The sequence below is a fragment of the Diplotaxodon limnothrissa genome, linkage group LG23 (genome assembly GCF_057381915.1).
Source record: "Diplotaxodon limnothrissa isolate DT_005_m linkage group LG23, D_limnothrissa_male_GT1.1, whole genome shotgun sequence".
Taxonomy (NCBI): domain Eukaryota; kingdom Metazoa; phylum Chordata; class Actinopteri; order Cichliformes; family Cichlidae; genus Diplotaxodon; species Diplotaxodon limnothrissa.
In genome coordinates, this window is record NC_140617.1 from 42,044,799 (window position 1) to 42,114,421 (window position 69,623).

Genomic DNA, 69,623 nt, shown 5'->3' on the forward strand with positions numbered 1-69,623 from the left:
CTGGAACAATACTCCAGGATAAACAACGTCATCATCACTGGGCTCCATATTAAACCCCGGTCATACGCTCAGGCGGTGACCGCTGACAGCAACGAGGAACCTGGAGAGCTTGACATTAGCTCCACGGAACAACAGGTGGCTGCTTTCCTGCGGTCCAAAGGGATTGCCCTGGACTGTAACTCTGTCGAAGCATGCCACCCTCTTCCCAGGAGGAACGGCAACATACCGGCTATTATATTAAGGTTTGTAAATCGAAAGCACAAGATTACGCTGCTGAAACAAGGAAGAAAATTAAAAGGATCTAATGTCTTTATCAATGAACATCTAACCAAACACAACGCTGAAATAGCCAAAAAAGCGCGACACCTTAAGAAGCTGGGAAAAATCCAAGGCACTTGGACGACGAACTGCAAAATATTCATTAAACTAAACGGATCACCAGAGGAAGCCAAAGTTCTGACCATTAAAAATATGGCGGATCTCGAAAAATATCAGTGAGCAACACGATCTGGACGGCAAACAAGGTAACAGACAACCACACACTCACTTATGACACACACTGGAAGGAAGAACTCAGATACATCTGGAAGAATCAGCTGCATCAGTCAGACAGTTGCAGAATATGATCAATTGGAACTGAAAACATTTAACTATATGGATCACAATACACACGACTTGGAATATGAAATAGATCCAGACAACAACTTTTTCTCATCTAACAATAACAATTGCTGCTACTATACAAATAAAGACTACAATCAGAGGATTAAAACTGAGAATAAATTATCAATTATCCACTTTAACTGTAGAAGTCTCTATGCTAATTTTAGTCATATCAAAGAATATCTTAACCAGTTTTCACATCCATTTAGTGTCATTGCCTTATCAGAAACTTGGATCAATATGGAAAAAGGAACAGACTTTGAACTGGAGGGTTATGAATTCACATTTATAACTAGGCGAAACAAAGGAGGAGGAGGAGTGGCCTTGTATGTGGACAAATCCTTGAAATTTAATGTGGTGGAAAAGATGACGATGGTGATTGATAATGTACTAGAATGTATTACAGTTGAAATTTGTAAAGAAAAAAGTAAAAATGTAATCATTAGCTGTATATACAGAGCTCCAGGTAGTAGTATTGAGACATTTAAAGACTGGATAGAAGAAACATTTATTGAAATAGCTCACAAAAAAGTTTTCATTTGTGGAGACTTCAATATTGATTTGCTAAACCCAAATAAACATAAAACCACTGAGGAATTTATAAACACAATGCACTGTATGAATCTATTCCCTAAAATTACTAGACCTACCAGGATTACATCACATTGTGCAACTCTCATAGACAACATTTTTGCAAATGACATTGAAAATAAGACTGTAAGTGGACTCCTGATTAACGACATAAGTGACCATCTTCCAATTTTTACAATCTATGATAGGAATTACAAGATCAATAAAATGGACAGTAAAAAAGAGTACAGACGAGTAAGAACAGAAGAAAGAATGAATGCATTTAAAAAAGATTTATTGAAGGAAAACTGGGGTGAAGTATATCAGGAACAGGACGTTAATAGTGCTTATAATAAATTCCTTAGAATATTTACATTACTGTACAATACCAACTGTCCAATAAAGCAATATAGTAGGAAACAGAAATATATGGACTGTCCATGGATAACAAAAGGTCTGCAAAATGCATGTATAAAGAAAAATGCTCTATACAGAGAGTTCTTAAGAACGAGAACTAAAGATGCTGAAATCGGATACAAAAGATATAAAAATAGGTTAACTAATATACTTAGATTTAGTAAAAAGGAATACTATAAGAAGCAATTAGATATAAATAGAAATAATAATAAAAGATTATGGGAAATCCTGAACAGTGTTATAAAATGTGGGACTGGACAAAAGAACTATCCCAAGTATTTCATTTGTAATGACCATGAAGAATACAATATGGATGTTGTGGCAAATAGTCTCAATGAATTCTTTGTAACTGCTGGACCAAATTTAGCAAGAACAATCACTCATCCTGGGAAAGCACAGGAAAAACCCGATACACTGATTGACAGAAATCCATATTCTATGTTTCTCACAGCCGTTGATGAAAATGAAGTTCTTGAAATTGTCAAAAAATGTAAAAATCACAAATCTTTGGATTGTAATGATATTGATATGATAGTGGTTAAAAGAGTCATTGAGGCTATTATAAAACCATTTACATACATCTGTAATTTATCATTTCAAACTGGTCGATTTCCAGACAGAATGAAAATAGCAAAAGTTATACCTCTATACAAATCTGGAAACAAACACCATTTCACAAACTACAGGCCTGTCTCTTTACTACCTCAATTCTCAAAAGTTCTTGAAAAACTGTTTAAAAACAGACTGGAAAAATTTATAGATAAACATAAACTACTCACTGAGAGTCAGTACGGATTCAGATCAAGCAGATCAACATCATTGGCACTATTAGATTCAATAGAATACATCACAAATTCCATAGACAAAAAGCAATATGTGGCTGGGTTATTCATAGACTTGACAAAGGCATTTGACACTATAGATCATGATATATTAATAAGAAAACTGGAACGTTATGGTGTCAGAGGGGTAGTTTTAGATTGGGTCCGGAGTTATTTAAGTGACAGAAAGCAGTTTGTGAAAATAAATGGTGGTTGCTCCTTATGTATGGACATTGCTTGTGGTGTACCCCAAGGGTCAGTTTTGGGTCCAAAATTCTTCAACTTGTACATTAACGACATCTGTAAAGTGTCCAAAGTATTAAAAATGGTTCTCTTTGCTGACGATACAAACATTTTTTGCTCTGGTGATGATCTGCAGAATTTATTGGAGGATATGACTAATGAAATAAGTAAAGTGAAGTTCTGGCTTGATAAAAACAAATTATCATTAAATTTGAATAAATCTAAACTTATGTTATTTGGAAATAGTAGTTTAAATACAAATGCAAAGATTCAAATAAATGGTGTTGATATTGAAAGAGTCAGTGAAAATAAATTTCTGGGGGTAATAATAGATGAAAAACTTAACTGGAGAGCTCACGTAAGATATATTCATTCCAAAGTATCACGAAGCATTGCAGTACTAAACAAGGCAAAACAGGTATTCGACAGAACATCACTTCATATTCTCTACTGTTCACTGGTTTCACCATACTTAAGCTATTGTGCAGAGGTCTGGGGCAATAACTATAAAACCACATTACATTCACTTTTTACTCTTCAAAAGAAAGCAATTCGAATCATCCACAATGCAGGTTATAGGGAACATACAAACTCACTATTTTTGCAGTCTGAAATATTGAAAATTGACGATATAGTGAAATTCCAAACAGCACAAATTCTATTCAAAGCAAAAAATAAAGAACTGCCAGGTAATATTCAGAGTATGTTTTTTTTGAAAGAAGGAAGTTATAATTTAAGGGGTTTTTGTAACTTCAAAACAATGAAGGTACGTACTACAAGAAAAGGCTTTTGTGTTTCTGTTCAAGGAGTGAAACTATGGAACAAACTGAATATGGAATTAAAGCAATGTCCAAACATAAAACTGTTCAAAAAGAGTTATAAAAATATGATCTTCTCGATCTATAAAGAAAAGGAAAATATTTAAATTAAGTGAATGTCTCTATTTAAAAACAAACAAACAAAAAATTCATGATGTGATATTATAGTATATAGTATATCAGAAATCTGTTCACTATTTTTATTACAAATTATATCAGTAAGGAAGCTGACTAAATATTCACTGATAATTTATGGGACAGGGGTGGGATTAAATAAGTGTATACTTCTTCCCACTCCCTTTCAACATGTAAATTAATCAGAATGTTTTTTTGTATGTAATTTGTATAGTATATTTTTTTTTCTCTCATTTCTTTTCTAAATGTACTTGTATATTGTTCACATGTTGAAATAAATTACCAATCAATCAATCAATCAATCAAGATGAAGCTGTATTTAAGAACATTTGAGAAACGCTGAGAAAATAAATTACACTCTGGGCAACTCAGTGTCCAGAACTCTGGCCAGCCAACACGCTGTACTTATTGCTCCACTTTATTTGGGGGCGTTTATGTTGTCTGTTGAGACTTGTGAAACCACATGAAGACCAGAGAGTACCAACGATTTGAATCACTGAATCTAGTTCCACTAAAAGAGGGGGAGTAGCAGGAGCATGTGTGACGTGCTCAAACACAGCTGGATCAAATGCTTGAATTAGCTCTTCAGCATGGCATCAAGTTTGGCAAAGGCCTGACAACAAGCCATTCATTTGATTCAGGTGTGTCAGAACAAGGATGCGTCTAAAAGCTAAAGAAAAAAAGAACAGTGCCTCTCCAGGACTGGACTTGGAATCCCTGTGCTAGGCTCTATGTACACATAAGGAGTCGCCTTTGGTGATCGGGCGCAGTTATCGTACATGACTGACTCACTCGGTGCCTGTACTACAGGGTAACTTGTCTGCGTTTTTGGGGAAAAGGACCTGACTGTCGTCTGTTTTTGGACACAGTTCAGAGAATCGGGCCATCCAAAACACATAGCAGAGGATGGTTTCGATCCATCGACCTCTGGGTTATGGGTGCAGCACGCTTCCGCTGGGCCACTCTTCTGGACAGCACTACAGATGGGACTCGAACCCTCAATCCCTGGCTTAGGAGGCCAGTGCCTTATCCATTAGGCCACCAGGGCAGATGAGTGCTTGATTTCCTTTCTTTGGAGGTTGTTTCGGGGTTCGAGTGAGAGCCATGGTTTCAAGCTGGTTTTTAGTTCAAAGATGAAGCTGTATTTAAGAACATTTGAGAAACGCTGAGAAAATAATTTACACTCTCTATACACTCTGGGCAACTCAGTGTCCAGAACTATGGCCAGCCAACACGCTGTGCTCATTGCTCCACTTTATTTGGGGGCGTTTATGTTGTCTGTTGAGACTTGTGAAAACACATGAAGACCAGAGAGTATCAACGATTTGAATCACTGAATCTAGTTCCACTAAAAGAGGGGGAGTAGCAGGAGCATGTGTGACGTGCTCAAACACAGCTGGATCAAATGCCTGAATTAGCTCTTCAGCATGGCATCAAGTTTGACAAAGGCCTGACAACAAGCCATTCATTTGATTCAGGTGTGTCAGAACAAGGATGCGTCTAAAAGCTAAAGAAAAAAAGTAGTTCTCCAGGACTGGAGTTGGAGTCCCTGTGCTAGGCTCTATGTACACATAAGGAGTTGCCTTTGGTGATCGGGGGCAGTTATGGTACATGACTGACTCATTCGGTGCCTGTACTACAGGGTTACTTGTCTGCATTTTTGGGGAACAGGACCTGAGTGTCGTCTGTTTTTGGACACAGTTCAGAGAATCGGGCCATCCAAAACACATAGCAGAGGATGGTTTCGATCCATCGACCTCTGGGTTATGGGCCCAGCACGCTTCTGCTGCGCCACTCTGCTGGACAGCACCCCAGATGGGACTTGAACCCATAATCCCTGGCTTAGGAGGCTAGTGCCTTATCCATTAGGCCACCGGGGCAGATGAGTGCTTGACTTCCTTTCTTTGGAGGTTGTTTCGGGGTTCGAGTGAGAGCCATGGTTTCAAGCTGGTTTTTAGTTCAAAGATGAAGCTGTATTTAAGAACATTTGAGAAACGCTGAGAAAATAAATTACACTCTGGGCAACTCAGTGTCCAGAACTCTGGCCAGCCAACACGCTGTACTTATTGCTCCACTTTATTTGGGGGCGTTTATGTTGTCTGTTGAGACTTGTGAAACCACATGAAGACCAGAGAGTACCAACGATTTGAATCACTGAATCTAGTTCCACTAAAAGAGGGGGAGTAGCAGGAGCATGTGTGACGTGCTCAAACACAGCTGGATCAAATGCCTGAATTAGCTCTTCAGCATGGCATCAAGTTTGGCAAAGGCCTGACAACAAGCCATTCATTTGATTCAGGTGTGTCAGAACAAGGATGCGTCTAAAAGCTAAAGAAAAAAAGAACAGTGCCTCTCCAGGACTGGACTTGGAATCCCTGTGCTAGGCTCTATGTACACATAAGGTGTCGCCTTTGGTGATCGGGGGAAGTTATGGTACATGACTGACTCATTCGGTGCCTGTACTACAGGGTTATTTGTCTGCATTTTTGGGGAACAGGACCTGAGTGTTGTCTGTTTTTGGACACAGTTCAGAGAATCGGGCCATCCAAAACACATAGCAGAGGATGGTTTCGATCCATCGACCTCTGGGTTATGGGCCCAGCACGCTTCCGCTGCGCCACTCTGCTGGACAGCACCCCAGATGGGACTCGAACCCACAATCCCTGGCTTAGGAGGCCAGTGCCTTATCCATTAGGACACCGGGGCAGATGAGTGCTTGACTTCCTTTCTTTGGAGGTTGTTTCGGGGTTCGAGTGAGAGCCATGGTTTCAAGCTGGTTTTTAGTTCAAAGATGAAGCTGTATTTAAGAACATTTGAGAAACGCTGAGAAAATAAATTACACTCTGGGCAACTCAGTGTCCAGAACTCTGGCCAGCCAACACGCTGTACTTATTGCTCCACTTTATTTGGGGGCGTTTATGTTGTCTGTTGAGACTTGTGAAACCACATGAAGACCAGAGAGTACCAACGATTTGAATCACTGAATCTAGTTCCACTAAAAGAGGGGGAGTAGCAGGAGCATGTGTGACGTGCTCAAACACAGCTGGATCAAATGCCTGAATTAGCTCTTCAGCATGGCATCAAGTTTGGCAAAGGCCTGACAACAAGCCATTCATTTGATTCAGGTGTGTCAGAACAAGGATGCGTCTAAAAGCTAAAGAAAAAAAGAACAGTGCCTCTCCAGGACTGGACTTGGAATCCCTGTGCTAGGCTCTATGTAGACATAAGAAGTGGCCTTTGGTGATCGGGGGCAGTTATCGTACATGACTGACTCACTCGGTGCCTGTACTTGTTACTTGTCTGCATTTTTGGGGGGAACAGGACCTGACTGTCGTCTGTTTTTGGACACAGTTCAGAGAATCGGGCCATCCAAAACACATAGCAGAGGATGGTTTCGATCCATCGACCTCTGGGTTATGGGCCCAGCACACTTCCGCTGCGCCACTCTGCTGGACAGCACCCCAGACGGGACTCGAACCCACAATTCCTGGCTTAGGAGGCCAGTGCCTTATCCATTAGGCCACCGGGGAAGATGAGTGCTTGACTTCCTTTCTTTGGAGGTTGTTTCGGGGTTCGAGTGAGAGCCATGGTTTCAAGCTGGTTTTTAGTTCAAAGATGAAGCTGTATTTAAGAACATTTGAGAAACGCTGAGAAAATAAATTACACTCTGGGCAACTCAGTGTCCAGAACGCTGGCCAGCCAACACGCTGTGCTTATTGCTCCACTTTATTTGGGGACGTTTATGTTGTCTGTTGAGACTTGTGAAACCACATGAAGACCAGAGAGTACCAACGATTTGAATCACTGAATCTAGTTCCACTAAAAGAGGGGGAGTAGCAGGAGCATGTGTGACGTGCTCAAACACAGCTGGATCAAATGCCTGAATTAGCTCTTCAGCATGGCATCAAGTTTGGCAAAGGCCTGACAACAAGCCATTCATTTGATTCAGGTGTGTCAGAACAAGGATGCGTCTAAAAGCTAAATAAAAAAAAAGTAGTTCTCCAGGACTGGAGTTGGAGTCCCTGTGCTAGGCTCTATGTACACATAAGGAGTCGCCTTTGGTGATCGGGCGCAGTTATCGTACATGACTGACTCACTCGGTGCCTGTACTACAGGGTAACTTGTCTGCGTTTTTGGGGAAAAGGACCTGACTGTCGTCTGTTTTTGGACACAGTTCAGAGAATCGGGCCATCCAAAACACATAGCAGAGGATGGTTTCGATCCATCGACCTCTGGGTTATGGGCGCAGCACGCTTCCGCTGGGCCACTCTTCTGGACAGCAATACAGATGGGACTCGAACCCTCAATCCCTGGCTTAGGAGGCCAGTGCCTTATCCATTAGGCCACCGGGGCAGATGAGTGCTTGATTTCCTTTCTTTGGAGGTTGTTTCGGGGTTCGAGTGAGAGCCATGGTTTCAAGCTGGTTTTTAGTTCAAAGATGAAGCTGTATTTAAGAACATTTGAGAAACGCTGAGAAAATAATTTACACTCTCTATACACTCTGGGCAACTCAGTGTCCAGAACTATGGCCAGCCAACACGCTGTGCTCATTGCTCCACTTTATTTGGGGGCGTTTATGTTGTCTGTTGAGACTTGTGAAAACACATGAAGACCAGAGAGTATCAACGATTTGAATCACTGAATCTAGTTCCACTAAAAGAGGGGGAGTAGCAGGAGCATGTGTGACGTGCTCAAACACAGCTGGATCAAATGCCTGAATTAGCTCTTCAGCATGGCATCAAGTTTGGCAAAGGCCTGACAACAAGCCATTCATTTGATTCAGGTGTGTCAGAACAAGGATGCGTCTAAAAGCTAAAGAAAAAAAGTAGTTCTCCAGGACTGGAGTTGGAGTCCCTGTGCTAGGCTCTATGTACACATAAGGAGTTGCCTTTGGTGATCGGGGGCAGTTATGGTACATGACTGACTCACTCGGTGCCTGTACTACAGGGTAACTTGTCTGCGTTTTTGGGGAAAAGGACCTGACTGTCGTCTGTTTTTGGACACAGTTCAGAGAATCGGGCCATCCAAAACACATAGCAGAGGATGGTTTCGATCCATCGACCTCTGGGTTATGGGCGCAGCACGCTTCCGCTGCGCCACTCTGCTGGACAGCACTACAGATGGGACTCGAACCCTCAATCCCTGGCTTAGGAGGCCAGTGCCTTATCCATTAGGACACCGGGGCAGATGAGTGCTTGATTTCCTTTCTTTGGAGGTTGTTTCGGGGTTCGAGTGAGAGCCATGGTTTCAAGCTGGTTTTTAGTTCAAAGATGAAGCTGTATTTAAGAACATTTGAGAAACGCTGAGAAAATAATTTACACTCTCTATACACTCTGGGCAACTCAGTGTCCAGAACTATGGCCAGCCAACACGCTGTGCTCATTGCTCCACTTTATTTGGGGGCGTTTATGTTGTCTGTTGAGACTTGTGAAAACACATGAAGACCAGAGAGTATCAACGATTTGAATCACTGAATCTAGTTCCACTAAAAGAGGGGGAGTAGCAGGAGCATGTGTGACGTGCTCAAACACAGCTGGATCAAATGCCTGAATTAGCTCTTCAGCATGGCATCAAGTTTGGCAAAGGCCTGACAACAAGCCATTCATTTGATTCAGGTGTGTCAGAACAAGGATGCGTCTAAAAGCTAAAGAAAAAAAGTAGTTCTCCAGGACTGGAGTTGGAGTCCCTGTGCTAGGCTCTATGTACACATAAGGAGTTGCCTTTGGTGATCGGGGGCAGTTATGGTACATGACTGACTCATTCGGTGCCTGTACTACAGGGTTACTTGTCTGCATTTTTGGGGAACAGGACCTGAGTGTCGTCTGTTTTTGGACACAGTTCAGAGAATCGGGCCATCCAAAACACATAGCAGAGGATGGTTTCGATCCATCGACCTCTGGGTTATGGGCCCAGCACGCTTCCGCTGCGCCACTCTGCTGGACAGCACCCCAGATGGGACTTGAACCCATAATCCCTGGCTTAGGAGGCCAGTGCCTTATCCATTAGGCCACCGGGGCAGATGAGTGCTTGACTTCCTTTCTTTGGAGGTTGTTTCGGGGTTCGAGTGAGAGCCATGGTTTCAAGCTGGTTTTTAGTTCAAAGATGAAGCTGTATTTAAGAACATTTGAGAAACGCTGAGAAAATAAATTACACTCTGGGCAACTCAGTGTCCAGAACTCTGGCCAGCCAACACGCTGTACTTATTGCTCCACTTTATTTGGGGGCGTTTATGTTGTCTGTTGAGACTTGTGAAACCACATGAAGACCAGAGAGTACCAACGATTTGAATCACTGAATCTAGTTCCACTAAAAGAGGGGGAGTAGCAGGAGCATGTGTGACGTGCTCAAACACAGCTGGATCAAATGCCTGAATTAGCTCTTCAGCATGGCATCAAGTTTGGCAAAGGCCTGACAACAAGCCATTCATTTGATTCAGGTGTGTCAGAACAAGGATGCGTCTAAAAGCTAAAGAAAAAAAGAACAGTGCCTCTCCAGGACTGGACTTGGAATCCCTGTGCTAGGCTCTATGTACACATAAGGTGTCGCCTTTGGTGATCGGGGGAAGTTATGGTACATGACTGACTCATTCGGTGCCTGTACTACAGGGTTACTTGTCTGCATTTTTGGGGGGAACAGGACCTGACTGTCGTCTGTTTTTGGACACAGTTCAGAGAATCGGGCCATCCAAAACACATAGCAGAGGATGGTTTCGATCCATCGACCTCTGGGTTATGGGCCCAGCACACTTCCGCTGCACCACTCTGCTGGACAGCACCCCAGATGGGACTCGAACCCACAATTCCTGGCTTAGGAGGCCAGTGCCTTATCCATTAGGCCACCGGGGAAGATGAGTGCTTGACTTCCTTTCTTTGGAGGTTGTTTCGGGGTTCGAGTGAGAGCCATGGTTTCAAGCTGGTTTTTAGTTCAAAGATGAAGCTGTATTTAAGAACATTTGAGAAACGCTGAGAAAATAATTTACACTCTCTATACACTCTGGGCAACTCAGTGTCCAGAACTATGGCCAGCCAACACGCTGTGCTCATTGCTCCACTTTATTTGGGGGCGTTTATGTTGTCTGTTGAGACTTGTGAAAACACATGAAGACCAGAGAGTATCAACGATTTGAATCACTGAATCTAGTTCCACTAAAAGAGGGGGAGTAGCAGGAGCATGTGTGACGTGCTCAAACACAGCTGGATCAAATGCCTGAATTAGCTCTTCAGCATGGCATCAAGTTTGGCAAAGGCCTGACAACAAGCCATTCATTTGATTCAGGTGTGTCAGAACAAGGATGCGTCTAAAAGCTAAAGAAAAAAAGTAGTTCTCCAGGACTGGAGTTGGAGTCCCTGTGCTAGGCTCTATGTACACATAAGGAGTCGCCTTTGGTGATCGGGCGCAGTTATCGTACATGACTGACTCACTCGGTGCCTGTACTACAGGGTAACTTGTCTGCGTTTTTGGGGAAAAGGACCTGACTGTCGTCTGTTTTTGGACACAGTTCAGAGAATCGGGCCATCCAAAACACATAGCAGAGGATGGTTTCGATCCATCGACCTCTGGGTTATGGGCGCAGCACGCTTCCGCTGGGCCACTCTTCTGGACAGCACTACAGATGGGACTCGAACCCTCAATCCCTGGCTTAGGAGGCCAGTGCCTTATCCATTAGGCCACCGGGGCAGATGAGTGCTTGATTTCCTTTCTTTGGAGGTTGTTTCGGGGTTCGAGTGAGAGCCATGGTTTCAAGCTGGTTTTTAGTTCAAAGATGAAGCTGTATTTAAGAACATTTGAGAAACGCTGAGAAAATAATTTACACTCTCTATACACTCTGGTCAACTCAGTGTCCAGAACTCTGGCCAGCCAACACGCTGTGCTCATTGCTCCACTTTATTTGGGGGCGTTTATGTTGTCTGTTGAGACTTGTGAAAACACATGAAGACCAGAGAGTATCAACGATTTGAATCACTGAATCTAGTTCCACTAAAAGAGGGGGAGTAGCAGGAGCATGTGTGACGTGCTCAAACACAGCTGGATCAAATGCCTGAATTAGCTCTTCAGCATGGCATCAAGTTTGACAAAGGCCTGACAACAAGCCATTCATTTGATTCAGGTTTGTCAGAACAAGGATGCGTCTAAAAGCTAAAGAAAAAAAGTAGTTCAAATTCAAATTCAAATTTTATTTGTCACGTACACAGTCATACACAGTACGATATGTAGTGAAATGCTTGGACAACTGCTCGTGACCTAAAGAAAACAAAAAAGGAAAACGCTATGAATAAGATAGGAAATAAATATGAAAAATTAAAAAGGGTAAATTTAACTAGGAAGGAATAGAATATAAATTAAGGTTAAAAATGAAATAACTGTACAACACAAATTAGAATGAAGGGTAAATTTAACTGGGAAGAATAAGATAAAGATAAATATATAAATTAAAGTTGAAAATAAAATAACTGTACAACAAAATACACAATACACAATATAGAACTATATAAGAATGTATGAAGAAATCTAAATCTAAATAAATATATACACAATAACAGCAGCTGTACAAGTATTAACCGGAAATGAAGAATATAGTGACCAGTGTTGTGCAAAACCAAAGTCCAGAAAGTCCAGTGTGTGTGTAAGAACTGTATGTGTGGGTCAGTACTGTGTGGTGGTGTGATTGAGAGACCGTATCGCCTGCGGGAAGAAGCTCCTCCTCAGTCTCTCTGTGTTGGTCTTCAGGGAGCGGAATCGCTTTCCTGACCTCAACAGAGAGAACAGTCTGTTGTTGGGATGGCTGAGGTCCTTCACGATCTTCCTGGCCTTGGTCCAGCACCGCCTGCTGTAGATTGAGTGCAGGTCAGGGAGCTCGGAGCGGATGGTGCGCTCAGCTGACCGCACAACCCTCTGTAGAGCTCGTCTGTCCTGCATGGTGCTGTTCCCGAACCAGGTTAAGATGTTTCCCGCCAGGATGCTCTCTATGGTGCACGAGTAAAAGTTCCTGAGCACCTTGGAGGGCAGTTGGAAGTCTCTCAAGCGTCTGAGGTGGTAGAGACGCTGTCGGGCCTTTTTCACCACGGTGTTGATGTGACAGGACCATGACAGGTCCTGCGTGATGTGAACTCCGAGGTATTTGAAGCTGTCCACTCTCTCCACTGGGCACTCGTTGATGACGGGGGTCTGATAGTTCCTCTCCTGCTTAGTGCTGAAGTCCACTATCAGCTCCTTTGTCTTACTGACGTTTAGAAGGAGGTTGTTCCTCTGGCACCAGTTCTCCAGATTCCTAATCTCCTTCAGGTAGGCCGTCTCGTTGTTATCAGAGATCAGGCCCACCACGACGGTGTCGTCAGCAAACTTGATGATGGTGGTGGAGCTGGTAGTGGCCACACAGTCATATGTGTACAAAGAGTACAGCAGGGGGCTCAGAACACACCCCTGGGGGGCTCCAGTGCTGAGAGTGGTGGAGGCTGAGACATGTCCGCCCATCCTTACTGCCTGTGGTCTGCCAGTTAGGAAGTTGGAGATCCACTGACACATAGATGAGCTGAGTCCCAGATGCTCCAGCTTGGTGGTGAGTGTGGAGGGAATTATGGTGTTAAATGCAGAGCTGTAGTCTATGAAGAGCATTTTAACATAATTCCCCCTTCTAGTGTCCAAGTGAGTGAGTGATGTGTGGAGGAGATGAGAGATGGCATCGTCTGTGGAACGATTTGGACGGTAAGCGAACTGTAGTGGGTCCAGTGTGTCTGGTAGTGAAGAAATGATGAAGTCTCTGACCAGGTGTTCAAAGCACTTCATCACTACTGAGGTGAGGGCTACAGGGCGATAGTCATTGAGAGAAGCAGGGTGGGGTTTCTTCGGGACAGGAACAATGATGGACTCTTTGAAGCATGTGGGGATCACCGACTGAGATAAAGAGATGTTGAATATCTCAGTGAACACAGGAGCTAGCTGGTATGCGCAGTCTCTTAGGATACGACCTGGGATGCCGTCTGGTCCTGCTGCTTTCCTGGTGTTCACTCTCTTGAAGGCTCTCCTTACTTCATGCTCGGAGATGACGAGCACGTTTCCGGTGCTGGCAGTATCTTCCTGTCTGCAGCCGTTAGCGCCGCTAACACTAGCATTGTTGGAGACCTTAGCTGCAGCCTCGAAGCGAGCATAGAAAGTGTTCAGCTCGTCTGCCAGAGTCACGGCCGCGTTCGTCATACCGGTTGTTGGTGCTTTATAGTCCGTTATTGTCCTTAGTCCCCGCCACAGGCTCCTAGAGTCACTCTGTTGGAGTTGTGACTCTAGTTTCCTCCCGTAGCGCTGCTTCGCCTCTTTCACCGCCCTCCGCACGTTATATGATGCGGCTTTGTACGGGTCCATGTCCCCCGTCATGAGTCCCGTGTTGTAGGCAGCGGTGCGGGATCTCAGAGCGTCGCGGATGGTTTTATCCACCCACGGCTTCTGGTTGGGAAACGTTGTGATAGTCTTTGTCTCCACGGTATCATCCGCTAGTTTCCCGATGAATCCCACAACCGCTTCCGTAAACACGTTGACGTCATCGTCGGAGCTGTTTCTGAACATGCCCCAGTCTGCGTCATCGAGTGCGTCCTGTAACGCGGCCACCGATTGATCCGTCCAGCGCGCGACCTTCCTCTGAACCGGAACTTCCTGTTTCAGCCTTTGTTTGTATTTTGGCATGAGGAAGATGGCGGCGTGATCAGATTTGCCAAACGGGGGGCGGGATTGTGCCTTGTAGCCGTCCTTGACCGTAGTGTAGCAGTGGTCCAGTGTCCTTTCACCCCTGGTGGGGCAGGTGATGTGTTGATAAAAGTTCGGCGCTGCGCGTTTGAGGTTGGCGCTATTAAAGTCCCCCGTCACAATAAGCGCAGCGTCCCGGTGTTGTGTCTGGTGCTGTGTGAGTGCCTCATGCAGCTCGCATAAGGCGGTGACCATGTCCGCTTGTGGTGGAATATAAACGGCACTTACAATGACCGATGTAAATTCCCGAGGTAGATAAAAAGGACGACACATGATGGACAGTAGTTCCAGATTTGGTGTGCAGGAGCGTGTGAGAGGAACAACGTTCGCACTGTTGCACCAGTTGTTGTTCACCATTAAACACACGCCGCCTCCCCTTGACTTCCCCGAGTCCCGTGTCCTGTCCATGCGGTGAACCGAGAAGAACTCGGCCGGCTGGATGGCGTGGTCCGGCACCGCTGGGTTCAGCCATGTCTCGGTGAAGCAGAGGAGATTGCAGTCCCGAATGTCTCTCTGGAACTTTATCCTGGCCCTGAGGTCGTCAAGCTTGTTCTCCAGTGACTGGACGTTGGCGAGCAGGATGCTAGGCAGAGGTGTGCGGTGTGCACGAGCTCTCAGCCTGTTCCTGACGCCGGCTCGCTTCCCTCTAGGCCGCCGCCGCTTCCCTTTGTTCTCCCTCGAGATCTCACTCGGCCAGCTCGGATCCGGAGTTAAAAAGCTTCGAATTGTGAGTACATTGTATACCAATAGAAACAAGAGTGTCACTGTCATACCTAATGTACCCAATGGTGATGATTTTGCCGATTTAGAAACGCTGAAAACTAACTTAAAAAACAAAGACAAAGAAAAAGTGGTCGGAGCAGTCGTGACGGCAGCCGACCTCACCGGCGCCATCTTAGAAAAGTTCTCCAGGACTGGAGTTGGAGTCCCTGTGCTAGGCTCTATGTACACATAAGGAGTTGCCTTTGGTGATCGGGGGCAGTTATGGTACATGACTGACTCATTCGGTGCCTGTACTACAGGGTTACTTGTCTGCATTTTTGGGGAACAGGACCTGAGTGTTGTCTGTTTTTGGACACAGTTCAGAGAATCGGGCCATCCAAAACACATAGCAGAGGATGGTTTCGATCCATCGACCTCTGGGTTATGGGCCCAGCACGCTTCCGCTGCGCCACTCTGCTGGACAGCACCCCAGATGGGACTTGAACCCATAATCCCTGGCTTAGGAGGCCAGTGCCTTATCCATTAGGCCACCGGGGCAGATGAGTGCTTGACTTCCTTTCTTTGGAGGTTGTTTCGGGGTTCGAGTGAGAGCCATGGTTTCAAGCTGGTTTTTAGTTCAAAGATGAAGCTGTATTTAAGAACATTTGAGAAACGCTGAGAAAATAAATTACACTCTGGTCAACTCAGTGTCCAGAACTCTGGCCAGCCAACACGCTGTACTTATTGCTCCACTTTATTTGGGGGCGTTTATGTTGTCTGTTGAGACTTGTGAAACCACATGAAGACCAGAGAGTACCAACGATTTGAATCACTGAATCTAGTTCCACTAAAAGAGGGGGAGTAGCAGGAGCATGTGTGACGTGCTCAAACACAGCTGGATCAAATGCCTGAATTAGCTCTTCAGCATGGCATCAAGTTTGGCAAAGGCCTGACAACAAGCCATTCATTTGATTCAGGTGTGTCAGAACAAGGATGCGTCTAAAAGCTAAAGAAAAAAAGAACAGTGCCTCTCCAGGACTGGAGTTGGAATCCCTGTGCTAGGCTCTATGTAGACATAAGAAGTGGCCTTTGGTGATCGGGGGCAGTTATCGTACATGACTGACTCACTCGGTGCCTGTACTACAGGGTTACTTGTCTGCATTTTTGGGGGGAACAGGACCTGACTGTCGTCTGTTTTTGGACACAGTTCAGAGAATCGGGCCATCCAAAACACATAGCAGAGGATGGTTTCGATCCATCGACCTCTGGGTTATGGGCCCAGCACGCTTCCGCTGCGCCACTCTGCTGGACAGCACCCCAGATGGGACTCAAACCCACAATCCCTGGCTTAGGAGGCCAGTGCCTTATCCATTAGGCCACCGGGGCAGATGATTCCTTAACTTCCTTTCTTTGGAGGTTGTTTCGGGGTTCGAGTGAGAGCCATGGTTTCAAGCTGGTTTTTAGTTCAAAGATCCAAAATGCCGAAAAAGATAAAAAGATTGCATACCTGGAAAGTAAGGTCGCTGACCTGGAACAATACTCCAGGATAAACGACGTCATCATCACTGGGCTCCATATTAAACCCCGGTCATACGCTCAGGCGGTGACCGCTGACAGCAACGAGGAACCTGGAGAGCTTGACATTAGCTCCACGGAACAACAGGTGGCTGCTTTCCTGCGGTCCAAAGGGATTGCCCTGGACTGTAACTCTGTCGAAGCATGCCACCCTCTTCCCAGGAGGAACGGCAACATACCGGCTATTATATTAAGGTTTGTAAATCGAAAGCACAAGATTACGCTGCTGAAACAAGGAAGAAAATTAAAAGGATCTAATGTCTTTATCAATGAACATCTAACCAAACACAACGCTGAAATAGCCAAAAAAGCGCGACACCTTAAGAAGCTGGGAAAAATCCAAGGCACTTGGACGACGAACTGCAAAATATTCATTAAACTAAACGGATCACCAGAGGAAGCCAAAGTTCTGACCATTAAAAATATGGCGGATCTCGAAAAATATCAGTGAGCAACACGATCTGGACGGCAAACAAGGTAACAGACAACCACACACTCACTTATGACACACACTGGAAGGAAGAACTCAGATACATCTGGAAGAATCAGCTGCATCAGTCAGACAGTTGCAGAATATGATCAATTGGAACTGAAAACATTTAACTATATGGATCACAATACACACGACTTGGAATATGAAATAGATCCAGACAACAACTTTTTCTCATCTAACAATAACAATTGCTGCTACTATACAAATAAAGACTACAATCAGAGGATTAAAACTGAGAATAAATTATCAATTATCCACTTTAACTGTAGAAGTCTCTATGCTAATTTTAGTCATATCAAAGAATATCTTAACCAGTTTTCACATCCATTTAGTGTCATTGCCTTATCAGAAACTTGGATCAATATGGAAAAAGGAACAGACTTTGAACTGGAGGGTTATGAATTCACATTTATAACTAGGCGAAACAAAGGAGGAGGAGGAGTGGCCTTGTATGTGGACAAATCCTTGAAATTTAATGTGGTGGAAAAGATGACGATGGTGATTGATAATGTACTAGAATGTATTACAGTTGAAATTTGTAAAGAAAAAAGTAAAAATGTAATCATTAGCTGTATATACAGAGCTCCAGGTAGTAGTATTGAGACATTTAAAGACTGGATAGAAGAAACATTTATTGAAATAGCTCACAAAAAAGTTTTCATTTGTGGAGACTTCAATATTGATTTGCTAAACCCAAATAAACATAAAACCACTGAGGAATTTATAAACACAATGCACTGTATGAATCTATTCCCTAAAATTACTAGACCTACCAGGATTACATCACATTGTGCAACTCTCATAGACAACATTTTTGCAAATGACATTGAAAATAAGACTGTAAGTGGACTCCTGATTAACGACATAAGTGACCATCTTCCAATTTTTACAATCTATGATAGGAATTACAAGATCAATAAAATGGACAGTAAAAAAGAGTACAGACGAGTAAGAACAGAAGAAAGAATGAATGCATTTAAAAAAGATTTATTGAAGGAAAACTGGGGTGAAGTATATCAGGAACAGGACGTTAATAGTGCTTATAATAAATTCCTTAGAATATTTACATTACTGTACAATACCAACTGTCCAATAAAGCAATATAGTAGGAAACAGAAATATATGGACTGTCCATGGATAACAAAAGGTCTGCAAAATGCATGTATAAAGAAAAATGCTCTATACAGAGAGTTCTTAAGAACGAGAACTAAAGATGCTGAAATCGGATACAAAAGATATAAAAATAGGTTAACTAATATACTTAGATTTAGTAAAAAGGAATACTATAAGAAGCAATTAGATATAAATAGAAATAATAATAAAAGATTATGGGAAATCCTGAACAGTGTTATAAAATGTGGGACTGGACAAAAGAACTATCCCAAGTATTTCATTTGTAATGACCATGAAGAATACAATATGGATGTTGTGGCAAATAGTCTCAATGAATTCTTTGTAACTGCTGGACCAAATTTAGCAAGAACAATCACTCATCCTGGGAAAGCACAGGAAAAACCCGATACACTGATTGACAGAAATCCATATTCTATGTTTCTCACAGCCGTTGATGAAAATGAAGTTCTTGAAATTGTCAAAAAATGTAAAAATCACAAATCTTTGGATTGTAATGATATTGATATGATAGTGGTTAAAAGAGTCATTGAGGCTATTATAAAACCATTTACATACATCTGTAATTTATCATTTCAAACTGGTCGATTTCCAGACAGAATGAAAATAGCAAAAGTTATACCTCTATACAAATCTGGAAACAAACACCATTTCACAAACTACAGGCCTGTCTCTTTACTACCTCAATTCTCAAAAGTTCTTGAAAAACTGTTTAAAAACAGACTGGAAAAATTTATAGATAAACATAAACTACTCACTGAGAGTCAGTACGGATTCAGATCAAGCAGATCAACATCATTGGCACTATTAGATTCAATAGAATACATCACAAATTCCATAGACAAAAAGCAATATGTGGCTGGGTTATTCATAGACTTGACAAAGGCATTTGACACTATAGATCATGATATATTAATAAGAAAACTGGAACGTTATGGTGTCAGAGGGGTAGTTTTAGATTGGGTCCGGAGTTATTTAAGTGACAGAAAGCAGTTTGTGAAAATAAATGGTGGTTGCTCCTTATGTATGGACATTGCTTGTGGTGTACCCCAAGGGTCAGTTTTGGGTCCAAAATTCTTCAACTTGTACATTAACGACATCTGTAAAGTGTCCAAAGTATTAAAAATGGTTCTCTTTGCTGACGATACAAACATTTTTTGCTCTGGTGATGATCTGCAGAATTTATTGGAGGATATGACTAATGAAATAAGTAAAGTGAAGTTCTGGCTTGATAAAAACAAATTATCATTAAATTTGAATAAATCTAAACTTATGTTATTTGGAAATAGTAGTTTAAATACAAATGCAAAGATTCAAATAAATGGTGTTGATATTGAAAGAGTCAGTGAAAATAAATTTCTGGGGGTAATAATAGATGAAAAACTTAACTGGAGAGCTCACGTAAGATATATTCATTCCAAAGTATCACGAAGCATTGCAGTACTAAACAAGGCAAAACAGGTATTCGACAGAACATCACTTCATATTCTCTACTGTTCACTGGTTTCACCATACTTAAGCTATTGTGCAGAGGTCTGGGGCAATAACTATAAAACCACATTACATTCACTTTTTACTCTTCAAAAGAAAGCAATTCGAATCATCCACAATGCAGGTTATAGGGAACATACAAACTCACTATTTTTGCAGTCTGAAATATTGAAAATTGACGATATAGTGAAATTCCAAACAGCACAAATTCTATTCAAAGCAAAAAATAAAGAACTGCCAGGTAATATTCAGAGTATGTTTTTTTTGAAAGAAGGAAGTTATAATTTAAGGGGTTTTTGTAACTTCAAAACAATGAAGGTACGTACTACAAGAAAAGGCTTTTGTGTTTCTGTTCAAGGAGTGAAACTATGGAACAAACTGAATATGGAATTAAAGCAATGTCCAAACATAAAACTGTTCAAAAAGAGTTATAAAAATATGATCTTCTCGATCTATAAAGAAAAGGAAAATATTTAAATTAAGTGAATGTCTCTATTTAAAAACAAACAAACAAAAAATTCATGATGTGATATTATAGTATATAGTATATCAGAAATCTGTTCACTATTTTTATTACAAATTATATCAGTAAGGAAGCTGACTAAATATTCACTGATAATTTATGGGACAGGGGTGGGATTAAATAAGTGTATACTTCTTCCCACTCCCTTTCAACATGTAAATTAATCAGAATGTTTTTTTGTATGTAATTTGTATAGTATATTTTTTTTTCTCTCATTTCTTTTCTAAATGTACTTGTATATTGTTCACATGTTGAAATAAATTACCAATCAATCAATCAATCAATCAAGATGAAGCTGTATTTAAGAACATTTGAGAAACGCTGAGAAAATAAATTACACTCTGGGCAACTCAGTGTCCAGAACGCTGGCCAGCCAACACGCTGTGCTTATTGCTCCACTTTATTTGGGGACGTTTATGTTGTCTGTTGAGACTTGTGAAAACACATGAAGACCAGAGAGTACCAACGATTTGAATCACTGAATCTAGTTCCACTAAAAGAGGGGGAGTAGCAGGAGCATGTGTGACGTGCTCAAACACAGCTGGATCAAATGCCTGAATTAGCTCTTCAGCATGGCATCAAGTTTGGCAAAGGCCTGACAACAAGCCATTCATTTGATTCAGGTGTGTCAGAACAAGGATGCGTCTAAAAGCTAAAGAAAAAAAGTAGTTCTCCAGGACTGGAGTTGGAGTCCCTGTGCTAGGCTCTATGTACACATAAGGAGTCGCCTTTGGTGATCGGGGGCAGTTATGGTACATGACTGACTCATTCGGTGCCTGTACTACAGGGTTACTTGTCTGCATTTTTGGGGAACAGGACCTGAGTGTCGTCTGTTTTTGGACACAGTTCAGAGAATCGGGCCATCCAAAACACATAGCAGAGGATGGTTTCGATCCATCGACCTCTGGGTTATTGGGCCAGCACACTTCCGCTGCGCCACTCTGCTGGACAGCACCCCAGATGGGACTCGAACCCACAATCCCTGGCTTAGGAGGCCAGTGCCTTAGCCATTAGGACACCGGGGCAGATGAGCGCTTGACTTCCTTTCTTTGGAGTTTGTTTCGGGGTTCGAGTGAGAGCCATGGTTTCAAGCTGGTTTTTAGTTCAAAGATGAAGCTGTATTTAAGAACATTTGAGAAACGCTGAGAAAATAAATTACACTCTGGGCAACTCAGTGTCCAGAACTCTGGCCAGCCAACACGCTGTACTTATTGCTCCACTTTATTTGGGGGCGTTTATGTTGTCTGTTGAGACTTGTGAAACCACATGAAGACCAGAGAGTACCAACGATTTGAATCACTGAATCTAGTTCCACTAAAAGAGGGGGAGTAGCAGGAGCATGTGTGACGTGCTCAAACACAGCTGGATCAAATGCTTGAATTAGCTCTTCAGCATGGCATCAAGTTTGGCAAAGGCCTGACAACAAGCCATTCATTTGATTCAGGTGTGTCAGAACAAGGATGCGTCTAAAAGCTAAAGAAAAAAAGAACAGTGCCTCTCCAGGACTGGACTTGGAATCCCTGTGCTAGGCTCTATGTACACATAAGGAGTCGCCTTTGGTGATCGGGCGCAGTTATCGTACATGACTGACTCACTCGGTGCCTGTACTACAGGGTAACTTGTCTGCGTTTTTGGGGAAAAGGACCTGACTGTCGTCTGTTTTTGGACACAGTTCAGAGAATCGGGCCATCCAAAACACATAGCAGAGGATGGTTTCGATCCATCGACCTCTGGGTTATGGGTGCAGCACGCTTCCGCTGGGCCACTCTTCTGGACAGCACTACAGATGGGACTCGAACCCTCAATCCCTGGCTTAGGAGGCCAGTGCCTTATCCATTAGGCCACCGGGGCAGATGAGTGCTTGATTTCCTTTCTTTGGAGGTTGTTTCGGGGTTCGAGTGAGAGCCATGGTTTCAAGCTGGTTTTTAGTTCAAAGATGAAGCTGTATTTAAGAACATTTGAGAAACGCTGAGAAAATAATTTACACTCTCTATACACTCTGGGCAACTCAGTGTCCAGAACTATGGCCAGCCAACACGCTGTGCTCATTGCTCCACTTTATTTGGGGGCGTTTATGTTGTCTGTTGAGACTTGTGAAAACACATGAAGACCAGAGAGTATCAACGATTTGAATCACTGAATCTAGTTCCACTAAAAGAGGGGGAGTAGCAGGAGCATGTGTGACGTGCTCAAACACAGCTGGATCAAATGCCTGAATTAGCTCTTCAGCATGGCATCAAGTTTGACAAAGGCCTGACAACAAGCCATTCATTTGATTCAGGTGTGTCAGAACAAGGATGCGTCTAAAAGCTAAAGAAAAAAAGTAGTTCTCCAGGACTGGAGTTGGAGTCCCTGTGCTAGGCTCTATGTACACATAAGGAGTTGCCTTTGGTGATCGGGGGCAGTTATGGTACATGACTGACTCATTCGGTGCCTGTACTACAGGGTTACTTGTCTGCATTTTTGGGGAACAGGACCTGAGTGTCGTCTGTTTTTGGACACAGTTCAGAGAATCGGGCCATCCAAAACACATAGCAGAGGATGGTTTCGATCCATCGACCTCTGGGTTATGGGCCCAGCACGCTTCTGCTGCGCCACTCTGCTGGACAGCACCCCAGATGGGACTTGAACCCATAATCCCTGGCTTAGGAGGCTAGTGCCTTATCCATTAGGCCACCGGGGCAGATGAGTGCTTGACTTCCTTTCTTTGGAGGTTGTTTCGGGGTTCGAGTGAGAGCCATGGTTTCAAGCTGGTTTTTAGTTCAAAGATGAAGCTGTATTTAAGAACATTTGAGAAACGCTGAGAAAATAAATTACACTCTGGGCAACTCAGTGTCCAGAACTCTGGCCAGCCAACACGCTGTACTTATTGCTCCACTTTATTTGGGGGCGTTTATGTTGTCTGTTGAGACTTGTGAAACCACATGAAGACCAGAGAGTACCAACGATTTGAATCACTGAATCTAGTTCCACTAAAAGAGGGGGAGTAGCAGGAGCATGTGTGACGTGCTCAAACACAGCTGGATCAAATGCCTGAATTAGCTCTTCAGCATGGCATCAAGTTTGGCAAAGGCCTGACAACAAGCCATTCATTTGATTCAGGTGTGTCAGAACAAGGATGCGTCTAAAAGCTAAAGAAAAAAAGAACAGTGCCTCTCCAGGACTGGACTTGGAATCCCTGTGCTAGGCTCTATGTACACATAAGGAGTCGCCTTTGGTGATCGGGGGCAGTTATGGTACATGACTGACTCATTCGGTGCCTGTACTACAGGGTTACTTGTCTGCATTTTTGGGGAACAGGACCTGAGTGTTGTCTGTTTTTGGACACAGTTCAGAGAATCGGGCCATCCAAAACACATAGCAGAGGATGGTTTCGATCCATCGACCTCTGGGTTATGGGCCCAGCACGCTTCCGCTGCGCCACTCTGCTGGACAGCACCCCAGATGGGACTCGAACCCTCAATCCCTGGCTTAGGAGGCCAGTGCCTTATCCATTAGGACACCGGGGCAGATGAGTGCTTGATTTCCTTTCTTTGGAGGTTGTTTCGGGGTTCGAGTGAGAGCCATGGTTTCAAGCTGGTTTTTAGTTCAAAGATGAAGCTGTATTTAAGAACATTTGAGAAACGCTGAGAAAATAATTTACACTCTCTATACACTCTGGGCAACTCAGTGTCCAGAACTATGGCCAGCCAACACGCTGTGCTCATTGCTCCACTTTATTTGGGGGCGTTTATGTTGTCTGTTGAGACTTGTGAAAACACATGAAGACCAGAGAGTATCAACGATTTGAATCACTGAATCTAGTTCCACTAAAAGAGGGGGAGTAGCAGGAGCATGTGTGACGTGCTCAAACACAGCTGGATCAAATGCCTGAATTAGCTCTTCAGCATGGCATCAAGTTTGACAAAGGCCTGACAACAAGCCATTCATTTGATTCAGGTGTGTCAGAACAAGGATGCGTCTAAAAGCTAAAGAAAAAAAGTAGTTCTCCAGGACTGGAGTTGGAGTCCCTGTGCTAGGCTCTATGTACACATAAGGAGTTGCCTTTGGTGATCGGGGGCAGTTATGGTACATGACTGACTCATTCGGTGCCTGTACTACAGGGTTACTTGTCTGCATTTTTGGGGAACAGGACCTGAGTGTCGTCTGTTTTTGGACACAGTTCAGAGAATCGGGCCATCCAAAACACATAGCAGAGGATGGTTTCGATCCATCGACCTCTGGGTTATGGGCCCAGCACGCTTCTGCTGCGCCACTCTGCTGGACAGCACCCCAGATGGGACTTGAACCCATAATCCCTGGCTTAGGAGGCTAGTGCCTTATCCATTAGGCCACCGGGGCAGATGAGTGCTTGACTTCCTTTCTTTGGAGGTTGTTTCGGGGTTCGAGTGAGAGCCATGGTTTCAAGCTGGTTTTTAGTTCAAAGATGAAGCTGTATTTAAGAACATTTGAGAAACGCTGAGAAAATAAATTACACTCTGGGCAACTCAGTGTCCAGAACTCTGGCCAGCCAACACGCTGTACTTATTGCTCCACTTTATTTGGGGGCGTTTATGTTGTCTGTTGAGACTTGTGAAACCACATGAAGACCAGAGAGTACCAACGATTTGAATCACTGAATCTAGTTCCACTAAAAGAGGGGGAGTAGCAGGAGCATGTGTGACGTGCTCAAACACAGCTGGATCAAATGCCTGAATTAGCTCTTCAGCATGGCATCAAGTTTGGCAAAGGCCTGACAACAAGCCATTCATTTGATTCAGGTGTGTCAGAACAAGGATGCGTCTAAAAGCTAAAGAAAAAAAGAACAGTGCCTCTCCAGGACTGGACTTGGAATCCCTGTGCTAGGCTCTATGTACACATAAGGAGTCGCCTTTGGTGATCGGGGGCAGTTATGGTACATGACTGACTCATTCGGTGCCTGTACTACAGGGTTACTTGTCTGCATTTTTGGGGAACAGGACCTGAGTGTTGTCTGTTTTTGGACACAGTTCAGAGAATCGGGCCATCCAAAACACATAGCAGAGGATGGTTTCGATCCATCGACCTCTGGGTTATGGGCCCAGCACGCTTCCGCTGCGCCACTCTGCTGGACAGCACCCCAGATGGGACTCGAACCCACAATCCCTGGCTTAGGAGGCCAGTGCCTTATCCATTAGGACACCGGGGCAGATGAGTGCTTGACTTCCTTTCTTTGGAGGTTGTTTCGGGGTTCGAGTGAGAGCCATGGTTTCAAGCTGGTTTTTAGTTCAAAGATGAAGCTGTATTTAAGAACATTTGAGAAACGCTGAGAAAATAAATTACACTCTGGGCAACTCAGTGTCCAGAACTCTGGCCAGCCAACACGCTGTACTTATTGCTCCACTTTATTTGGGGGCGTTTATGTTGTCTGTTGAGACTTGTGAAACCACATGAAGACCAGAGAGTATCAACGATTTGAATCACTGAATCTAGTTCCACTAAAAGAGGGGGAGTAGCAGGAGCATGTGTGACGTGCTCAAACACAGCTGGATCAAATGCCTGAATTAGCTCTTCAGCATGGCATCAAGTTTGGCAAAGGCCTGACAACAAGCCATTCATTTGATTCAGGTGTGTCAGAACAAGGATGCGTCTAAAAGCTAAAGAAAAAAAGAACAGTGCCTCTCCAGGACTGGACTTGGAATCCCTGTGCTAGGCTCTATGTACACATAAGGAGTCGCCTTTGGTGATCGGGGGCAGTTATGGTACATGACTGACTCATTCGGTGCCTGTACTACAGGGTTACTTGTCTGCATTTTTGGGGAACAGGACCTGAGTGTTGTCTGTTTTTGGACACAGTTCAGAGAATCGGGCCATCCAAAACACATAGCAGAGGATGGTTTCGATCCATCGACCTCTGGGTTATGGGCCCAGCACGCTTCCGCTGCGCCACTCTGCTGGACAGCACCCCAGATGGGACTCGAACCCACAATCCCTGGCTTAGGAGGCCAGTGCCTTATCCATTAGGACACCAGGGCAGATGAGTGCTTGACTTCCTTTCTTTGGAGGTTGTTTCGGGGTTCGAGTGAGAGCCATGGTTTCAAGCTGGTTTTTAGTTCAAAGATGAAGCTGTATTTAAGAACATTTGAGAAACGCTGAGAAAATAAATTACACTCTGGGCAACTCAGTGTCCAGAACGCTGGCCAGCCAACACGCTGTGCTTATTGCTCCACTTTATTTGGGGACGTTTATGTTGTCTGTTGAGACTTGTGAAACCACATGAAGACCAGAGAGTACCAACGATTTGAATCACTGAATCTAGTTCCACTAAAAGAGGGGGAGTAGCAGGAGCATGTGTGACGTGCTCAAACACAGCTGGATCAAATGCCTGAATTAGCTCTTCAGCATGGCATCAAGTTTGGCAAAGGCCTGACAACAAGCCATTCATTTGATTCAGGTGTGTCAGAACAAGGATGCGTCTAAAAGCTAAATTAAAAAAAAGTAGTTCTCCAGGACTGGAGTTGGAGTCCCTGTGCTAGGCTCTATGTACACATAAGGAGTCGCCTTTGGTGATCGGGGGCAGTTATCGTACATGACTGACTCACTCGGTGCCTGTACTACAGGGTAACTTGTCTGCGTTTTTGGGGAAAAGGACCTGACTGTCGTCTGTTTTTGGACACAGTTCAGAGAATCGGGCCATCCAAAACACATAGCAGAGGATGGTTTCGATCCATCGACCTCTGGGTTATGGGCGCAGCACACTTCCGCTGGGCCACTCTTCTGGACAGCACTACAGATGGGACTCGAACCCTCAATCCCTGGCTTAGGAGGCCAGTGCCTTATCCATTAGGCCACCGGGGCAGATGAGTGCTTGATTTCCTTTCTTTGGAGGTTGTTTCGGGGTTCGAGTGAGAGCCATGGTTTCAAGCTGGTTTTTAGTTCAAAGATGAAGCTGTATTTAAGAACATTTGAGAAACGCTGAGAAAATAATTTACACTCTCTATACACTCTGGGCAACTCAGTGTCCAGAACTATGGCCAGCCAACACGCTGTGCTCATTGCTCCACTTTATTTGGGGGCGTTTATGTTGTCTGTTGAGACTTGTGAAAACACATGAAGACCAGAGAGTATCAACGATTTGAATCACTGAATCTAGTTCCACTAAAAGAGGGGGAGTAGCAGGAGCATGTGTGACGTGCTCAAACACAGCTGGATCAAATGCTTGTATTAGCTCTTCAGCATGGCATCAAGTTTGGCAAAGGCCTGACAACAAGCCATTCATTTGATTCAGGTGTGTCAGAACAAGGATGCGTCTAAAAGCTAAAGAAAAAAAGAACAGTGCCTCTCCAGGACTGGACTTGGAATCCCTGTGCTAGGCTCTATGTAGACATAAGAAGTGGCCTTTGGTGATCGGGGGTAGTTATCGTACATGACTGACTCACTCGGTGCCTGTACTACAGGGTTACTTGTCTGCATTTTTGGGGAACAGGACCTGACTGTCGTCTGTTTTTGGACACAGTTCAGAGAATCGGGCCATCCAAAACACATAGCAGAGGATGGTTTCGATCCATCGACCTCTGGGTTATGGGCCCAGCACGCTTCCGCTGCGCCACTCTGCTGGACAGCACCCCAGATGGGACTTGAACCCATAATCCCTGGCTTAGGAGGCCAGTGCCTTATCCATTAGGCCACCGGGGCAGATGAGTGCTTGACTTCCTTTCTTTGGAGGTTGTTTCGGGATTCGAGTGAGAGCCATGGTTTCAAGCTGGTTTTTAGTTCAAAGATGAAGCTGTATTTAAGAACATTTGAGAAACGCTGAGAAAATAAATTACACTCTGGTCAACTCAGTGTCCAGAACTCTGGCCAGCCAACACGCTGTACTTATTGCTCCACTTTATTTGGGGGCGTTTATGTTGTCTGTTGAGACTTGTGAAACCACATGAAGACCAGAGAGTACCAACGATTTGAATCACTGAATCTAGTTCCACTAAAAGAGGGGGAGTAGCAGGAGCATGTGTGACGTGCTCAAACACAGCTGGATCAAATGCCTGAATTAGCTCTTCAGCATGGCATCAAGTTTGGCAAAGGCCTGACAACAAGCCATTCATTTGATTCAGGTGTGTCAGAACAAGGATGCGTCTAAAAGCTAAATAAAAAAAAAGTAGTTCTCCAGGACTGGAGTTGGAGTCCCTGTGCTAGGCTCTATGTACACATAAGGAGTCGCCTTTGGTGATCGGGCGCAGTTATCGTACATGACTGACTCACTCGGTGCCTGTACTACAGGGTAACTTGTCTGCGTTTTTGGGGAAAAGGACCTGACTGTCGTCTGTTTTTGGACACAGTTCAGAGAATCGGGCCATCCAAAACACATAGCAGAGGATGGTTTCGATCCATCGACCTCTGGGTTATGGGCGCAGCACGCTTCCGCTGGGCCACTCTTCTGGACAGCACTACAGATGGGACTCGAACCCTCAATCCCTGGCTTAGGAGGCCAGTGCCTTATCCATTAGGCCACCGGGGCAGATGAGTGCTTGATTTCCTTTCTTTGGAGGTTGTTTCGGGGTTCGAGTGAGAGCCATGGTTTCAAGCTGGTTTTTAGTTCAAAGATGAAGCTGTATTTAAGAACATTTGAGAAACGCTGAGAAAATAATTTACACTCTCTATACACTCTGGGCAACTCAGTGTCCAGAACTATGGCCAGCCAACACGCTGTGCTCATTGCTCCACTTTATTTGGGGGCGTTTATGTTGTCTGTTGAGACTTGTGAAAACACATGAAGACCAGAGAGTATCAACGATTTGAATCACTGAATCTAGTTCCACTAAAAGAGGGGGAGTAGCAGGAGCATGTGTGACGTGCTCAAACACAGCTGGATCAAATGCCTGAATTAGCTCTTCAGCATGGCATCAAGTTTGGCAAAGGCCTGACAACAAGCCATTCATTTGATTCAGGTGTGTCAGAACAAGGATGCGTCTAAAAGCTAAAGAAAAAAAGTAGTTCTCCAGGACTGGAGTTGGAGTCCCTGTGCTAGGCTCTATGTACACATAAGGAGTTGCCTTTGGTGATCGGGGGCAGTTATGGTACATGACTGACTCATTCGGTGCCTGTACTACAGGGTTACTTGTCTGCATTTTTGGGGAACAGGACCTGAGTGTCGTCTGTTTTTGGACACAGTTCAGAGAATCGGGCCATCCAAAACACATAGCAGAGGATGGTTTCGATCCATCGACCTCTGGGTTATGGGCCCAGCACGCTTCCGCTGCGCCACTCTGCTGGACAGCACCCCAGATGGGACTTGAACCCATAATCCCTGGCTTAGGAGGCCAGTGCCTTATCCATTAGGCCACCGGGGCAGATGAGTGCTTGACTTCCTTTCTTTGGAGGTTGTTTCGGGGTTCGAGTGAGAGCCATGGTTTCAAGCTGGTTTTTAGTTCAAAGATGAAGCTGTATTTAAGAACATTTGAGAAACGCTGAGAAAATAAATTACACTCTGGGCAACTCAGTGTCCAGAACTCTGGCCAGCCAACACGCTGTACTTATTGCTCCACTTTATTTGGGGGCGTTTATGTTGTCTGTTGAGACTTGTGAAACCACATGAAGACCAGAGAGTACCAACGATTTGAATCACTGAATCTAGTTCCACTAAAAGAGGGGGAGTAGCAGGAGCATGTGTGACGTGCTCAAACACAGCTGGATCAAATGCCTGAATTAGCTCTTCAGCATGGCATCAAGTTTGGCAAAGGCCTGACAACAAGCCATTCATTTGATTCAGGTGTGTCAGAACAAGGATGCGTCTAAAAGCTAAATAAAAAAAAAGTAGTTCTCCAGGACTGGAGTTGGAGTCCCTGTGCTAGGCTCTATGTACACATAAGGAGTCGCCTTTGGTGATCGGGGGCAGTTATCGTACATGACTGACTCACTCGGTGCCTGTACTACAGGGTAACTTGTCTGCGTTTTTGGGGAAAAGGACCTGACTGTCGTCTGTTTTTGGACACAGTTCAGAGAATCGGGCCATCCAAAACACATAGCAGAGGATGGTTTCGATCCATCGACCTCTGGGTTATGGGCCCAGCACGCTTCCGCTGCGCCACTCTGCTGGACAGCACCCCAGATGGGACTTGAACCCATAATCCCTGGCTTAGGAGGCCAGTGCCTTATCCATTAGGCCACCGGGGCAGATGAGTGCTTGCCTTCCTTTCTTTGGAGGTTGTTTCGGGGTTCGAGTGAGAGCCATGGTTTCAAGCTGGTTTTTAGTTCAAAGATGAAGCTGTATTTAAGAACATTTGAGAAACGCTGAGAAAATAAATTACACTCTGGGCAACTCAGTGTCCAGAACTCTGGCCAGCCAACACGCTGTACTTATTGCTCCACTTTATTTGGGGGCGTTTATGTTGTCTGTTGAGACTTGTGAAACCACATGAAGACCAGAGAGTACCAACGATTTGAATCACTGAATCTAGTTCCACTAAAAGAGGGGGAGTAGCAGGAGCATGTGTGACGTGCTCAAACACAGCTGGATCAAATGCCTGAATTAGCTCTTCAGCATGGCATCAAGTTTGGCAAAGGCCTGACAACAAGCCATTCATTTGATTCAGGTGTGTCAGAACAAGGATGCGTCTAAAAGCTAAAGAAAAAAAGAACAGTGCCTCTCCAGGACTGGACTTGGAATCCCTGTGCTAGGCTCTATGTACACATAAGGAGTCGCCTTTGGTGATCGGGCGCAGTTATCGTACATGACTGACTCACTCGGTGCCTGTACTACAGGGTAACTTGTCTGCGTTTTTGGGGAAAAGGACCTGACTGTCGTCTGTTTTTGGACACAGTTCAGAGAATCGGGCCATCCAAAACACATAGCAGAGGATGGTTTCGATCCATCGACCTCTGGGTTATGGGCGCAGCACGCTTCCGCTGGGCCACTCTTCTGGACAGCACTACAGATGGGACTCGAACCCTCAATCCCTGGCTTAGGAGGCCAGTGCCTTATCCATTAGGCCACCGGGGCAGATGAGTGCTTGATTTCCTTTCTTTGGAGGTTGTTTCGGGGTTCGAGTGAGAGCCATGGTTTCAAGCTGGTTTTTAGTTCAAAGATGAAGCTGTATTTAAGAACATTTGAGAAACGCTGAGAAAATAATTTACACTCTCTATACACTCTGGGCAACTCAGTGTCCAGAACTATGGCCAGCCAACACGCTGTACTTATTGCTCCACTTTATTTGGGGGCGTTTATGTTGTCTGTTGAGACTTGTGAAACCACATGAAGACCAGAGAGTACCAACGATTTGAATCACTGAATCTAGTTCCACTAAAAGAGGGGGAGTAGCAGGAGCATGTGTGACGTGCTCAAACACAGCTGGATCAAATGCCTGAATTAGCTCTTCAGCATGGCATCAAGTTTGGCAAAGGCCTGACAACAAGCCATTCATTTGATTCAGGTGTGTCAGAACAAGGATGCGTCTAAAAGCTAAAGAAAAAAAGAACAGTGCCTCTCCAGGACTGGACTTGGAATCCCTGTGCTAGGCTCTATGTACACATAAGGAGTCGCCTTTGGTGATCGGGGGCAGTTATGGTACATGACTGACTCATTCGGTGCCTGTACTACAGGGTTACTTGTCTGCATTTTTGGGGAACAGGACCTGAGTGTTGTCTGTTTTTGGACACAGTTCAGAGAATCGGGCCATCCAAAACACATAGCAGAGGATGGTTTCGATCCATCGACCTCTGGGTTATGGGCCCAGCACGCTTCCGCTGCGCCACTCTGCTGGACAGCACCCCAGATGGGACTCGAACCCACAATCCCTGGCTTAGGAGGCCAGTGCCTTATCCATTAGGACACCGGGGCAGATGAGTGCTTGACTTCCTTTCTTTGGAGGTTGTTTCGGGGTTCGAGTGAGAGCCATGGTTTCAAGCTGGTTTTTAGTTCAAAGATGAAGCTGTATTTAAGAACATTTGAGAAACGCTGAGAAAATAAATTACACTCTGGGCAACTCAGTGTCCAGAACTATGGCCAGCCAACACGCTGTGCTCATTGCTCCACTTTATTTGGGGGCGTTTATGTTGTCTGTTGAGACTTGTGAAAACACATGAAGACCAGAGAGTATCAACGATTTGAATCACTGAATCTAGTTCCACTAAAAGAGGGGGAGTAGCAGGAGCATGTGTGACGTGCTCAAACACAGCTGGATCAAATGCCTGAATTAGCTCTTCAGCATGGCATCAAGTTTGACAAAGGCCTGACAACAAGCCATTCATTTGATTCAGGTGTGTCAGAACAAGGATGCGTCTAAAAGCTAAAGAAAAAAAGAACAGTGCCTCTCCAGGACTGGAGTTGGAGTCCCTGTGCTAGGCTCTATGTACACATAAGGAGTCGCCTTTGGTGATCGGGCGCAGTTATCGTACATGACTGACTCACTCGGTGCCTGTACTACAGGGTAACTTGTCTGCGTTTTTGGGGAAAAGGACCTGACTGTCGTCTGTTTTTGGACACAGTTCAGAGAATCGGGCCATCCAAAACACATAGCAGAGGATGGTTTCGATCCATCGACCTCTGGGTTATGGGCGCAGCACACTTCCGCTGGGCCACTCTTCTGGACAGCACTACAGATGGGACTCGAACCCTCAATCCCTGGCTTAGGAGGCCAGTGCCTTATCCATTAGGCCACCGGGGCAGATGAGTGCTTGATTTCCTTTCTTTGGAGGTTGTTTCGGGGTTCGAGTGAGAGCCATGGTTTCAAGCTGGTTTTTAGTTCAAAGATGAAGCTGTATTTAAGAACATTTGAGAAACGCTGAGAAAATAATTTACACTCTCTATACACTCTGGGCAACTCAGTGTCCAGAACTATGGCCAGCCAACACGCTGTGCTCATTGCTCCACTTTATTTGGGGGCGTTTATGTTGTCTGTTGAGACTTGTGAAAACACATGAAGACCAGAGAGTATCAACGATTTGAATCACTGAATCTAGTTCCACTAAAAGAGGGGGAGTAGCAGGAGCATGTGTGACGTGCTCAAACACAGCTGGATCAAATGCTTGTATTAGCTCTTCAGCATGGCATCAAGTTTGGCAAAGGCCTGACAACAAGCCATTCATTTGATTCAGGTGTGTCAGAACAAGGATGCGTCTAAAAGCTAAAGAAAAAAAGAACAGTGCCTCTCCAGGACTGGACTTGGAATCCCTGTGCTAGGCTCTATGTAGACATAAGAAGTGGCCTTTGGTGATCGGGGGCAGTTATCGTACATGACTGACTCACTCGGTGCCTGTACTACAGGGTTACTTGTCTGCATTTTTGGGGAACAGGACCTGACTGTCGTCTGTTTTTGGACACAGTTCAGAGAATCGGGCCATCCAAAACACATAGCAGAGGATGGTTTCGATCCATCGACCTCTGGGTTATGGGCCCAGCACGCTTCCGCTGCGCCACTCTGCTGGACAGCACCCCAGATGGGACTTGAACCCATAATCCCTGGCTTAGGAGGCCAGTGCCTTATCCATTAGGCCACCGGGGCAGATGAGTGCTTGACTTCCTTTCTTTGGAGGTTGTTTCGGGGTTCGAGTGAGAGCCATGGTTTCAAGCTGGTTTTTAGTTCAAAGATGAAGCTGTATTTAAGAACATTTGAGAAACGCTGAGAAAATAAATTACACTCTGGTCAACTCAGTGTCCAGAACTCTGGCCAGCCAACACGCTGTACTTATTGCTCCACTTTATTTGGGGGCGTTTATGTTGTCTGTTGAGACTTGTGAAACCACATGAAGACCAGAGAGTACCAACGATTTGAATCACTGAATCTAGTTCCACTAAAAGAGGGGGAGTAGCAGGAGCATGTGTGACGTGCTCAAACACAGCTGGATCAAATGCCTGAATTAGCTCTTCAGCATGGCATCAAGTTTGGCAAAGGCCTGACAACAAGCCATTCATTTGATTCAGGTGTGTCAGAACAAGGATGCGTCTAAAAGCTAAATAAAAAAAAAGTAGTTCTCCAGGACTGGAGTTGGAGTCCCTGTGCTAGGCTCTATGTACACATAAGGAGTCGCCTTTGGTGATCGGGCGCAGTTATCGTACATGACTGACTCACTCGGTGCCTGTACTACAGGGTAACTTGTCTGCGTTTTTGGGGAAAAGGACCTGACTGTCGTCTGTTTTTGGACACAGTTCAGAGAATCGGGCCATCCAAAACACATAGCAGAGGATGGTTTCGATCCATCGACCTCTGGGTTATGGGCGCAGCACGCTTCCGCTGGGCCACTCTTCTGGACAGCACTACAGATGGGACTCGAACCCTCAATCCCTGGCTTAGGAGGCCAGTGCCTTATCCATTAGGCCACCGGGGCAGATGAGTGCTTGATTTCCTTTCTTTGGAGGTTGTTTCGGGGTTCGAGTGAGAGCCATGGTTTCAAGCTGGTTTTTAGTTCAAAGATGAAGCTGTATTTAAGAACATTTGAGAAACGCTGAGAAAATAATTTACACTCTCTATACACTCTGGGCAACTCAGTGTCCAGAACTATGGCCAGCCAACACGCTGTGCTCATTGCTCCACTTTATTTGGGGGCGTTTATGTTGTCTGTTGAGACTTGTGAAAACACATGAAGACCAGAGAGTATCAACGATTTGAATCACTGAATCTAGTTCCACTAAAAGAGGGGGAGTAGCAGGAGCATGTGTGACGTGCTCAAACACAGCTGGATCAAATGCCTGAATTAGCTCTTCAGCATGGCATCAAGTTTGACAAAGGCCTGACAACAAGCCATTCATTTGATTCAGGTTTGTCAGAACAAGGATGCGTCTAAAAGCTAAAGAAAAAAAGTAGTTCAAATTCAAATTCAAATTCAAATTTTATTTGTCACGTACACAGTCATACACAGTACGATATGTAGTGAAATGCTTGGACAACTGCTCGTGACCTAAAGAAAACAAAAAAGGAAAACGCTATGAATAAGATAGGAAATAAATATGAAAAATTAAAAAGGGTAAATTTAACTAGGAAGGAATAGAATATAAATTAAGGTTAAAAATGAAATAACTGTACAACACAAATTAGAATGAAGGGTAAATTTAACTGGGAAGAATAAGATAAAGATAAATATATAAATTAAAGTTGAAAATAAAATAACTGTACAACAAAATACACAATACACAATATAGAACTATATAAGAATGTATGAAGAAATCTAAATCTAAATAAATATATACACAATAACAGCAGCTGTACAAGTATTAACCGGAAATGAAGAATATAGTGACCAGTGTTGTGCAAAACCAAAGTCCAGAAAGTCCAGTGTGTGTGTAAGAACTGTATGTGTGGGTCAGTACTGTGTGGTGGTGTGATTGAGAGACCGTATCGCCTGCGGGAAGAAGCTCCTCCTCAGTCTCTCTGTGTTGGTCTTCAGGGAGCGGAATCGCTTTCCTGACCTCAACAGAGAGAACAGTCTGTTGTTGGGATGGCTGAGGTCCTTCACGATCTTCCTGGCCTTGGTCCAGCACCGCCTGCTGTAGATTGAGTGCAGGTCAGGGAGCTCGGAGCGGATGGTGCGCTCAGCTGACCGCACAACCCTCTGTAGAGCTCGTCTGTCCTGCATGGTGCTGTTCCCGAACCAGGTTAAGATGTTTCCCGCCAGGATGCTCTCTATGGTGCACGAGTAAAAGTTCCTGAGCACCTTGGAGGGCAGTTGGAAGTCTCTCAAGCGCCTGAGGTGGTAGAGACGCTGTCGGGCCTTTTTCACCACGGTGTTGATGTGACAGGACCATGACAGGTCCTGCGTGATGTGAACTCCGAGGTATTTGAAGCTGTCCACTCTCTCCACTGGGCACTCGTTGATGACGGGGGTCTGATAGTTCCTCTCCTGCTTAGTGCTGAAGTCCACTATCAGCTCCTTTGTCTTACTGACGTTTAGAAGGAGGTTGTTCCTCTGGCACCAGTTCTCCAGATTCCTAATCTCCTTCAGGTAGGCCGTCTCGTTGTTATCAGAGATCAGGCCCACCACGACGGTGTCGTCAGCAAACTTGATGATGGTGGTGGAGCTGGTAGTGGCCACACAGTCATATGTGTACAAAGAGTACAGCAGGGGGCTCAGAACACACCCCTGGGGGGCTCCAGTGCTGAGAGTGGTGGAGGCTGAGACATGTCCGCCCATCCTTACTGCCTGTGGTCTGCCAGTTAGGAAGTTGGAGATCCACTGACACATAGATGAGCTGAGTCCCAGATGCTCCAGCTTGGTGGTGAGTGTGGAGGGAATTATGGTGTTAAATGCAGAGCTGTAGTCTATGAAGAGCATTTTAACATAATTCCCCCTTCTAGTGTCCAAGTGAGTGAGTGATGTGTGGAGGAGATGAGAGATGGCATCGTCTGTGGAACGATTTGGACGGTAAGCGAACTGTAGTGGGTCCAGTGTGTCTGGTAGTGAAGAAATGATGAAGTCTCTGACCAGGTGTTCAAAGCACTTCATCACTACTGAGGTGAGGGCTACAGGGCGATAGTCATTGAGAGAAGCAGGGTGGGGTTTCTTCGGGACAGGAACAATGATGGACTCTTTGAAGCATGTGGGGATCACCGACTGAGATAAAGAGATGTTGAATATCTCAGTGAACACAGGAGCTAGCTGGTATGCGCAGTCTCTTAGGATACGACCTGGGATGCCGTCTGGTCCTGCTGCTTTCCTGGTGTTCACTCTCTTGAAGGCTCTCCTTACTTCATGCTCGGAGATGACGAGCACGTTTCCGGTGCTGGCAGTATCTTCCTGTCTGCAGCCGTTAGCGCCGCTAACACTAGCATTGTTGGAGACCTTAGCTGCAGCCTCGAAGCGAGCATAGAAAGTGTTCAGCTCGTCTGCCAGAGTCACGGCCGCGTTCGTCATACCGGTTGTTGGTGCTTTATAGTCCGTTATTGTCCTTAGTCCCCGCCACAGGCTCCTAGAGTCACTCTGTTGGAGTTGTGACTCTAGTTTCCTCCCGTAGCGCTGCTTCGCCTCTTTCACCGCCCTCCGCACGTTATATGATGCGGCTTTGTACGGGTCCATGTCCCCCGTCATGAGTCCCGTGTTGTAGGCAGCGGTGCGGGATCTCAGAGCGTCGCGGATGGTTTTATCCACCCACGGCTTCTGGTTGGGAAACGTTGTGATAGTCTTTGTCTCCACGGTATCATCCGCTAGTTTCCCGATGAATCCCACAACCGCTTCCGTAAACACGTTGACGTCATCGTCGGAGCTGTTTCTGAACATGCCCCAGTCTGCGTCATCGAGTGCGTCCTGTAACGCGGCCACCGATTGATCCGTCCAGCGCGCGACCTTCCTCTGAACCGGAACTTCCTGTTTCAGCCTTTGTTTGTATTTTGGCATGAGGAAGATGGCGGCGTGATCAGATTTGCCAAACGGGGGGCGGGATTGTGCCTTGTAGCCGTCCTTGACCGTAGTGTAGCAGTGGTCCAGTGTCCTTTCACCCCTGGTGGGGCAGGTGATGTGTTGATAAAAGTTCGGCGCTGCGCGTTTGAGGTTGGCGCTATTAAAGTCCCCCGTCACAATAAGCGCAGCGTCCCGGTGTTGTGTCTGGTGCTGTGTGAGTGCCTCATGCAGCTCGCATAAGGCGGTGACCGTGTCCGCTTGTGGTGGAATATAAACGGCACTTACAATGACCGATGTAAATTCCCGAGGTAGATAAAAAGGACGACACATGATGGACAGTAGTTCCAGATTTGGTGTGCAGGAGCGTGTGAGAGGAACAACGTTCGCACTGTTGCACCAGTTGTTGTTCACCATTAAACACACGCCGCCTCCCCTTGACTTCCCCGAGTCCCGTGTCCTGTCCATGCGGTGAACCGAGAAGAACTCGGCCGGCTGGATGGCGTGGTCCGGCACCGCTGGGTTCAGCCATGTCTCGGTGAAGCAGAGGAGATTGCAGTCCCGAATGTCTCTCTGGAACTTTATCCTGGCCCTGAGGTCGTCAAGCTTGTTCTCCAGTGACTGGACGTTGGCGAGCAGGATGCTAGGCAGAGGTGTGCGGTGTGCACGAGCTCTCAGCCTGTTCCTGACGCCGGCTCGCTTCCCTCTAGGCCGCCGCCGCTTCCCTTTGTTCTCCCTCGAGATCTCACTCGGCCAGCTCGGATCCGGAGTTAAAAAGCTTCGAATTGTGAGTACATTGTATACCAATAGAAACAAGAGTGTCACTGTCATACCTAATGTACCCAATGGTGATGATTTTGCCGATTTAGAAACGCTGAAAACTAACTTAAAAAACAAAGACAAAGAAAAAGTGGTCGGAGCAGTCGTGACGGCAGCCGACCTCACCGGCGCCATCTTAGAAAAGTTCTCCAGGACTGGAGTTGGAGTCCCTGTGCTAGGCTCTATGTACACATAAGGAGTTGCCTTTGGTGATCGGGGGCAGTTATGGTACATGACTGACTCATTCGGTGCCTGTACTACAGGGTTACTTGTCTGCATTTTTGGGGAACAGGACCTGAGTGTTGTCTGTTTTTGGACACAGTTCAGAGAATCGGGCCATCCAAAACACATAGCAGAGGATGGTTTCGATCCATCGACCTCTGGGTTATGGGCCCAGCACGCTTCCGCTGCGCCACTCTGCTGGACAGCACCCCAGATGGGACTTGAACCCATAATCCCTGGCTTAGGAGGCCAGTGCCTTATCCATTAGGCCACCGGGGCAGATGAGTGCTTGACTTCCTTTCTTTGGAGGTTGTTTCGGGGTTCGAGTGAGAGCCATGGTTTCAAGCTGGTTTTTAGTTCAAAGATGAAGCTGTATTTAAGAACATTTGAGAAACGCTGAGAAAATAAATTACACTCTGGTCAACTCAGTGTCCAGAACTCTGGCCAGCCAACACGCTGTACTTATTGCTCCACTTTATTTGGGGGCGTTTATGTTGTCTGTTGAGACTTGTGAAACCACATGAAGACCAGAGAGTACCAACGATTTGAATCACTGAATCTAGTTCCACTAAAAGAGGGGGAGTAGCAGGAGCATGTGTGACGTGCTCAAACACAGCTGGATCAAATGCCTGAATTAGCTCTTCAGCATGGCATCAAGTTTGGCAAAGGCCTGACAACAAGCCATTCATTTGATTCAGGTGTGTCAGAACAAGGATGCGTCTAAAAGCTAAAGAAAAAAAGAACAGTGCCTCTCCAGGACTGGAGTTGGAATCCCTGTGCTAGGCTCTATGTAGACATAAGAAGTGGCCTTTGGTGATCGGGGGCAGTTATCGTACATGACTGACTCACTCGGTGCCTGTACTACAGGGTTACTTGTCTGCATTTTTGGGGGGAACAGGACCTGACTGTCGTCTGTTTTTGGACACAGTTCAGAGAATCGGGCCATCCAAAACACATAGCAGAGGATGGTTTCGATCCATCGACCTCTGGGTTATGGGCCCAGCACGCTTCCGCTGCGCCACTCTGCTGGACAGCACCCCAGATGGGACTTGAACCCATAATCCCTGGCTTAGGAGGCCAGTGCCTTATCCATTAGGCCACCGGGGCAGATGAGTGCTTGACTTCCTTTCTTTGGAGGTTGTTTCGGGGTTCGAGTGAGAGCCATGGTTTCAAGCTGGTTTTTAGTTCAAAGATGAAGCTGTATTTAAGAACATTTGAGAAACGCTGAGAAAATAAATTACACTCTGGTCAACTCAGTGTCCAGAACTCTGGCCAGCCAACACGCTGTACTTATTGCTCCACTTTATTTGGGGGCGTTTATGTTGTCTGTTGAGACTTGTGAAACCACATGAAGACCAGAGAGTATCAACGATTTGAATCACTGAATCTAGTTCCACTAAAAGAGGGGGAGTACCAGGAGCATGTGTGACGTGCTCAAACACAGCTGGATCAAATGCCTGAATTAGCTCTTCAGCATGGCATCAAGTTTGGCAAAGGCCTGACAACAAGCCATTCATTTGATTCAGGTGTGTCAGAACAAGGATGCGTCTAAAAGCTAAATAAAAAAAAAGTAGTTCTCCAGGACTGGAGTTGGAGTCCCTGTGCTAGGCTCTATGTACACATAAGGAGTCGCCTTTGGTGATCGGGCGCAGTTATCGTACATGACTGACTCACTCGGTGCCTGTACTACAGGGTTACTTGTCTGCATTTTTGGGGGGAACAGGACCTGAGTGTTGTCTGTTTTTGGACACAGTTCAGAGAATCGGGCCATCCAAAACACATAGCAGAGGATGGTTTCGATCCATCGACCTCTGGGTTATGGGCCCAGCACACTTCCGCTGCGCCACTCTGCTGGACAGCACCCCAGATGGGACTCGAACCCACAATCCCTGGCTTAGGAGGCCAGTGCCTTATCCATTAGTACACCGGGGCAGATGAGTGCTTGACTTCCTTTCTTTGGAGGTTGTTTCGGGGTTCGAGTGAGAGCCATGGTTTCAAGCTGGTTTTTAGTTCAAAGATGAAGCTGTATTTAAGAACATTTGAGAAACGCTGAGAAAATAAATTACACTCTGGGCAACTCAGTGTCCAGAACTCTGGCCAGCCAACACGCTGTACTTATTGCTCCACTTTATTTGGGGGTGTTTATGTTGTCTGTTGAGACTTGTGAAACCACATGAAGACCAGAGAGTATCAACGATTTGAATCACTGAATCTAGTTCCACTAAAAGAGGGGGAGTAGCAGGAGCATGTGTGACGTGCTCAAACACAGCTGGATCAAATGCCTGAATTAGCTCTTCAGCATGGCATCAAGTTTGGCAAAGGCCTGACAACAAGCCATTCATTTGATTCAGGTGTGTCAGAACAAGGATGCGTCTAAAAGCTAAAGAAAAAAAGAACAGTGCCTCTCCAGGACTGGACTTGGAATCCCTGTGCTAGGCTCTATGTAGACATAAGAAGTGGCCTTTGGTGATCGGGGGCAGTTATCGTACATGACTGACTCACTCGGTGCCTGTACTACAGGGTTACTTGTCTGCATTTTTGGGGGGAACAGGACCTGACTGTCGTCTGTTTTTGGACACAGTTCAGAGAATCGGGCCATCCAAAACACATAGCAGAGGATGGTTTCGATCCATCGACCTCTGGGTTATGGGCCCAGCACGCTTCCGCTGCGCCACTCTGCTGGACAGCACCCCAGATGGGACTCGAACCCACAATCCCTGGCTTAGGAGGCCAGTGCCTTATCCATTAGGCCACCGGGGAAGATGATTCCTTAACTTCCTTTCTTTGGAGGTTGTTTCGGGGTTCGAGTGAGAGCCATGGTTTCAAGCTGGTTTTTAGTTCAAAGATGAAGCTGTATTTAAGAACATTTGAGAAACGCTGAGAAAATAAATTACACTCTGGGCAACTCAGTGTCCAGAACGCTGGCCAGCCAACACGCTGTACTTATTGCCCCACTTTATTTGGGGGCGTTTACGTTGTCTGTTGAGACTTGTGAAACCACATGAAGACCAGAGAGTACCAACGATTTGAATCACTGAATCTAGTTCCACTAAAAGAGGGGGAGTAGCAGGAGCATGTGTGACGTGCTCAAACACAGCTGGATCAAATGCCTGAATTAGCTCTTCAGCATGGCATCAAGTTTGGCAAAGGCCTGACAACAAGCCATTCATTTGATTCAGGTGTGTCAGAACAAGGATGCGTCTAAAAGCTAAAGAAAAAAAGTAGTTCTCCAGGACTGGAGTTGGAGTCCCTGTGCTAGGCTCTATGTACACATAAGGAGTTGCCTTTGGTGATCGGGGGCAGTTATCGTACATGACTGACTCACTCGGTGCCTGTACTACAGGGTTACTTGTCTGCATTTTTGGGGGGAACAGGACCTGACTGTCGTCTGTTTTTGGACACAGTTCAGAGAATCGGGCCATCCAAAACACATAGCAGAGGATGGTTTCGATCCATCGACCTCTGGGTTATGGGCCCAGCACGCTTCCGCTGCGCCACTCTGCTGGACAGCACCCCAGATGGGACTCGAACCCACAATCCCTGGCTTAGGAGGCCAGTGCCTTATCCATTAGGCCACCGGGGAAGATGATTCCTTAACTTCCTTTCTTTGGAGGTTGTTTCGGGGTTCGAGTGAGAGCCATGGTTTCAAGCTGGTTTTTAGTTCAAAGATGAAGCTGTATTTAAGAACATTTGAGAAACGCTGAGAAAATAAATTACACTCTGGGCAACTCAGTGTCCAGAACGCTGGCCAGCCAACACGCTGTACTTATTGCCCCACTTTATTTGGGGGCGTTTACGTTGTCTGTTGAGACTTGTGAAACCACATGAAGACCAGAGAGTACCAACGATTTGAATCACTGAATCTAGTTCCACTAAAAGAGGGGGAGTAGCAGGAGCATGTGTGACGTGCTCAAACACAGCTGGATCAAATGCTTGAATTAGCTCTTCAGCATGGCATCAAGTTTGACAAAGGCCTGACAACAAGCCATTCATTTGATTCAGGTGTGTCAGAACAAGGATGCGTCTAAAAGCTAAAGAAAAAAAGAACAGTGCCTCTCCAGGACTGGACTTGGAATCCCTGTGCTAGGCTCTATGTAGACATAAGAAGTGGCCTTTGGTGATCGGGGGCAGTTATCGTACATGACTGACTCACTCGGTGCCTGTACTACAGGGTTACTTGTCTGCATTTTTGGGGGGAACAGGACCTGACTGTCGTCTGTTTTTGGACACAGTTCAGAGAATCAGGCCATCCAAAACTCATAGCAGAGAATGGTTTCAATCCATCGACCTCTGGGTTATGGGCCCAGCACGCTTCCACTGCGCCACTCTGCTGGACAGTACCCCAGATGGGACTCGAACCCACAATCCCTGGCTTAGGAGGCCAGTGCCTTATCCATTAGGCCACCGGGGTAGATGAGTGCTTGACTTCCTTTCTTTGGAGGTTGTTTCGGGGTTCGAGTGAGAGCCATGGTTTCAAGCTGGTTTTTAGTTCAAAGATGAAGCTGTATTTAAAAGCGAGACATTTTAAATAAGAATAAGAAAGAAAAGTATTTCCTTGTGCCCCCCTCTCCCTGTTAATGCCCTACCTGTCCCCTGGCAACACTTTGCTAGACCCGCCCCTGCACAGTTACCAGCTGTCAGCTACATAAAAAAAGGATCTTGGTGTTATTTGTCTCTCAGAAACAGTTCATAACTTCCCTTCAACTCATTCCTGTCACCTAAAAGGTAAACCTGTTTCTCCATCACTGTTCAGCTCTGATGATTCAGTAAGGACATCTCCTGGTTTCATCTTCATGTTTCCCTCTCACCACATATCCAAACCGATATCATGACCAGCAGCTTTACAGCTGTGGCTCCAGCAAACATCAACTGATACTAGAAATTAATATTAAATAAATTCTAACAACAGCTGATCAAGCTTAAACGTGCTGCTGTTGTTTAGCGTGACATCCGCTGGTTTCCTGTTTCTGGCGCAAAGTGGGAGATAAAAAAACAACAGACAAAAGCTGATCAGCTGATCATTGATCAGTTTCATGATTAAAGTAGCAACAGAAGAGGGGGGGGGGGATAAGAGAAGAGGCAGCTGTGCAGCGTAAAAACAGAATAACTCCAGCTTTTTGTCTTTTCCCATTCTAGCTAAAGTACGGGACAAACTGTGTCTCTTCTCAGCTCAGTACAAAACACGTAATATTTTCTCTGAATGAGGGACCATTCCACTTTTTAAGGAGCCGTTGGCAACTCTACTAACTAACCTTATGAATAAAATAAAGTTTACTATCTGTCACGATCTGGCTGGCAGACCGTGGGGATGTGTGGTGAAGGAGGACCCAGGCGCGGTGCTCTATGTATAAACAGTGTATTTATTTACAGTGTGCAACAAAGTAACAATAAATCCCCGTGTTTTCCCAGACTCCCGTGTTGTGTCTCTCCGTGAATAGTCCGTGTCTTTGTGCTCTCCGCTCCCGTGTCAGCACCCCCCGGTGCTCGCTGCTCTCGTGTCTTCCACGCTCCTCCTGCGGGAAACAATAGACGCAGCCGTCAGGACACATACAACTGCGGGCATACACGCACACTAACTTAACTGAACAGAAGACTAACGTGGAGTCTCATGCAATGATCCCGCGTCGGTGGGAGCTCCAAGACTCTCTTAAGTAGCTCCCCCGACGAGGCCTGATCAGCAGCAGGTGTGTGGCTTCGGGTGTGGCCAGTCCCCTTGCAGGGCCACACCCTCCAGGCCTGACGCCGCCTATAAACAAGTGCTCAGCCACCCACACACACATATACACAAGCACAGGGAAGGGGGAGCAACACCAAAATACACAACAATAATAATAATAATATAATACATAACTGCTCAGGGACCCTGGGCCACTCAGTCCCAAGGACCCTGACACTATCAGTAACATCATAGCAACCGAACAGCTGTATAGAAACTCCGTCATGCTAGCTCACGCAGTACCAGTTATTGTAACTGACTGTAAAAAGTCAGCACAACGAAAATAAACTGCACCTAAACTTGGTTTATATCTGACCCAGATAGACTGCAGGTCATAACTTCTTACCTGAAGTTCAGTTCACCGCCTCGGGCCTCTGCTCCTCCTGCCTTTCCGTCATCCACCTGCCAGCGGGTTGCATCTGCTGGCCTCCACCACTTGCTAATGTTACTGAATCTGTGGAAGCTCCGCAATAGCCACCACCAAACAATTGAGTTATTTTTACACATCTCCCAGCATCTGGCCAATCCACCACCTTTCAGTGTTTATACTGTTACGGGGAAAAAAAACAAAAAAAACATCGGCCCATAAAAACGAAAAATCACCATCGGCCCACCGGGCAAATGCCCGGTGTATGGGCAGAAATCTGTGCCATCAGAAACTGAATTTGAATAAGTTAAATTTGAATTTGAATTGCTCAGATTGAATCTGAATTGTAACTTGAATAAATGCTTTTGAAAACTGAATTTGAATTAGTCTAATTTGAAATTGAATTTATGGTTTGAAAATGATCATCACTAAATTGAAATTGAATTTTATATTTTGAAAATGAATTGATTTGCTTTGAAACTGCATTTTATCCTTTAAAAATTCAGCTCTCGAATAATTTCAGTTTCACTTCTCACCATTCAGTTTCAGTTCTACAATTCAATTTCAGTTCCAAAATTCAGTTTTTTGGAACTTACATCCGGTTCCGGTTCAAGCGCAGATTAATAGAACTACGTTTTACTAGCGGACCGAAAGTGTTACTGACGGGAATCTACAGCATCTTGAGCTGAATTAAGACTTCAGAAGTCATTCATCATGTTGAATGACCAGCGGATAAACTCTCAGGTTGGTAATAAATGTATTACATGTATAAGAACAAGCGTCATGTTAACAAATGATAGCCGTAAGGTAACTTTTATGCTTATTGTAGCTGCTAGCTAAAAACGCTAATTTAGCGTAGTTTGCCCTGAATTCAGCTTTGACAAACAAATATGATCGACTGTTTCTAGTAGAATTCCAAAGTTGTCATCTTGGACCCTCTCAGAGTACCCCCTCTGTATGCTTGCAGAGACCCCTACAGTAGGGAAACATGCAAAACGCTGTCCAAACCTTTGTATTTTAGCTTTATTTATGTCTTACACAGCATCCCAACTCTTTAGCTAACTTAATAACTTTAGCTAAAGTGAATAGTTAGTCTAATTCATTAGTGCAGCATTACTGGATCACCTCTGTTTGAAGTGATATAATGTGATATTCAACTATCACTGAAACAGCAAACTTTGTAAATAAGCAAACAACACTTCTCATTCTCTAAACGTTTGGCCACAGCTGTAGATTACACTATCAGTGCTTGTTCACTCTTGACAATAATTACATTTCAAAATTTACTTTGTGCATCTACAGGTAAACAATATCTAATATTTTATCTAAATGACTGCTTTGTCTTTGAAAAGGGTGAAGAGCCTGAGGCCGGTGACAGTCCAGTTCTACTCTAAGTACATCCTTACAGTGGCTCACAGGACAAGGCTACATTCCTGTCCTGCCAGAAGAGAAGAGAAACTTCAGAGTCTTCATGCAGTTCAACCACACCTGTCATATTCCGTATGACAGGGGTCTCAAACTCCAGTCCTCAAGGGCCAGTGTCATGCAACTTTTCCATGTCCTCGAGGACTGGAGTTTGAGACCCCTGCCGTATGGTGTTCATGCTGTTTTCTACCCCACAGTTACAGCATGTCTGACTGCCTGTTCAGCATATGCAAAAAATATATGATGAGTTTAAGCATGTGATGACTAAGGCCTTCCATTATGGTGTTTGTCATCACATGTCACAGACATCTGGATGATCATTTGGAATAAACAAAAAAACTAAAAACTTGTTACTTCATCTTTATTATTATTGTTGTTCTTATTTTACATTGTTAATGCCCTACCTGGCCCCCTGGCAACACTTTGCTAGATCCGCCCCTGCACAGTTACCAGCTGTCAGCTACTTAGAAAAAGGATCCTGGTGTTATTTGTCTCTCAGAAAGAGTTCATAACTTCCCTTCAACTCATTCATGTCACCTAAAAGGTAAACCTGTTTCTCCATCACTGTTCTGCTCTGATGATTCAGTAAGGACATCTCCTGGTTTCATCTTCATGTTTCCCTCTCACCACATATCCAAACCGATATCATGACCAGCAGCTTTACAGCTGTGGCTCCAGCAAATATCAACTGATACTAGAAATTAATATTAAATAAATTCTAACAACAGCTGATCAAGCTTAAACGTGCTGCTGTTGTTTAGCGCGACATCCGCTGGTTTCCTGTTTCTGGCGCAAAGTGGGCAATAAATAAACAAGAGAGACGATCGGCTGATCATTGATCAGTTTCATGATTAAAGTAGCAACAGAAGAGGGAGGGGGGGGATAAGAGAAGAGGCAGCTGTGCAGCGTATAGACAGAATAACTCCATCTTTGTGTCTTTTCCCATTCTAGCTAAAGTTCGGGACAAACTGCGTCTCTTCTCAGCTCAATACGAAACCCGTAATATTTTCTCTGAATGAGGGACCATTCCACTTTTTAAGGAGCCGTTGGCAACTCTACTAACTAACCTTATGAATAAAATAAAGTTCACTATCAGTAACATCATAGCAACCGAACAGCTGTATAGAAACTCCGTCATGCTAGCTCACGCAGTACGAGTTATTGTAACTGACTGTAAAAAGTCAGCACAACGAAAATAAACTCCACCTAAACTTGGTTTATATCTGACCCAGATAGACTGCAGGTCATAACTTCTTACCTCAAGTTCAGTTCACCTGATACTCGAACCGGCGGCTGCCTCGGGTCTCTGCTCCTCCTGCCTCCCCTTCCCTCATCCATCTGTTGCCTCTGTGGAAGCTCCCCCATAGCCACCACCAAACAACTGAGTTATTTTTACACATCGGCCAGCATCTGGCCAATCCACCACCTCTCATTGTTCATGCCATTACAAAAAAAATAAAAAAAATAAGTCATCAGCCCACTGTGCAAATGTCCGATGGCTAGTCCAGCTATGTTAACTTGTTAATCTTTCGCTGAAAAAATGTTTTCTGTGGTGCCGTCTTTAGTGCTTGGCTCTCCTACCTTTGCTAACATGATGCTCATAGTGCAGGAGCCAGTGCTGCATTCACTTACCCTCGGACATCTGAGCTTCACTGTGAAGCCATAATCGTACATTTGATATTTCATTAAATTTTATTGTTTTAGCTTCGGGGTGGCACCTGGGGTGGCCAGTCTGGTTGGGGGGGTGGCCTGTGCCCCCCAAGGCCACCCCGCTGGACACGCCACTGTCACTCTGTATTGTGAATTATGTTCTCATGGTTGGTCTTTTGTTACTCCCTCGAGTCTAGTTTCTTGTGTTCCAAGCTTAGTATTTCCCTGTGTGTATTTTGGTTCTTAGAGTCCTCTGCCTTATGGTTTATGTCTGTATTTCTTAGGTGCTGTCTCCACCATGTCAAGTGGAGACAGCACCTATGTGTTATACTTCCTGTTTTACTTTGAAGGTCCGTGTCTTATGTGAATGTGTCCTGCTTTGCTTCCTTGTCTCATCAGTTCTGATTTCTCCCAGCTGTGCCCTCCTTCTGTGTCTCATCCCCCTCGTTACTTCCCAGTGTATTTAAACCCCGTGTTTCTCTGAGTCAGTGTTGTGTTGTCCCTCAAGCGGTGTTTTTCCTTCGTGTGCCTCTCTGTAAAGTGTGAGTTTATATTTTCTTAGTTTAGTATGCTTTTCTAGTGATGGGTAGTGATGGGCAGATGAAGCTTCATGAAGCACTGAAGCTTTTCATCCAATTGGTTCACCCCAGCACAAAGCTTCTTGAAGCTTCATTTGCTCTAGCAGGACACCTACTGGACGTAAAAATATTAATTGGCATGAATTTGAAGAGTGTGGCCTTTTGCACACAGCCTGTAAATGTCAACAACAAAAGGAGTGTGTAAAACATGTATATTGTAGTGATGGCAGTATACTGTGTATATTTATACTGGCAGTATGGAAAATGATTATTTGGAAATGCTTAAAATGGAAATGATCATTTACTGTGAGGTGAGGTGTGGTTAGGTGTGGACAGTGGTTGTGCTCTTTAATGTTGAGGTATGGACAGCTACACACTGAGGCCTCAGTCCTGCCCATATTTTATTCAGTAAAAACTAAATATTCACTGCTTTTATAACCTTTAGTGGGGAGAACATAGCTAGGATTTAATGATTTAACAAATCTTTTGAATCCTTTCCTCCACAATGCTAAATGGCTGGGAGTCCTCAATCACCATGCTAACCAGGTCTTCATCTATTTGAGATTGTTCTCCTGAGGAAAGACAATAAAGACAAAGCACAAATATAAATATCACACACGTAACTTATTACAGCTGTATAATATTGTTATATCATTTAGTAACATTACTGCATGCTATATTATCATGGCATTTGATAGCTCACCTGGTCTTGCTCCACAATCGCTGTTCCCCTTATTCTCATGCAAAGCTCTGTAGTGCCTAAGCATGGATGAGGTGTTGTTGTTATATCCCAGCTCCCTGGCACATAGCAAACACTTCACCTTGTACAAAAGTAAAGCCGCGTAACATAAATTGTATTGCACCATCAGTGTTATGAAAATACATCTTCTGTAGAAATTTACATACCTTGTTGGGAGGAATAAAATCAAAATGTTCCCACACAGGGGAGGACATCCTCCTCTTCTTAGCTGCCTCCATTCTCTCCTGACTTTCTCTCCTCACTCTCATAAACCTCCAAACTGTCTCCAAACTCTCACTAACCGCAACTCTCCATCAAACACCCACATTTTGATTGAAGTCTGAGGGGTTTGTATCGCTGTCATAGCTCGCGGCAAAGTTCGAACCGCTTTATGAACCAGTCACGTGGTACAGCCGGGCAGCGAGGCTTCGGACGTCATCATTTTCAGCTCCTCCCATAAATGAAGCAAGCCTCGATACGCGCGTCGCGGAAACGCCCCCTCCATTACTCGACACACGCTTCGAAGCCTCGATACAGAACTATGCTTTTCCCCTGTCAGCAAATAAAGCTGAGTTTTTTGAGTTCATCCCTCGAGTCTGCCTGCATCTTGGGTCCAACTCCTGCCTGCCACACAGTGATTCATGACAACTGCATGTGTCTGCAACTCTCTACCACCAACTGAGAGAGGAAAGCATGCTGCCCTTTACCAAATGTAGCGTGTAACTGAAAATATCGTCAACTCTAAACTACAGACTGGTTGTTTAGGGTTGACGATTGGTTGGTTCCACCCTGGAAACATTTTGTAGAACCTTTAAATGTGTGTTTTAAACCCAACAATGTGTACATTAAATCAGATTTATTAAAAATAAAGTATTTTACCATATTGTATTATTGCAACTTAAAACCATGAAATTACCTTAAACTGCATAACTGCTGCTGACAGCAGCCACAGAATGCAATGTGAACACTGTCTCCAGATGGAAACCAGAGGAGTGATGTTGGTGTGGTCTAGCGAACCCCCCCGAATGAAGGATGACACTTTACTGATGACGTTTTGAAGGTTTAATGGCAGTAAACCATCAATCTCACCATAAGAGCTGGGGATGTATACATAGAAACAGTGTGTAAGCAAAATAATCCACACTCTTACAATCGTAAACCTTATAACATGAAGTTCGTTTCAACGTAACATTTAACAAATGTAGCGACTGTCACAAAAACATCTAAACGTCTCCTTATTTACATCATAACCATACCTTGTGCCTCTATCAAGGGGGCTGCTAATGACAAAAGAAATCACCATAGGCTCCGTTAAGCCATCACTTTTCTAAACTCCCGCGACTGCTGCTGAAAACTGCGCCAAAAACAGTTTTACAGGAAATTGTCCCATCAAAATAAAAGCTTCTACACACGGACAGGAAGTTGGTAGTAGAAAACAGGAATGAGTGCCAAAATAAGGTGCAAGGAAAGGCATTCAGGGTTATTTACACTCCCACCAAAATTACGAATAATTGGTTTACATAAGAACCAAAATGAATCATTTTCCCAAACAAAATAACCCATGTAGGAGTTACCTTAGGAACTTTCTAACAACAGTACAAGTTTTTGTACTGGACGCTCAACAACTGATAGTTTAGAAGAGCGTTGACCTTTATTATTGAGTCTCTTTTCTCCAAGTGAGATCTTTACCCTTCGCACAAGTCCATCTTTTCCACTGACAGTCTCTACAACTCTTGCAAGTCTCCATTCCCCTCTGGGTGCCAGTTCATCCATTTCCAACACAACATCACCTATTTTTAGATTCCTCTTTGGTGAGTGCCACTTTTGCCTTGAAATGATGTTGTGAATGTATTCTCGTCTCCAGCGGCTCCAGAACTGCTCTGCAAGGAACTGCACGCGGCGCCACCTCTTCTTGCTGTACAGGTCCTCATTTGAAAAGGCACCAGGTGGGGGCAACGGTGCATTGGATTTCATGTGCAGCAGATGATTGGGCGTGAGCGGTTCTAGGCTGTTGGGGCTGTTCAAGTTATCTATAGTCAGAGGTCTGCTATTGACTATAGCCATGGCTTCATAGAATAACGTCCGTAATGAAGCATCATTGAGTCTGTCATGAGCCAGTGACAGAGTGGTATTCAGCACACTTCTGACAGTCTTTATCTGACATTCCCACACTCCCCCTGTATGACTAGCATGGGGTGCGTTCATCACAAAGTCACATTGTTTTTCAGTCAAGTATGTATTTAGTCTCTGAGTGTGTAGCTAATTTAAAGCTGCTTTAACCCTTTACAGCCGATCGGAGCGGGCACGCTCTGTTTTGCGTAACTATTTTTAAATCCCAGTAGCTCTGCAACCACGTAAGCTAGCGCAATCATTTTTTTTGCATATGAAACCGGAGGAGTTGTACTTACATCTTATGCCATCAGCTTGTCCTAGGTCACGGTTTCCTTCCACATATAGCTTTGCAAAAACTGCATAAAAATCACTTGCAGCAACAAAAACATAATATTCCAGAAACACGCTTCGCCGATCCGATCAGCTGTTTGTAACACTTCCTACGTCCATCAGGCGAACTATCACATGACCGCATGACCTGCCCGAAACCGGAAGTGACGTCATTTTGCGGAAATGTAGTTTTTTACGATCGGGGCCTTATGAGCCTATACTTGTGTTTTAAAAAGTTATGTTTGAGTTTATGACTTTCTGTGTCGTTTCTGGGATGCTTAGGACTCATATTGCACTGCTGGAAATAGTTTATTTTGATGCATATGCTGTTATTTTGCAAATTTGCACTATAATATTTATTTTCGTTTTTCCTGCAGTATATAAAAATTGGTGTATTTCAAAAATAAAACTATGAAGACACTCAAAATAAATTTCCTGTGGTGGGAAACTAGTTTGTGCAACTTTTTTGTATTTACAGTTTTGGGGGATGAGCCTCTTAAATTTCTCTAACTAGAAATATATGTTAAAAAAACAAAAACGATTTTCAATTTTTTTGTAGTTTATTGCACTTTTTTGCAATTTATGTAATTACTATGCACCTAATGCAGACATATTATTAAAGTTTGGGCTATAATGGTTGTATTGATGTATAGCAACTTGAAATGCTCCCAAAAATGGCTCCACAGCATGTAAAAATATAATATAAGCTCTGGCGGACTTGGTTCTATGGTAGGTCTTAAAGGGTTAAACTCATTCTGAGCACCAACAAAGTTCGTTCCCTGGTCACATTGGATGTGTCGAACTTCACCTCTGATTGAAACGAAACATCTTAATGCATTAATAAATGCATCAGTAGACAAGTCCTCTAAGAACTCGATGTGAATGGCACGAGAACAAAAGCAAGTAAGTAGGAGTCCATACCGTTTGTGTTGTTTTCTTCCCTCTGTTGTCACGAATGGACCAAAACAGTCCATGCCGCAGTGTGTGAAGGGAGGAGAGGGCTCTAAGCGATGTGGAGGTAGGTCACTCATCCTCTGACCCTCTGGAGCTTTGCGGAGTCTGCGGCAGATCACACATTGTCGGATGAATGAGGCAACTGTTTTACTCATTCCAGGAATCCAGTAGCCACTGGATCTGATTTCATTTATGGTGAATCCCTTTCCTTGGTGTTTTACTTTGTCATGACAGTGAGATATTATGAGTTTGGCTGCACAATGTTCTTTTGGGATCACGATCGGGTGTTTGAAGGTGTCACTCGTTGCATGCTGGAGTCTCCCTCCCACCTTGAGGAGACCATCTGTATCCATGAAAATGTCCAATTTAAACAGTTTGTTATGATGTGGGAGCTGTTCTCCTTTCTTCAGCTGTTTTATTTCCTGTTCATACGCTTGACTTTGTACATGTCGAATGATCACAAGTTCAGAATTTTTCTGCTCACTCACTGTAGCTGATGCATTTGACTTGATGTGTCTAGCCCTTCTTATGAGACGTGCTACAGCCTTAATTGCTTTGGACCAGGAGGAGAACTTACTTAGACATTCAGCAAGACTTACAGTGTCTGTGACTTTGGTTAACATTGTCTGTACTTTTCTGACTTCTGGATCTCCTATGGTCAGATCCAGCTCGACAGGTTGTGCTGTGGGCAGTTCATTTTTCCACAAAAAGGAGGGGCCAGTGAACCAGATAGACTTATTTAACTCATTGACAGTTACACCTCTCGAAGCACCGTCAGCTGGATTCAGTTCTGATGGCACGTAAAACCACTGCTGAGGGCTTGTACTTTCCCTGATCCTCTGAACCCTGTTAGCTACAAAGGTGTGGAAACGACGTGCATCATTGTTTATGTAGCCCAGCACCACCTTTGAATCAGTCCAGAAGTACTCCTTTGCACCATAACACAGTTCTTCCCGTAACATGTTGCTGACTGAGACTGAAACTACAGCTGCTGTTAGTTCAAGTCTGGGGATTGTGGTCAGTTTAGTTGGAGAAACTCGAGCCTTTGCTATTACCAGAGAGCAGTGAACTTCACCTTTAGCGTTCTTTGCCCTCAGATAGCTACATTGTCCATAACCACTTGAGCTTGCATCCGAAAAGTGGTGCAACTCTATTTCTTTAGTTTCACCAAAGTTAGCAGGCAGGTAACAGCGAGGTATGTTTAGCTTGTCTAGATTTACAAAGTCACTTTGCCAACTCACCCACCTTGGCTTGAGTGCATTAGGTATGGGGTCGTCCCACCCGACACCATGCTGACACATTTCTTGCAAGATTTTCTTTCCATTCAGCACATATGGCGCTAAAAATCCAAGTGGGTCGTAGATTGACGCGACAGTGGATAGAATACCTCTGCGTGTGGCTGGCTGGACTTTCAGTGTGTTGTCAAATTTGAAACAGTCCTTTTCAATGCTCCACTGGATGCCTAGTGCTCTTTCTTGAGGCATGTCTTTGAATGTCAAGTCTCTTATGTTAATGTTTACAGCACACTCTGATGCAGGTATACTTTGCAAAACAGTGTGATTGTTAGAAACAAACTTGTGGAGACGCAGGTTACCTTTGTGGCAGATTTCTCTGGCTTCTTGTGCCAACTGCATTGCTTCTTTCACTGTGTTTGTGCTCGTAACTCCATCATCGACATAAAAGTCTTTCTCAATGAACTGTGAACCTGCTGGGTGCGAGTGGCAGTGCTCTTTGGCTAAGTACTTCAGTCCATAATTTGCACAGCCTGGAGATGATGACGCACCAAAAAGGTGTACCTTCATTCTGTATGTTTGAGGTTGTGTGCTTGCATCACCGTTTTTCCACCAGAGGAAACGTAGATAGTCCCGGTTCCTCTCACTGACGTGGAACTGGTGGAACATCTTTTCTGTATCGCACATTAAGGCAATAGGATGTTGCCGGAATCTCAAGAGAATGCCAGTCAGATTGTTTATTAAGTCTGGCCCTTGGAGGAGATGATCATTGAGACTTGTTCCATTGTGTTTGGCTGAACAGTCAAATACGACACGCAGTTTTGTGGGCTTTTTGGGGTGGTAAATCCCATGATGGGGGATGTACCATTGTTCACCTTGTGTTCCTTCGTTGTGTACTTCTTCCACGTCTCCTCTTTCAATTATGTCATTCATGTATGCAACATAATCATTTTTGTAGTTCTCATCCTTGTTCAACCTTCTCCTTAAGTGTTCCAGTCTGATCTCTGCAAGCCTTTTGTTGTCTGGTAAGTTTGGCCTTTGCTTGAATGGAAGAGGCATCTCACAGTATCCTTGTTCATTTTTCTTTATCCCTTCCTTAAGTTTTTCCAGAAAAACGAGATCCTCTTGTGAGACCGTTTTGTCACATGCCTTTGTGTCCTTGAAATCTGATTCAAGAACATTGATCATGTCCATTGGTGTTACAGCAGGCATTTCCTTTACCATGACCCTATGGCACAGACTTGTTTCAGTTTCATTTGACTCTGATGAGCCACCAACAATGCTCCACCCTAGGTCTGTCTGTATGGCAAATGGCTCATTGTCTTTTCCGAGTAGAACCTGTTTTGGAGCTAGAGTTCTGGGACAGTTAAATCCAATGAGTAGTCCAACATCACAACTCAGGAGAGGGGGTATCTGATCAGCGATCTCTGACAGATGGGGCCATTGCCTTGCAGTTTCATTTGTGGGTATGTTGTCATAGTTAAATGGGATGTAGTCCTTTGTGTAGGAGGGTGGAAGGTCAATGTGAACATCTGAATTATAACCTCTCACACGTAACCCTGCTACTCTCTGACTTTTGACTGTCATGTGAACTCCCAGCATCGTGGTTAGTTTTAGCTTAACTGGATGGGATGCTGCTTGTAACTGGTTAGTTATCTCCTCACTGACAAATGTGTTGTCACTTTGTGTGTCTAATAAAGCGTACACAAGCTGCTCTTTAGATGGACTCTGAGTAGTGGAAACCCACACAGGAACAATCATGGAGGTACTACCTGATTGACCCACCTTAGTAACATTCAGAGCTGTGGCTGCCATGGTATCATTTTCTGTGGTTGAAGCGACGTTTGTAGAGCTCTGAGGCCTTTCATTTGCCATGTGACTCTCATTGTGCAAACAGGTGGGGTGTCGTCCTTTGCAAGTGTCACATTTGTGGCGATGACGACAGTCTCTGGCATTGTGGCCCACCTTTAAGCACCCGTAGCACAGTTTATTTTCCTTCACAAATGTCCGTTTGTGGTCTAGTGACTTCTCTGAGAAGCTTGGGCACTTTGACAACTGATGACTTTCATCTTTGCAGAACATGCAGGCCACCTTTAACCTTGTGTCATTTGACTTAGTTTTTTCTCCTTGTACTGTGGCTTGTGTAGTGAAGACTTGAGTCACAGATCTGTTTGGTTTGGTCTCCCTTACGTATCTTTTCTCCAAGGATGAGCTGCATGAATAGAGTGCATATGAAGAAGTCACAGGATTACATGCAATTTCTGCCTCGAGTGCTACAAACTCTGCAAAATCCTTGAAAGAGGGAAAATCTTTGCCTTTCATGAGAGCAACTGTGACTTGACGATTCCAACGCGTTGCAAGCCATTCTGGAATCTTATGCAATAACTTTTGGTTTTCCTCACAGTCACTTAGTATCTCTAAGCCCTTTACATGTGGTGTTGCCTGCAGACAAGTTGTGAGAAAATCAGAAAAGGCCTGTAGACCTTCTGCATCTTTTGAGTGGATTTTAGGCCACTTTGACAGTTTGTCTCTGAATGCCTTTTGAACAACAAATGGCTGACCGTAGCGTTGGTCAAGTCTTTTCCATGCATCTTTGTATGCCTCTTCATCACTGCGGTAGAACGTGCCCTCAAGACACTTAAGAGCAGGACCAGTGATATACCTTTTTAACAAATGCAGTTTTTCAGCTGGAGATATACCTTTGTGGCCCACCAGTGAGATGAAGGAAGCCTTCCATTCGATGTAGGTGATGGGATCTCCGCTGAACACGATGGGCACAGGCACTGGAATTCTGCTTACTGCTATGCTGTCTTGAATAGCTTTAGCCAGCTGCAATATGTCTGTGGGAGGCGATGGAGTGACAATTTGTGAGTGCAGTTGTTGTAGAGGATTATTGACAGGGATGGATGCATATTGTTCCACATGTGGGTGATATGAACCTGTAGAGAGCTCTGAGGCTGGTTGTGCAAAGCTTTGGTTGATAACAGACATCCCATTGCTCTGTAACATTAACTGACTGTCCATATCAACTTTAAACTCTTTGTCATAAATCTCTAATTTTGCATGTGCTGCTTGCCTTTCCTTTTCTGCTTGTAAACGCTCTAGTTCAGACCTTTGTGCATCCAATTCCCTCCTGTGTTTCTCTTTCATTTCTCTTATTTTTTGTTTTTGTTTTATTTCCTCTTGTGTGATTTTATACTGAGCTTCTTTTGCAGCTAATTCTGCAACAGCATCAATTCTTTTGGCTGCAATGCTTGCTTCAGATTGGTAACTTGACTGTGATGCAGTACCAAATATGGACTTAGCATGTTCATATGCTAAGAGCTGATGGAGGCGCTGCCTTTCTCTATCTGCATCATACTCATTTATAGCTGCTAAACGCTCAGATATGATTTTCATAATGTCCTTTGTCACTGATTCACAAGAGTCCATTTTTGCGCCTTATGACATGGGATGGTTCATTACGCTCTCTATATTCACTGTATGCTCTTGTCATATCATTTACTGTCCTTTCAATATCATCAGCCATTTCTGCTAACCGTGAATCTGATAAATCAATTTTCAGGTCTTCTCTGTATACTCTGACCTGACTTTTCCAATGTTCATAAATGGTTAACAGTTTCTTCTCTCTTTTATTCTGTACATCCCTTTGATATAAGAGCATTTTCTCTGTGGGCGCACTGGGCCGTTCTGACCGCCTTGGGAACGTTTCATTAGCTGTTTCATCAGCTTCGCATGTTAATTCCTTTCGTTGTTCCTTTTCGTTTAACTGACCTCCTTCTATATTTTCCATTTTGAGAGCAATTGCTTGTTACCGGACCGCTGCTGTAGCTTGCTGCTCCGTGCCGTGCCGTGCCGTTACCGTTCCGATCGCAGGAAGCTCTCTCTCTCGCTGCTCCCGGAGGCAAGCTCTTACTGCTCCCGGAGGTAAGCTCTTACTGTAGCGAACCCCCCCGAATGAAGGATGACACTTTACTGATGACGTTTTGAAGGTTTAATGGCAGTAAACCATCAATCTCACCATAAGAGCTGGGGATGTATACATAGAAACAGCGTGTAAGCAAAATAATCCACACTCTTACAATCGTAAACCTTATAACATGAAGTTCGTTTCAACGTAACATTTAACAAATGTAGCGACTGTCACAAAAACATCTAAACGTCTCCTTATTTACATCATAACCATACCTTGTGCCTCTATCAAGGGGGCTGCTAATGACAAAAGAAATCACCATAGGCTCCGTTAAGCCATCACTTTTCTAAACTCCCGCGACTGCTGCTGAAAACTGCGCCAAAAACAGTTTTACAGGAAATCGTCCCATCAAAATAAAAGCTTCTACACACGGACAGGAAGTTGGTAGTAGAAAACAGGAATGAGTGCCAAAATAAGGTGCAAGGAAAGGCATTCAGGGTTATTTACAGTCTTTCTCCTCCGTCTTGTGGAGGACAAACAAATTTTGTCATCTTATTGTGACATCTGACTGTTCTCTCATTTTCGTTATACTAGCATTTTAAAATGGTTGTACCAAAAAAAAATGCCAGATGCAGTGGCTGCATTTTTAGTAAACAAGTGAGATATTTACCAACCTGTCTGTGCTGGATTACATCCTGCATTATTTCTCCTCTGTTGCAATATCTCTGATCACCTCTCCCGGTCACCTCCAGTTTTCCCTGTCGCTGTGTCCCCACACTTGGATCTCTTTTCCTGATATCTAGCTTTAGCGTAAATGCCATAGCATCTTGCCCTAGAACCATAGCTCTGTCTCATGGTCTGTGATAGTGTAAATAATCACAGCATCTTGTTGTATGATAATCTATTTTCACAGAGTGACTTAGTGTTTAGCAGCGCACAGACATAGATGTAACATTGTGTAGATAGATTTAGGAAATAAGTGCTTAAGTTTTTAAAACATGTTTAGTGGCATCTTGTGTCAGTACAGAATGTGACTTCATTGGGTGAGTAGGTGGGTTGGTTGCAGTCAAGACTTACTATAGCTTTAGCTAATTAGCATTATCATGTTACATATTGGCTAACTAATAGCAGAACCAATAACTCAGGGGAAAATAAAGAAAAACTAATAATCAGTTTAAAGGCGTAATTTTGCCCTGAGATTTATGTTAAAAAGTCAGATTTTTCCTCGTGTGGCCGGATGTACTGAGCGGTGCAATCTGTGATATTTTATGGAATAAATTAATCTCTCTTTTCCTAAGCACACAGGAGTTAGTGCGTGAGGTTGAGAGGTACCGGCTAGATATAGTTGGGCTCTGGAACCAGTCTCCTGGAGAGGGGCTGGACTCTGTCTCAGTCTGGAGTTGCCCCTGGTGAGAGGCGGTGGGCTGGGGTGGGTATTCTAATATCCCCTCGGCTTTCTGCCGGTACGTTGGGGTTCTTCCCGGTGGATGAGAGGGTTTGTTCCCTGCGCCTTAGGGTCGGGAAACGGGTCCTGACTGTCATCTGTGCTGGAAGGTCCTCCACCTGTTGTCCTACTGGGAGACATCAATGCTCATGTGGGTAACGACAGCAAGACCTGGAGGGGCGTGATTAGGAGGAACGGCCTCCCTGAGCTGAACCCGATAGTTTTGCTATTGGACTTCTGTGCAAATCACAGTTTGGCCATAACGAACACCTTGTTCGAACATAAGAGTGTCCATAAGTGCACGTGGCACCAGGACGCTCTAGGCCACAGGTCGATGATGGATTTTGTAATCGTATCACCAGACCTGCGACCATATGTTCTGGATACTCAGGTAAAGAGAGGGGCTGAGCTGTCAACTGATCACCACCTGGTGGTGAGTTGGATCAGGTGGCGGGGGAGGACGCTGGACAGACCCAGTGCACCTAAATGCATAGTGAGGGTGTGCTGGGAATGCCTAGCAGAGGTCCCAGTCCGCGAGATCTTCAACACACACCTCTGGCAGAGCTTCAACAGCATTCCGAGGGAGACTGGGGACATTGAGTCCGAATGGACAATCTCCATTGCCGAAGCTGCTCCATTGAGCTCTGGCCGCAAGGTGGTTGGTGCCTGTCATGGTGGTAATCCCCGAACCAAATGGTGGACACCAGAGGTGAAGGGAGCCACCAAGCTGAAAAAGGAGTCCTATCGGGCTTGGTTAGCCTGTGGGACTTCGGAGGCAGCTGACAGGTATCGACAGGCCAAGCGGAATGTGGCTCGGGCAGTGGCTGAAGCAAAAACTCGAGTTTGGGAGGAGTTCGGAGAGGCCATGGAAAAAGTATAGATCTGGTATAGCGCTGCTGACATCGACTGAGAAAATTGTCGGGCGGTGGAAGGAATACTTCGAGGACCTCCTTAATCCCACTGACACGTCTTCCGAGGAGGAAGCAGAGTCTTTGGATGAAGGGGATTACCCGCCAATTTCCGGGGGCAAGGTCACTGAGGCAGTTAAACAACTCCTTGGTGGCAGAGCCCCTGGTGTGGATGACATCCGCCCCGAGTTCCTGAAGGCTCTGGACGTTGTAGGGCTGTCCTGGTTGACATGCCTCTACAATGTTGCGTGGAGATCAGGGGCAGTACGCCTGGACTGGCAGACTGGGGTGGTGGTCTCCATCTTTAAGAAGGGGGCTGGAGGGTGTGTTCCAACTACTGGGGATCACACTCCTCAGCCTCCCTGGGAAAGTCTATGCCAGGGTGCTGGAAAGGAGAGTTTGTCTGCTAGTCGAACCTCAGATACAGGTGGAACAATGCGGTTTTCGTTCTGGTCACGGAACACTGGACCAGCTCTTTATCCTCTCGACGATACTTGAGGGTGCATGGGAGTTTGCCCAACCAGTCTACATGTGTTTTGTGGACTTGGAGAAGGCATTCGACCGTGTCCCTCGGGGTGTCCTGTGGGAGGTGCTGCAGGAGTATGGGATGTGTGGCCCATTGCTACGGGCCATTCGATCCCTATACAGCTGTTGCAAGAGCTTGGTTCACATTGCCGGCAATAAGTCGGACTCGTTCCCAGTGGGTGATGGGCTCCGCCAGCGCTACCCTTTGTCACCGATTCTGTTCATAATTTTTATGGACAGGATTTCTAGGCGCAGCCAAGTGGCGGAGGACTTTAACTTCGGTAGCCTCAGAATCTCATCTTTGCTTTTTGCGGATGATGTGGTTCTGTTGGCTTCATCGGGCGATGGCCTCCAGCTCGCACTGGAACGGTTCGCAGCCAAGTGTGAAGCAGCGGGAATGAGGATCAGCACCTCCAAATCTGAGGCCATGGTTCTCAGCCGGAAAAGGGTGGAGTGCCCACTCCGGGTCGGTGATGAGTTCCTGCCCCAAGTGGAGGAGTTCAAGTATCTCGGGGTCTTGTTCACGAGTGATGGGAGAAGGGAGCGGGAGATTGGACAGACGGATTGGTGCTGCGGCCGCAGTGACGCGGACGCTGTACCGGTCCGTCGTGGTGAAGAGCAGAGATGGGCAGTAACGCGTTACTGTAATCTGATTACTTTTTTCAAGTAACAAGTAAAGTAAGGGATTACTATTGCAAAAACGGTAATTAGATTACCGTTACTTTCCCGTAGGAACGCTGCGTTACTGCGTTACTAAAACCGTGAGTTTTTTGCGAGAATGTCTCATGACAGTGACGTAAGCGAGTGCGACATTCGTGACAACAGCTGTGTGCAGATCAACAATGGATCATATGAGTGCGGGAGAGAGTATGAGCATGCAGCTTTTAAAGCGTGGAAGTACTGACCTTACTTTGAGTTTGATTCCATAAAAAGTGACAAAAACATTAGTGTCCGTTGTGCGTGGGAAGAAAACTTCTTTTTACAGCGAAAAAAACCTCTAAACTTCCGAGTAAGCACTGAGTGCGCTACGATGTAATGGGAAATTCACAGAGAAACTCTGGGATTCTTCAACTGACCGCGGCACACCTGCACCAGGGTAAACCTCCGCCTACCCAAGTCCTGCTTTACAGGTGAAAATAGAGCAACAGGACCGCTGAGTCTTTGACTTTATTTTCTGCTGTGTTTTACTTGCATCTATTTGAAAGACTGAGTGTAAACACAAAAAAAAATTATTTTATGTGCTGGAATGTGCAGAAAATAGGTTTAAATGTTAAACTAATTTATTCAAGTCAGAGAATGTTGCATATAATTTAATTTTTGCTTGATGCATAAAGTTAAAAGATTAAAACTGATAAAACAAGTTAAAAAAAGAGACTTTTCCATTTGATTACATTTTGTATGATGGATTATGCAGAAAAAGTAGAATTGGGCTGAAAGAAAGCTGAAAGAAAGCTTTATCACCTATTCAGGTTGTAAATCGTGTTTTTAAAAAGTAACTAAGTAACTAAGTAATTAATTATTTTGAAAATAAGTAATCAGTAAAGTAACGGGATTACTTTTTGGGGAAGTAATCAGTAATTAGTTACTGATTACTTTTTTCAAGTAACTTGACCAACACTGGTGAAGAGGGAGCTGAGTGAAAAAGCGAAGATCTCAATTTACCGGTCGATCTACATCCCTACCCTCACCTATGGCCACGAGCTGTGGGTAGTGACCGAAAGAACAAGATCGCAGATACAAGTGGCGGAAATGAGCTTCCTCCGAAGGGTGGCTGACCTCTCCCTTAGAGATAGGGTGAGAAGCTCAGCCATCCGTGAGGGGCTCAGAGTAGAGCTGCTGCTCCTCTACATCGAAAGTAGCCAGCTGAGGTGGTTCGGGCATCTGACAAGGATGCCTCCTGGGTGAGGGGTTCCGGGCATGTCCCTCTGGGAGGAGGCCCCGGGGCAGACGCAGGACATGCTGGAGAGATTATATCTCTTGGCTGGCCTGGGAACGCCTTGGTGTTCCCCCGGATAAGCTGGAGAGGGTTGGTTGGGGAGAGGGAGGTCTGGGCTTCTCTGCTTAGGCTGCTGCCCCCGGATAAAGCGGAAGAAGATGGATGGATGGATGGATGGAGTTTCACATTTATGTTTTAGGTTTTTGAAGACCTTATTATGAAATGATGCTATATTTATAATTTAGTTTAAACCATCTTTCCTTTTTGATCATCTGTCCCTTACTGTAGTATAACTGTGTTAGGAAGATGTCACAACATGCCCAGCATGGGGCTCCTAAAAAACATAAAACTGTTCAACAAAAGAAATATTAATGTGGTGCTGGCCTTACACAGGAAGGCATTCATCAAAATGCGAACAGCAGAAAAACATCAGCGCACAACAGGCAAAGAAACACCAATCAATCACAATCAATGATAGAACTTATTATGGAGACTGAGATCCACGATTGGTTCAATATTTTATTCACTCAGAGAAATGGGTGAAATAAATAGGGGGGGGGGGGGGTGATTGTTGTCACAGTAACTACTGTAATCGTCTTCACTGCTATAACATCTGAACACACGATGCATTTACATTAATCACGTTCAGTTAAATACATTAGCTAGCGCCAAAAAATGGCATACTGTATTACATAGCTTACATTAATGTGGTTCTGGTTTCAGTAATATGTCATTTGTAAGTGAAGTTTTAAAGATAAAAGCTTTAACAAAAGATTTTTTTCTCCCAATGGCACGAGAAAAGCGTAGCTTTTCTGTACAAATCACCTTTAGCGTGATCGACGAGGTCAAGTAGAAAACAACGAGTGTTACAAATCAAAGCCAGAATAAAAACATAACATCAAACATATATATGTATATATATAAAAAAAACATTGTACAATAAGTTGCGTACTGACATCATAAAAAAGATTTTCCAGTGTTGTATTGCTTTGCCTTTGGTATTGATAAAGAAGGAGTGCAGATCCGTCACTCTGAGTGTTTCGTTTACCTCTGAAAAAATTGTTAGAACTGCATGAAAACGAATGTGGGAGCTTTTCTGAGCATCGTTTTAGTGTACCGGCGCTTATGTGGAATAAAATAAAAACCTAATTGTTTTCTTAGTGTTCATATTGTTACATGGTTTCTGTTGATATTTTGAATTACATTGGGGGTTTTTAGGGTTAGACTATTTCCTACACTCTGGACTGTTCCCTGACATTTTTATTACTTTTATTTTACAGTGTACATATGATAAATAATGTGTTGCCACAAGTTAAGATGTGTTTTTAAAGGTAGCTTATACATTTTATTAATTTCACAACCATAAGATTGATCAGGAGCAAAATGCTGTTTCTTTACTTCAATGCTATCAACTCACTTTTTCCTTTTATTTTATCATTACAAAAAAAATGAGTAACCCTGCATTACAATTTCAAATCAATTTTTTTGAGATATTGCTTTGGATGTGAAATTTGAAATGGATGTGAATCTGGAACTCCCTGATGGTCATCTTAATTCCTGAGAAACCTTTTGACATTAACTACTGTTGATTTATTTTCAGCAACTACCCTTTTCTATGATTTCTTGTTTATTATTTGACAAGTTTAAGCACAATTGTCTAAACCCAGAGGTGGATAAACTGACACAGTAGGTCCAAGCAAATATCAGTAAGGCTATGCACTTATATGGATCATTTTTGTATTAACACGACACTAAAAATGCAATTTAATCCCGTAAAACCTGTGAGGTCTCTTATAAGTGCTGGTAGACTTAGATTGCATTTAAAAAGTTTGTAGTTTTTTTAAGTTCAGAAATCAGTGAACCAAAGTGATTATATTAAAATCAGAAAATGAGAAATAAAATGTGGAGTGTGGGAATAAAATTCAAGTTTCAAGGAGGAGTTTTGTCCACACAGCTCAAATATCTGTGAAATATATATGCCCATGTAGAGCTAGTGTTCATGCCCAAGGCCAGTCAGTAAAATAATTTCCTAGCAATTGTGAAATGTTGCACTAAAAAGGAATGAGAGAGAAGTACACAAGTACAGGAAAAAAAAAAGTCTTGATTCTCGTGTCAGTGTTTCAAAGATGGCTAATCAGCTCGCCTGCAGGCTAGTATGGCTTCACAGCTTTAAGGTCAGTTGGGACAGCTTTGCCAACAGCTGGCAGGTGTTTTACATTGGTCCACAGTTTGGCACACAGGTCACTGTGAAGGTCAAAGCTAGTGGAAATGGAGACATGCTGCAGTGGAATTAACTATGAGCAGCTTGTTGTCCACACAGGTTCAATGATTTCCAAGTCATTAAAAAGTCAGGAACTAATCTCATCCTTCAGTGTCTGACACAAATCTCAGAGGTTTGTTTCGTCCCAGGTCGGGTCGTTCATGTTCTTCAGAACTCTCCTCACAATCCTCTCCAGCTCTTTCCTTGCCCGCTGTTCCTCTTCTAGCGTCCTCTTCATCCTCTTGTTGTCCTGGAGGAAGGGTGAAAGGATAAGGAGAAAAAAATAGATGAAAATAAATCAAAAGAGAGACAATAGATATCAAATTCATCGCCAAAAATAAAGTGAACCTGCAAAGGCAGAAACAGGCAGAGAAAAGGTCAGGTCAAAGCCACCACAGTGATCTAGGTCATAAATAGCATCGATGCACAGAAAAGGCTTCTTTCAGCTGCTCCGTTACACCAATATGGAACTTTTGTCTTGAAACCAAAGTAAAAAACCCATGACACTGCGCTGTGCTCCACACTAAGTATATTTTTACTCATTCAGGACCTGATCTCTGTTTAGAAACAGCCTCCATCCCTACTTTGTAGCTACTACAAAAATACTCCAAAGTATTAATGATCTGCAGTAATTCTGTCAGTAGAACCAAAACCCTAATTTCTTTTATTTGTATCAGGATAAAGGATCTGCCAGTACAGCATGTGTCCTTAATTAAACATGCAGGCATGCATTCAAACACACTGCCAGCAACTTCTTGGAGACCATCTGTGTTCTTGGACCTAATTTTGAACCTTTTATGTAAAACACGAGCAATAAACTGGTTACAGTAAGAAGATCTTGGCAGCAATAACTTTGTTTCTAAAAGAACTGGAGACAGACCTGTTTGAGTTCCTGGACTTCGTCTCTGAGGCTGTACACAGTGTCCACCAGACTCCTGCAGGCACAGAAAACAGTTCTTATTTATTTAGCTTCACCAGCACTGACTGAATATGCACAGTTTCACATGTTTAAGTCTCTGCATGAGTGTTGATGTAGGATTTATATACTTTGAGATTCTGTTTAGTATCCTCCACTTTCATTAAGCATATTTATGCCTTCGATTTTTAAAACGTTTCTTTTTATTTATTGCCATAATAACTGCATGCCCACAGGGATGACAAAGGCAGTATCAGTTTTCTGTATGTAAGCATTATAGCAAACATTAAAAAAAACATCTTTGTCTCTCACCTCTCCTCTACTACAGTCTGTCCATTGCTCCTTGTTTCCTCCACTATAATCTTCTCCTCTTCTGGGAACAACACCTGGACGTCCTTCCTACTGGAACCTGATTCGACATCGACAACAGTCAGGTTATTATAAAAAATATAACCTGTGTGACAAATGCACAAACCTCTTATCATTTCAACTTGTAAACATACAGTTCAAAGAACAATATCAGAGGCTTTAACAGGTGATGCCTTACAAACTACAAGCAAGCAAATGATATAATATTACCTTCACTGCTGGCAGATATAAGATAATGAAATGTGGCACTTTCAAACACAAACCTCTGACAGACGTCTGTTCCATAAGTGCACACTGAGAAATCTGTTTCATTTTACCTGGAGCCTGACTGAGGCTATATGCACTTAATCTCCTAGGACTTGGCATACACATATGTGGACGTCACATTTTGGGTTGTCTAGAGTCCAAAATACTAAATTTTGCTCTACAAGGGAGTGATATCCACTTACGAGGACATTATACTGCCTCTGTTTTATCGAAATCTAAAAAGAATATCCTCATATGTGGCTCTCATTTTTCTTAGAAACAAAAATCAGATAAAAAAAAAAAGATAATCTGGTGATTCCTTGTTTTTACATTCACTGGGTCATAATATGCCCAAATATCAAAGAGAAATTAAAAATGCATGCCATAGAAGAGTTCAGGTCTTAGGAGGTTAAACCTGCAGTGAAAGGCAATCTGTATGGTTGTCATGAACGTATCACCAGTTATTATGTTACTGTACTTGTCTACTTGCTTGTTTTGTTTGTATACATTTCAAACAGCAATAAACATACTTTACTATCAGGTATATTAGCAGACTGCTGTATGCTAATGAGAATACACACAGGGTAATACACAGAGATAACTACTGTGTACATATTATACAGCACAGACACACAGTACACAGGTATACGGACAGCAAGGGGAAGGTTTGAATCACTACACTAATATATAAAATGCTTTGAAGAAATATCTGCCCCCTTCCTGATTTCTTAGTGTTATCCATATTTGTCACATTTAAATATTTCTGATTATCAAACAAATTGTAATATTAGACACAGATAATGAAAGTAAACACAAAAAATCTAAACTTAAATCCGATTGAGATGCTTTGCCATGACCTTAAAGAGGCAGTACATGCTTGAAAACCCTCCAGTGTGGCTGAATTAACATAAATCTACAAAGACGAGTGGGCCAAGATTCCTCCACACTGATGTAAAAGGCTAATTTCCAGTTATCACAAATGCTGGATTGTAGTCCTTGCTACCAAGAGGGGAAACAATCAGTTTTTACGGGGCAATTCGTTTTGGACACAGGGCCAAGAAGGGTTTGGATAAAAAAAAAATTACCATTTAAAAACTGCATTTTGTAGCTACTCGGATTATCTTTGTCTAAAATGTGTTTTATGATATGAAACATGTAAGTGTGACAAATATGCAAAAACCTGGAAATCAGGAAGTGGGCAAATACTTTTCCACAACACTGTACATATCGATCACTATGTAAACCAGCTGGTTCAGCATCATGTCGGGGTTTGCAACATCGATATCTTACGAGAAAATGAGGCAGTCCTGTAACTATGGGCAGTCCAGATACTGTCATAATCCGAGTCCTCTGATTGGTCAGAACACGGAGGGTTGCCAGGCAAGCCAGCCACTGTGAGGCTGTTGTCAGCGAGTACGTGGTTGTGCATGAGGTCAGTTCCTTGCCAGGCTTTACAGAACCAGCAATGGACGGCATTTGAAAAACCAAATTGAATGTTTGGGGGATGAAGGAAGGAATATAAACCAAAGTGAAAGTGTAACCGATAATTTATAAAACCAGAAAACCAGGTTGTATGGGATAAAAAATATAAACATAGTGATGACAAAATTAACAAAATAAATGGATGATGTTAATAAAACCCAGTAGCACAATGTGTATGTTAACAGTTAATACAATAATTGGAGCATGAGGAAAACAGAGGAAGTGAGGTAAGACATAAAAGGAGAAGAGAGAAAAAACTGTTAGAGCCAAAAGCAGAAAACAAACAATGGTTTCCAATAAGACACAGCAACTATGTAGTTCTACGCATGATGCGTTTACATATGTTGCGCTGATGGATGTGTGCGTACTCACTGGAGTTAAGAGTCTGTCGTGTCTTGGCACTGGTACAATAAGCTTCAATGACTTTGAGTATCTGAGCATCCTCCTCTAGAGCTGCTGTACCTGAGAGACAAGGGCAGACCAGGGAACTGAGCTGATGAGACTGCACCTACACGCCCTCTGGTGGACATTTCTTCACTGTACAGCTTTCTAAAAGATTCAATAAAGGCTGACTCCAACTTCAACCACATATCAAAGTTAAAGTGATCACCAAAGAAAATCTACACAATTTGGATTTCAGCAGAGGTGAGGACTATGCATTGTTTTTATTAAAAACTGGGTTTCTGCTAATGAAATGAATATGCTGGTTTACTCTCTTAGAGAGAACTCCTTCCATTCATAAAATCTGATAGAAATGTACTTAATGGGCTGTCACAATGGACGAGTTACTTTCTTGAGTCTAAGACACTTCAAAAACTATTCCAGTTTTATTCAGTGTTACACTGCTGTCCAGCTGGAAGTTTAGCAAAATGCGTGACTCTGACAGATTAAAGATTATAGTACTTAAACATTATCTAATAGAAGCAACTGAAGAAATTTAGATTCACTACTAATAATATTATTAGTTATGTTGCTATGAAGTAATAGAAGTCCCCATGGCAACATTTTATAGTTGAAAGTTCAAGTTTCTGTTCTTACTTTTTCTGACAGTGAAGTCCTCTTCTGATGGTTTCCTCTCTGGCTTCCTCTTCGGGAGGAGCTTCTTCACATTCTTAGGACTCTTACTCATGTCCTTCAAAAAAAGATAAAAAATAAAATTCAGATTTCACTTTTTCAGTCAAGTCTTGGATTATATCACGCAATACAACAGAAGTGAATTTAGAAAAATGTTTGCAAAAAAAGGACACCAAAAGCAATATCTATTCTGTAATAAACTATAAAATCGAGCACCTCCTTGTAGCAGAGAGCAGCAGAGGGCCGGAGTGGAGGAGCAGGGCGAAGGCAGCTTAAGCTCCAGGGTTTGGGGGTACTCGGTGGCTCCAGGGGTCCCCACATAGGGCTGCTGATTCCCATTCCATGCAAGGAGACATGGGGAAGGGTGTGGTAAGTGCTCACACTGCTCCCTCCACGAGACTCCGAGTTTCTAGAGGGAGTGACAGGGTGAGAGGGCAGCTGGGAGGAGGTGGGTGAAGTGGAAAAAGAGGAGGAATCAGAGGAAATGACGTGGATGAGCTGTAATTCATTTATTTTGTAGAAAATGTGCCGACTTACTGTGTGACAGACAGACAGAGTCTTGTGTGTGGATGCAGCCGGAGCGTGGGTGTGTTTAGTGAGAAGGTCCAGCCATTCCTGCAGATCGTGCTGACTGTTACATGCTACCTGGATGCGCTCACCCTGGCTGCCTGCACAATGACCCACACAAAGTGGAAGATGTTAATATTGCAGACAAGCACACACATCATACAAATACAAAAGAAACCTGACCTTCCTCTCCCCAGTCAGTCATTCTTATATTTTCCAAATTATGCTGAATGTGCTACTTGTGTT

General features: G+C 44.2%; 1 protein-coding gene and 21 non-coding genes across 22 annotated transcripts in view; all 22 read right to left on the bottom strand.

Annotated features, from left to right (window-relative positions):
* Positions 1 to 5,474: 5,474 nt before the first annotated feature.
* trnar-ccu (transfer RNA arginine (anticodon CCU)) lies at positions 5,475 to 5,547 on the bottom strand. Its single transcript has one exon. It is a non-coding gene; the product is annotated as a tRNA-Arg (tRNA).
* Positions 5,548 to 6,300: 753 nt separating this feature from the next.
* trnar-ccu (transfer RNA arginine (anticodon CCU)) lies at positions 6,301 to 6,373 on the bottom strand. Its single transcript has one exon. It is a non-coding gene; the product is annotated as a tRNA-Arg (tRNA).
* Positions 6,374 to 9,611: 3,238 nt separating this feature from the next.
* On the bottom strand, positions 9,612 to 9,684 carry trnar-ccu (transfer RNA arginine (anticodon CCU)). Its single transcript has one exon. It is a non-coding gene; the product is annotated as a tRNA-Arg (tRNA).
* Positions 9,685 to 10,439: 755 nt separating this feature from the next.
* Positions 10,440 to 10,512, bottom strand: trnar-ccu (transfer RNA arginine (anticodon CCU)). Its single transcript has one exon. It is a non-coding gene; the product is annotated as a tRNA-Arg (tRNA).
* A 5,073-nt stretch (positions 10,513 to 15,585) lies between these two features.
* On the bottom strand, positions 15,586 to 15,658 carry trnar-ccu (transfer RNA arginine (anticodon CCU)). Its single transcript has one exon. It is a non-coding gene; the product is annotated as a tRNA-Arg (tRNA).
* Positions 15,659 to 16,413: 755 nt separating this feature from the next.
* On the bottom strand, positions 16,414 to 16,486 carry trnar-ccu (transfer RNA arginine (anticodon CCU)). Its single transcript has one exon. It is a non-coding gene; the product is annotated as a tRNA-Arg (tRNA).
* A 4,779-nt stretch (positions 16,487 to 21,265) lies between these two features.
* On the bottom strand, positions 21,266 to 21,338 carry trnar-ccu (transfer RNA arginine (anticodon CCU)). The gene has a single exon. It is a non-coding gene; the product is annotated as a tRNA-Arg (tRNA).
* A 1,585-nt stretch (positions 21,339 to 22,923) lies between these two features.
* Positions 22,924 to 22,996, bottom strand: trnar-ccu (transfer RNA arginine (anticodon CCU)). The gene has a single exon. It is a non-coding gene; the product is annotated as a tRNA-Arg (tRNA).
* Positions 22,997 to 24,581: 1,585 nt separating this feature from the next.
* On the bottom strand, positions 24,582 to 24,654 carry trnar-ccu (transfer RNA arginine (anticodon CCU)). The gene has a single exon. It is a non-coding gene; the product is annotated as a tRNA-Arg (tRNA).
* Positions 24,655 to 25,407: 753 nt separating this feature from the next.
* Positions 25,408 to 25,480, bottom strand: trnar-ccu (transfer RNA arginine (anticodon CCU)). Its single transcript has one exon. It is a non-coding gene; the product is annotated as a tRNA-Arg (tRNA).
* Positions 25,481 to 26,233: 753 nt separating this feature from the next.
* Positions 26,234 to 26,306, bottom strand: trnar-ccu (transfer RNA arginine (anticodon CCU)). Its single transcript has one exon. It is a non-coding gene; the product is annotated as a tRNA-Arg (tRNA).
* A 1,587-nt stretch (positions 26,307 to 27,893) lies between these two features.
* Positions 27,894 to 27,966, bottom strand: trnar-ccu (transfer RNA arginine (anticodon CCU)). Its single transcript has one exon. It is a non-coding gene; the product is annotated as a tRNA-Arg (tRNA).
* Positions 27,967 to 29,548: 1,582 nt separating this feature from the next.
* Positions 29,549 to 29,621, bottom strand: trnar-ccu (transfer RNA arginine (anticodon CCU)). The gene has a single exon. It is a non-coding gene; the product is annotated as a tRNA-Arg (tRNA).
* Positions 29,622 to 30,371: 750 nt separating this feature from the next.
* Positions 30,372 to 30,444, bottom strand: trnar-ccu (transfer RNA arginine (anticodon CCU)). Its single transcript has one exon. It is a non-coding gene; the product is annotated as a tRNA-Arg (tRNA).
* Positions 30,445 to 32,034: 1,590 nt separating this feature from the next.
* Positions 32,035 to 32,107, bottom strand: trnar-ccu (transfer RNA arginine (anticodon CCU)). The gene has a single exon. It is a non-coding gene; the product is annotated as a tRNA-Arg (tRNA).
* A 1,590-nt stretch (positions 32,108 to 33,697) lies between these two features.
* Positions 33,698 to 33,770, bottom strand: trnar-ccu (transfer RNA arginine (anticodon CCU)). The gene has a single exon. It is a non-coding gene; the product is annotated as a tRNA-Arg (tRNA).
* Positions 33,771 to 38,840: 5,070 nt separating this feature from the next.
* trnar-ccu (transfer RNA arginine (anticodon CCU)) lies at positions 38,841 to 38,913 on the bottom strand. Its single transcript has one exon. It is a non-coding gene; the product is annotated as a tRNA-Arg (tRNA).
* Positions 38,914 to 39,668: 755 nt separating this feature from the next.
* trnar-ccu (transfer RNA arginine (anticodon CCU)) lies at positions 39,669 to 39,741 on the bottom strand. The gene has a single exon. It is a non-coding gene; the product is annotated as a tRNA-Arg (tRNA).
* Positions 39,742 to 41,321: 1,580 nt separating this feature from the next.
* Positions 41,322 to 41,394, bottom strand: trnar-ccu (transfer RNA arginine (anticodon CCU)). The gene has a single exon. It is a non-coding gene; the product is annotated as a tRNA-Arg (tRNA).
* Positions 41,395 to 42,144: 750 nt separating this feature from the next.
* On the bottom strand, positions 42,145 to 42,217 carry trnar-ccu (transfer RNA arginine (anticodon CCU)). Its single transcript has one exon. It is a non-coding gene; the product is annotated as a tRNA-Arg (tRNA).
* Positions 42,218 to 42,972: 755 nt separating this feature from the next.
* trnar-ccu (transfer RNA arginine (anticodon CCU)) lies at positions 42,973 to 43,045 on the bottom strand. Its single transcript has one exon. It is a non-coding gene; the product is annotated as a tRNA-Arg (tRNA).
* A 21,350-nt stretch (positions 43,046 to 64,395) lies between these two features.
* The window catches only part of LOC146608735 (rho guanine nucleotide exchange factor 7-like), an 18,442-nt gene continuing 13,214 nt past the window's right edge, over positions 64,396 to 69,623 (bottom strand). Inside the window, exons 15-21 of the mRNA XM_085347108.1 lie at positions 69,348 to 69,478; positions 69,027 to 69,248; positions 68,775 to 68,868; positions 68,109 to 68,198; positions 65,952 to 66,048; positions 65,604 to 65,658; positions 64,396 to 64,973 (exon numbers count right to left, since the gene is read on the bottom strand). Coding sequence (XP_085203234.1) covers positions 64,851 to 64,973; positions 65,604 to 65,658; positions 65,952 to 66,048; positions 68,109 to 68,198; positions 68,775 to 68,868; positions 69,027 to 69,248; positions 69,348 to 69,478 — 812 coding nt within the window. The 3' untranslated portion in view covers positions 64,396 to 64,850. The remainder of the gene's footprint in view (positions 64,974 to 65,603; positions 65,659 to 65,951; positions 66,049 to 68,108; positions 68,199 to 68,774; positions 68,869 to 69,026; positions 69,249 to 69,347; positions 69,479 to 69,623) is intronic.